This window comes from Gigantopelta aegis, chromosome 13 (assembly GCF_016097555.1).
Source record: "Gigantopelta aegis isolate Gae_Host chromosome 13, Gae_host_genome, whole genome shotgun sequence".
NCBI classification, from domain to species: Eukaryota; Metazoa; Mollusca; class Gastropoda; order Neomphalida; family Peltospiridae; genus Gigantopelta; species Gigantopelta aegis.
In genome coordinates, this window is record NC_054711.1 from 7,432,373 (window position 1) to 7,499,314 (window position 66,942).

At 36.8% G+C, this 66,942-nt stretch overlaps 1 protein-coding gene across 1 annotated transcript; it reads left to right on the forward strand.

Moving 5' to 3' along the window:
* Positions 1 to 20,972: 20,972 nt before the first annotated feature.
* Positions 20,973 to 44,664, forward strand: LOC121387656 (caspase-8-like). The gene is made up of 9 exons (XM_041518843.1): positions 20,973 to 20,985; positions 23,704 to 23,764; positions 26,976 to 27,004; positions 32,575 to 32,664; positions 34,674 to 34,763; positions 35,585 to 35,674; positions 38,468 to 38,554; positions 41,133 to 41,432; positions 44,480 to 44,664. Exons 1-9 carry the CDS (start codon positions 20,973 to 20,975, stop codon positions 44,662 to 44,664), a joined length of 945 nt encoding a protein of 314 aa, XP_041374777.1.
* Positions 44,665 to 66,942: the final 22,278 nt, after the last annotated feature.

Sequence of the window (66,942 nt, forward strand, 5' to 3'; positions counted from 1 at the left end):
TAATGTATAGATGTGTAATTTATTTGTGAACAACACTTTGACGTAGGACGATGCCAGTAGCGTGACCAGAGGCCTACTGTGAGCTGAACGTGGGATGGGGCGTGGGGTGGGACATGAACCTAACGGACCCTTGTGACTAATTTTTTCTTGGATATCTTTATGAATAGTCAAGTATTGCATTGTAAAAATTGTTTTAGCTATGTGTGGTGTTTTTGAACCCCTCTTCCTGCCCCCCCCCCCCCCCAGCCTTCGTCCCTCATATGGCACACTATAATATTAATTCCTCTTCTTTTGGGGAACGAATATCAATAATCTTCAGCGTTTTGGAACGGTGACACCCACCCACCCCCCTTCCCGCTTCCTATGTTTATAGTTAGTACCGAATTTATTATTATTATTATTATTATTATTATTATATTTTTAAATTGTTTTATTTATTTCTTCACATATCTAGGTGGTGAAATATCAAGACCGATTGTTCCAAACGAACCTGACATTCACATTCTGTATCCGACAGAAGCTGAGATGTTCTCAAGCAGTTTGTTGACAGATGGATTGCCATCCGTCTCTGAAACGTATGAATATGTCACATAGCAAGTAGTTTTGGTCACTTATATCGAGGGAGGGGGAGCATTCCACTATTTGGTGGAGGGGGGGGGGGGCAACCCACACTATGTATGTATGTATGATTTTATCAAATTTAATACAGCAATTTTTTTTTTTTTAAATTAACAAGGTTTTATTGGGTTACTTCCCCTGTTCCCCTCCCCCTTGCTATGCCACTGTTTAAGCTGCGTTCTGGTGTATTTGTAAGGAAGTATGTTCTGCGGTGCAGGGTTGAAAATTAGCAATCGCCCCGGGCGCCCGTGGCGACCTATATTGGCTACGGGCGACTAAGAATTTTACAAAGAGTCCTTTGGGCGACCATCGATTTTAGGGTCTTGCGAATATGGTGTCAGTTTAAAGAAAAAAACCCCACACTGAAACTGAATCGAATGTGACAAAACACCCTGCGCCTGTGCTGGTGCGAACTACAGATCTGGCAGCTGAAGACATAGAACATGAAACACAGATCAGATCTAACGTTTTGACGCCAAGTTTTACGTGGTGCAATAACTGTCCAATGATTACTATAATAAATAATAAGTACGCTTTTATGCTTTGTAATGTGATAAAAAAAAAACTACATTGTATATTTTGGTAAAATCAATGTCTTGATTTTTTTCACAGATTTATTTTGCTTACTATTGTAGTATTTAAAATATCCAAATTAACACACACACACGCACGCACACACACACACACACACACTATTACATTTTACTGAGCCAGAAAATATTTATTTTGAGACTATTGTCCGTTTGTATCAGAAGGGAACCAATGAATTGGCATGTAACTTCATAATGAATAAAGATAAAATTCATATAAAAACATATTAATTTATTAAGTTTCAAACCCATACCATCTCAAACTAAAACTTTTAAGGAAAAAATATCAGTTCAAATAAAAAAAAGAATATTCTTTACAAGTTGCCATCAAACTGTATAGGTTAAATCTTCTTTTCTGATACATGTTTTAAGGCAACTGATGGAAAATCCAAAGTAATCTGAACGACACAACCTTAATACATGACTAGGGCCATATCTTTACACAATTAAAAGTCGAATGAACATTTGGCAAAATAGTGGATGATTCCATGGAGCAGTATTTAGTGTCTTGTTTATAGGAGAGCCACTTCCGAGGAAATCCTTTACTGGAAATTGTATCCCTCTGGCATCGCCACTCCAGGCTAGTTTACTAAAGCACATGCAGTTCTACCTTTACATTATTCTGCATTATATTGTACTTCATAGTCCGTGCAAGTCGAACTGCATGCCGTGGTTGTTCTAGCATTTTATTTTCACCTCTGTATTAAAAATTATATTTAATTTGTATATAATTTAATGGTACTTTGTACAGAAACATTTTTATTTATAATGAGTTTCTTTTTAAAAATTTTTTATTTCAATTGGTATGGGCTTAAAACTTAATAACATGTTTTTATATGAATTTTAACTTTATTAATTTATTTATTATCGGTTTTATTTTGACGCAAATAATATGCATACGGTCAATACATGGTTATTATTTAACAAAGAACATTCTAATGTTCAATTTCAATGTGATAATTGGAGGGCTAGTTGAATTTGAAAAGGGCCAGTAAGATTTTTCTTCAACAGGCCCTGCTGGTGACCATAGTTTCCATGTTAATTTTCAACCCTGCGGTGGATCAAACGAGACCATCTCCCCAACCATTTAAAGTGCCATTTTGTATTACCTTCTTTTTCCTTTTTTTTTTTTTTTTTTTTAAATTCATTATCCACAATATACAAAATACGTCTCTGGATATCTTTATTTCAACATTTTCCGGGAAGCATGTCCCCGAACCCCTATGGATTTCACAACTTTTGGGATCCTGGTTCATTTGCCGTCTGCGAACTCAAACTTGCTCTTTTTAGAGTTTTGTACACTCCCGTCCCCCTATTAAAATGCTGGATCAGCCCTGGTTCCGGTTTTCAACAACGGTCAACAACGACGTATCGCGCTGACAATTTAGCTATTTTCATAATAATAATAACAAAATATTATGCTTCCCCGGAAAATATATTTAACAAGTAAAATCCAAGTAGAATCTATAATGTACCGTAATATTTTTGGTAATCTTTTTAAAATAGTTTTAGTCTTATGCACTTTTATACATTGTTGTATTATTTTTATTGCTCCATTTTATCTGTATTTCGTACACAATGTGAGACGTAAATACAGAATGTGTCTCTCTATTTGATGTCACTGAGTATACATTTCTTTATTCTGACAAGACGTAGCCCAGTTGTAAAGCGTTTGCTTGATGCGCGGTCGGTCTGGGATCGATCCCCGTCGGTGAATCCTTTGGGCTATTTCTCGTCCCAGCCAGTGCACCACGACTGGTATATCAAAGGCCGTTGTATGTGCAACCATGTCTGGGGGATGATGTATATAAAAAAGATCCCTTGCTACTAATGGAAAAGGTGTAGCAGATTTCCTCTCTAAGACTATATGACAAAATTACCAAATGTTTGACATCCAATAGCCGATGATTAATAAATCAATGTGCTCTAGTGGTGTGAAACAAAACAAACTTTAACTTTATTTTCACCATGATGAACTCGAAAAGTAACATGTTTGTATTACTTTTCCAGGATTTCATTTAAAAAACAACAACAATCCCCCACAATTAACCAGGAGTGATCAAGAATATCAACGCCGGTGTATTCAATGTGATTTTGGTCATACCAATGTCGCCCCTAACTTCCTGTGCTAGACAACAAATTAAATAGCAGCATGAAGAATATTTTAAAATGTGCTGTTATATCATTACACAAATATTCTTTTAATTTCCTTATTTCAGTGTCGAGTGTGTTGGTGAGTACTGCCCATTCCGTCTTGAAGGTAAACTCTTGTACAACTTAGCATGACCAACACAGGTGATCCATGTATGTATGTATGTATGTATGTATGTATGTATGTATGTATGTGTATAATTATGTATAATTATGTATATGTATATAAAAGAAAAAGTCAGAAGCCTCCTTTAAAAGTCATATATTCCTCTTTAATTCAAATTTTCGCCTGTTATCGGGGAAATCTGTTGACAAAAATAAAAATACGCACATAAAACCACCAGCAAAAACAGAGTTAAAGCTGTAACTAAAATAATAAATAATATACTTAGTCTATATAAGTGTAAAGGGGGGGGGTTAAAAATTATACGCCCAGAGGGAGCAGATTGATTACCTTCACCCTCAAATATGAATATAGTAAATATGTATTAATATAAATAAGAAAGACGAGGTTCAGGATCTGAAGGGCTTTAATAATAGGGTTAAATAATTATAAGTGAATTAGAACACTGGGGTTTCCATATTGGATAATCTATCCCCAGGATCTATAAATCAATATACAAGTAGTGTATATCCCACAGGTATAGCCCTAATATTTATCAAAATAAAAAAACCCAGTTATATAAATACATGCTCAACGAAAGTGTAGGCTGATCAGATAAATAGCATTAGTAACCAAGCTTCAGCTGTTAAATCAAACACACATAATCATTAATATCAACACTCTTCTACAATATCATTAAACCATGGTTTCAAGAAGAAGTAACATGAATAAGACATATAATTTTGGCTTTCACTAATGCAACAAGTTAATAACACAAAATAGATTATTTTTAAACACTAGATAAGAATAGTCACTCTATTATTAGAGGTGCATTTTTACTTTAATATTATCCTGATAATCTTTTTTTTGCTTTGGTAATTATGGACAGTTGTGTAAGTTTCTACTCTAGTATAGGTCCTTCACATAAAAACAAAGTGAGAAAGCCATTGCCACACAAATACAAACACATTAACCAAAGGTTATTCAACTTAAGTAATTTAATTCCAAGCTGAGACCAATGTTTATGTTACAGCTGAGGATTTAATAGATATCGGTGTCAAACTGGTCGTCTGCTAAAGGAATGACCCCAGGTCATTCTGACCATTTCCCAAAATTCGAAGTGCTTTGTTCTCTTAGAGCAAGAAGCTGTTGGTGCTAATTAGGACACACACACCATAATCCCCTACTGAGAGAGAGCGAGGGCTAAATAATAATAATAATAATAATAATAATAATAATAATAACTTTATTTAATGAGGGTGACAGGTTTAGCACAAGCTAATCTTCCACTTGGCCCTCAACAATACATTGAAATACTGGAAAAGAAAATACATATATACTAAGTACTATACTATTATAATAATGCATACATACATATTGACTAGAGAAATCTTACATTTAACAGACATCTGTTAGTTGTGTAATATTGACACTAAAGTCTCAAAACATAATTATTATATAGAATAAAAATTAATCAGCCAAATAAACATCCATGAGATATTGTTTCAGGCTGGATTTAAAGTTCGCAACTGACTTCTGGTGTCTAATATCAAGGGGTATTGTATTCCATATCTGAACACCTGAGTAACTGAAGGATGTTTTATATAGTTCAGTATGAGGCCTTGGTAACTGAAGTTTGTTTTTGTTAGAGGATCTTAGGTTATAATTACAGGTTTCAGATATTGGGGTAAGGAGAGATGCAATGTATTCTGGGGAGAAGCCATTTAGTGCTTTATATACCATTATGCCGATGTGGTATTTTATTCTGTCAGGAAAGGTAAAATATTTAGTTCCCTGAACATGTCTTTAAATGGAGTTATTAATGGTTTGTTTAAAATTATTCTCATTGCACGTTTTTGCATTTTTAGAATTTGAACCACTTGTTCCTTAGCCCCAAACAGTAGCAGTAAAGTCGAGAATTGGAACAACGTATGCATTATAGAAAACTGTTTTGGCAGCTTGATTTAAGTATATATTAAGTCTGCTGAGAAATGAGATAGTCGAGGCCAATTTTGAAATCACTTTTCTAATGTGTACTGTCCAGGTCAGTGACTCATCTATATAAACACCAAGTACCTTTTGCGATTTTACTGCATTAAGTTTTTCATTGTTTAGTGTAATTTGTATTGAGTGCTGCCTGGCATACAAGTTGTTTTCTGAAGATTAAGAGCCATATTATTATTTGTGCACCACTTTTGAATGCCCAATAAATCCACCTGCAAATTTAACTCTAGTTCTGTTAGGTTACTACCATATGTGTGCATGGTTGCATCATCGGCATACATGTCAATAGAGCAGTGTTTGGCATATAAGGGCATATCGTTTATGTAGATAATAAATAGTAGTGGACCGAGAATTGAGCCTTGGGGGACACCAGTCAGTACTTGCTGTGATGAGGATTGTAAGTTCCCAACTTTGACAATCTGCTGACGATTTTGTAGATAGGAAGTAAACCATTTGAGACTTTGATCAGAAAAATTTAGAAGCTTCAGTTTATAAAGAAGTATAGAATGATCTACAAGATCGAAGGCTTTCTTTAAATCTAGGAAAATGGTTCCTACCATGTTATCATTATCGATAGACAAGATCCACTGATCAATTAGGTGTACCAATGCAGTCTGGCATGAGTGTTTTTCACGGAAACCAGACTGAGCATCAAGTAGGAGGTTATATTTAGTCATGTATTTATATAGCTGATTTGAGATATGCCTCTCAAATATTTTTGTTATAGTTGGTAAAATCGAGATAGGTCTGTAATTCTCTGCTTTGTCTTTATCACCCCCTTTATATATTGGAGTGACTCTAGCAATTTTTAATGCACATGGGAAGGTTCCATCAGCAATACTTAAGTTGATTATGTGTACGATGAGTGGAGCTAGTGTGTGATTACTAAGCTTTAATATTCCAGGCCCAATGCCGTCTAAACTGGTTGCCTTTGATGAGTCTAAATTTGTTATATAATTTACCACATCGTGTAGACAGATATGTGATATTCTAAATGGCATGTTACTTACTATTTTGTTTCTAAGATAATCCTGAAGTATAGTGTGATTTTTGGGAGTAAAAGGTTTTGTGTCAATAGTCTGAGATGTTAATGAAATGCTCATTTAAAGTTTGTAGAATGTCACTTGCATTAGTAACCAAATAGTCATTTATTTGTAACTCTGAAGGCACAGGTAACCCTGATCGTTTTCCAGATAATGTTTTGAAATGATTCCATAAGAAACTTGAAGGTTTGTTATTCTGAACAGCATCTTGAAATAAATCCTTCTTAGCCTCAGCTATGAAATTTAATGTTTTATTGCACCACAGCTTGCAGCTGGTCCAGTCTTATTTTATGAAAATTATCACGTTGCATTCTTGAGTATTTTATCTTATCACTGTACCATTTTGGTTGTTCAAATCGTCTAACTCGTTTTATTTTCAAAGGTGCATGTTTATTCAGAATATTAATTAGTGTGTTGTGCCAAAGTAATAAGGCCATATTGAAATCATTACATGAAAAAATATTGTTTATATTGGAATTGTTAATGTCTAAAAGAAAGTCTTCAGTGCAAAATGTTTTAAAACACCTATATGATATAGTTTTATGAGTGTTATTTATCATATTTTTATCAGAATTGTTTGTATATTGATTAAGACTAACTGTGACAGGATAATGATAGCTAATAGCAAAACATGGTATACATACTTGAGTAATCATACTAGTGTTTGTACAATAAATGTGATCTATGATAGTCGAAGAATTTTCGGTTATTCTGGTAGGCTTATCCACTATTTGAGTCAATTCATATGACTTCACTAAATTGCTCCACTTGGTATTAGAGCAACCATTTATGAAATCGATATTAAAAGTCTCCCATAACAATTATATCAAGGTTTTTCATTTAAAGCCTTTTCCCAGCTGAGTGTCAATCATATCTATCCAGGACACATGTGAGTTAGGTGGTCTGTAGACAAAACATAACAAGATGTTTTTAGCATGTTGTAAATTAATTTGTAGCCATATAGTTTCTGTAGTCAAGTCTTCGATATCATTTCGTCTTTTATAGGATAAGGAGTTTCTAATATATACAGCCAGTCCTCCACCCTGTTTGTCCCTTCTGTCTTTTCGTTCCAAGTTGCATTGATCAATATTAATTATAGTATCCGGGATTTCCTGGCTTAGAAAGGTTTCACATAATCCTAATATATGTAAAGAAGGGTTTTCACCCATTGTCAATGAGATTTCTTCTAGTTTTGGCAGTATATGTTGAATGTTCCAACTGGCAATATTGAAACTTTTTGTGGGGAAATTAAACTTGCTTTTACTTACTGAAAATTTTGGGCTCTTTGTTTTCAATGAAGTGATATTTGTATCAGATCTAAATTTTGCTGTACCTAAAGTTGATATTTTCCCACAAGGATTATCATTAACTGACTGTGAGGCATCTCCCAACTTTGGGATTTTAGTGTTAAGATATGGCTTATTTTTAGAACTGTCTTGTGCAGCTTTATTAGCAATATTTATGATTAAGTCAATTAGGCAGTGATTGGAAAGATAAGACAATGGCTTTACTCTTAAAAACTGCACCTTGCTATACATATCTGTATTAACTAAAAAGTAGTCAACTGTTCTAGCTGTATTATAAGTGTACCAAGTTAGGTTACCAAAGATATCTCCAATGCACCGTCCATTTAATATGCATGTTTTTGTTTTTTGACACAACTGGGCGAGTTTATTTCCAAATACATTCACAGAATTGTCACGGTTATTCCTGCTACTGGGAATTTGACAAGTGTTCTTAGAAAGGGTTGGTGGGGGTTTGAACTGGTTTTCTGGTTGGATTATATCTGTCAAATGACCAGATCTAGAATTAAAGTTGCCACACAATATTACATCCCCCTCTATCTGGTAAGATATTATATCATTTGCTAGGGTGTCAAAAGGATCATACTGTTTTTCTAACCATAATTTAGAATTTTCAGGATCAATATATACGATTCCAATATATAAATCCTTCAGCAGTCCAAGAACCTCTCCTGAAAGTTTAACCCAGATGATGTCTCCATCATGTTTATCTATTATTGTTACAGCATCTACATAATTTGGTTTATACAAGAATGCAGTTCCTCCTCTGTTTGAGTCAGTGTTTTTACCTTTGTGGCTTATGCATTTTGTGACATATCCAGGGAAGGAGCTATTGTACATTCCCATTTTTGACTCATCTGAGGGGACCCAACAATCAACTAATACAACAAAATCACTATTACTAAACATGCTGACAGTATCATTGACAGTAGTCGATCATTTACATTTTGTGACATATCCAGGGAAGGAGCTATTGTACATTCCCATTTTTGACTCATCTGAGGGGACCCAACAATCAACTAATACAACAAAATCACTATTACTAAACATGCTGACAGTATCATTGACAGTAGTCGATGATTTACATTTTGAAACTAGACCTTGAACACTCCAACAAGATATTTTAAAAGTAGTTACCATGGTAGAAAATTTAAAATCTATAATAAAGATTTCAATATCTAAATCTAAATTATCTTAATCACATACAGTAGTAAACAATAAAATAGCAAGTCCTACCGTGTTGTAGAATGAACACAGTACACAGAGAACACAAACTTATATCCTCAGAATTGTCTTGTATCTGGTTCACTAGCTGTGTTTACTTTAAGTTATAACTTGTTCACAGAATAAATGTACCTTTAGTATAATAAACAAAGCAACTAAAATGTATCTTGTCTCCAAATTCACTGGTTTGACAGTATACACGTCTGTTAAGACAAAATCTCAAAATTTAATATCCACTAATATCCTCTCCACCACATGGGCGATACTGTCTGGTTCCAGGGTGGTGTCCAGTATCCACTGTTGTTGTGTCCCTGGTATTGTGGAGGCACAGCTTCACCAGGTATCCACTGTTGTTGTGTCCCTGGTATTGTGGAGGCACAGCTTTGACCAGGTATCCACTGTTGTTGTGTCCCTGGTATTGTGGAGGCACAGCTTCACCAGGTATCCACTGTTGTTGTGTCCCTGGTATTGTGGAGGCACAGCTTCACCAGGTATCCACTGTTGTTGTGTCCCTGGTATTGTGGAAGTACAGCTTCACCAGGTATCCACTGTTGTTGTGTCCCTGGTATTGTGGAGGCACAGCTTCACCAGGTATCCACTGTTGTTGTGTCCCTAGTATTGTGGAGGCACAGCTGCACCAGGTATCCACTGTGCAGTATTACCTGGAAGGATTGTTGTCTCACCTGCTGTGTTGACTGTACCAGGATATTGTTGTGGGTATATAGGTATTTGTCCAGGCTGCAGGGTTGAGGTACCTGTCCATGATAAGGAAGATGGGTGTTGACTTTCTCTCATAATTGCTCCCTGACCACTTTGAGTATGTGCTGTGTCACGTGTCCAGATTGTCTGTTGTTGCTCAATGGGACTTGTGTTTGTTATTTTCCTGCTGTAGTTGGTTGCATTTGTTTTGTTGTTTCTGCTACTGTTGTTGTGGTGATTGTTGTAATTGTTTGAATACTGATGTGGTTCCTGCAGCCTTTGCCTTGCTGTAGTTTCTTTAAGAATGGTAATGACTGATCTGGCAAGTATTGCTGTGCCCTTCTCATTTAAATGTGCCAGATCAATGTAGAGGTAGTTCTTGGGGTCTCCAATGCTTTGTGTAAAGTGCAGACTGTGTTAAAAAAAATGTATTTCATTTTTGTGGCATATGTCTTGTAAGTTGTTGTTCAGATGTTTAATGTTGTTATTGTATTGTAGAGCTAATTTTCCTCGGCGGGGTAAAATCTCTAAAAATGTTATTTTGGCGGAAGGGAGATGGTGTTTCGTGATGTTGATTAGGGTTTCTAACTCCTCACACGTTTTGTGTAGCTCTGCCCCTTTGCCACAGTCATTAGAACCAATGAGGAATGTGACAGACTGAGTTTCCTCATGTCGAGCCAAGCTACTGATGAATTGTGACATGTCTTTCACCTTGGCTCCTGGCAAGGTACGGACATGCATGTTGCCTGAGTTGTCTAGTCTTCGGCGGTTTAATCCCTTGACAATAGAGCTTCCTGCTACAAGGTGTAAACAATGAGCTGGTATATTAGGGAGATTGTGTTGATACGTAGACGTTGATGTTGATGCTGTGTTTTGTACTGGGCCTGGTGACTGTTGTAATGCACTGAATTTATTGTTGATTTCTACCGAGCTCTGTATTTCCTCTACGGGTTCAGGTTCGTGTTCAACTGGTGGAATGACAATGCTTGATTGGTGTCCATGTTCCTCAGAAATGATATGAGGCGTTTGGGTGCTGGGATTTTCCAGGGTTTGTTGTTGCTGTTCTTTCATTTTCTTTTCAAGCTTTATACACCTGTCTTTGAGGGTTGTGATTTGTGATCTCTGGACACCATTGTCTGCTCTTAATGCCTCTAATTCTTTGCCAACGACTTGTACAAAGTCAGTAAAATCGGATTTGTGGCTTTTGTACTGGTTTGAGAGTTGCTGTTTATAATCTAATATGTCTGATCTGAGTTTACTGGTTTCCTTTTCTATTTCATCTTTAAGTTTAGTGCTGAAGTTTGTATTGAGTTCTTTGATTTCTGATCGAAGTTTGTTTACTTCTTGTTCCATGGTAGATGTTAATGTGTCTGAATGATTTATGTTGAACTGTTTTATTTCCTCTATGTTTGTTTCTATCTTGTACAATCTTGTTTCAATGATGTGAACTGCTAACGTTACAGCTGGATCTGGTACACGTTGCTTTTGAAGTGTGCTGTCGGCACATAAGCGATGTTTGCTTAATACCCTGGCTTATGCTTTACACTGTGGTTTTGGTATGCCGCGTTTAGCCTCTGGTGACACTGCAACTCTGGTGTTTGACATGGAAGAAGAGAGATAATTTTCTTCATACGAGTTGACTTGTCTTGTCAGGTTTGTGAATGATGCTCATATCAGTATCGTCATCACTACTATTTTCCAATTCATCTTCTACTACTGCCTCCTCTATTGATGGTAATCTCTTCAGTGGCGTGCTCTGCAGACTCAGCTCTACAGGCAGATTCAAGTTAATAGATTTAAGTATTTCAGTGCTTGACACAACTGAGTTGAGAGTTAGGAGTTTTTCAAACTTGACAACTAACTGTGTTAATTTTTCAAACTCTCCTTTGACCCATAGTTGGAAGGTGTTTCCTTGTACTAAAACCTTTTGGGTAATGTGAAAAATAGTAAAAGTAAACAACTTTTCATTTGAGATTGTCACTTTTATTACTGTTTTGAACAAAGTGTCATTTGGACATTGTCCTGTTATATCAGTGTCGTTTTCATCATTAATCACAATAGTTGCAGTTGAACTTGAATAATCTGACCACTTAATATCTGCAGTTTGGATTGAGCCAATGTCATTATAATATCTTTGTAAAAGTATTTTTCTCCTTTTTTTGTTGTTTGGAATGTGATTTGTTTTGAGTCTAATTTGTAATTTATTTTATGAAGATAATTTTCACAGATGAGTGTATTAGAAATTATGCTGGTGTCTGGAGACTGAAGAGACACCACATGTTCAGACATTTCATCTAAATGTTTGTGCAACCCAGGATATGTTGGGTGCATACAATCAGTAAAGTTTATTTAATGTAGCTGCCAACCAGTAGGGGGCCACACATAGTCTTGTCCATAGTCTCAGAGATTCAATATCAGTTACACATTGAAGAGCGATTGTTTGGCTTTTCTTAGCATGATGCAGATTCATTTACTGTCAGTTAAACATCAACATCAACATTTAGCAGTGTACCCTGAGGGCCTTAACGGAGTTTTTAGATGCACATGACTATAAATTTAAACATTTGGTTTGAAAATATTTAGTACTTTTCTCCAAAAACTCACTTTTTATGGAACTATTTACACAATCCTACTCCACCATTGTTTTCATGATACTATCCTACATGTGTAGTCCAAAAGGTAGAGTTTCATGGCTAAAATATATTCCTAGATTGATGAAATTGTCAGGAGCACAAAGGTATGTCAACTGGTCAGCATTGAGTTGTAACATTCTTGCCAAAATGCCAACTGTTCCCTTGCAGTAATCGTTTACATGTGTGATCATTTGGTGATAAAATATATTTTGCTGACTAACTCAGCTCTTTCCTTTCAATACTAACAATGTCTTTAATATATTTTATCCCAGCATAAACATTTATAATAATCAAACCATTAACCTCGTTAATGAATATATATGTATGCAATATTCTAATATTAATTATTCAAATAAGTACAGATGAGCCTTTTACTAAAAAGGACACCTCTGTTTAAAAACATACTAAATATGTGTCCACTAAATACAGGTTTTGTACTGTCTACTTGGACATTCGTTTATGAAAATGACTGATCACTTATGTACCATTTAAGTACAAATTATGAAAATTATAATATACATATCTGCAAAAGTATAATATGAATGAACAAACTACTATTTAATGATGCCAGTAGCACTTACCCCACACGACCAGAGTCCAAACCTGAACAAAAACAAGCAATTATCAGTCACATTTTACAGGGAAATAAATGAAAGCAACAAGGCATTAATTGGATCTTTTTAAGATTCCCTCTCACCAAGAGTTAATATAAATTGCTAAAGCAGCGATGTATCTATTTTGAGCTAACATATTTAATAAAACCGCGCCAACATATTTAATGTCAAATAAAAGCTCCCAAACTATATAGTGCAAGACAATGTCGATAATTATGATACATCATGATATGGAACCTTATAACATCTTTATTCTTCCTTTCTTAAATATTATGGCAACAGTACTAACAGGAAATAAAATGATCACTTACTAATCGTTAATATACATACAACACATACTGACACTTTAACAAATGAAAAACGCGTATTTTTAGAGTTCATAAAAAACCATGATTATTCCTGCTAACTGGGGGCAGCCATTTTGTTTTGTTTTTTGTGACGTCCGGTGGTATAGCTTGGAGCGAAGTGACGTCAGCTCCGTCGAACTCCTCTTAAGCACAGTGTAAACAAACGCTCTAATTTACGACAAGGCACTTCGCTTTTATCAACCTGACTTGTAAAACAACATAAATGACTTGATACTATAATAAACTATTCAACTAAATATATTTCAATTTGCATCAATAGAACGAAATGGAGTTATCGTATTTTTCTCTTTAAAAAAATCCAAATAAAAAATGCTTATTATTAGGCCTATTGGTTGGGTACGTTTGAGCAAAAACGACCACTCATGATACCCAAGTGATAATTTTCTTTTCTTTGGGACTACGTAATTGGTAAGTTTTGTGATTTTAGACGGGAAAGTCTACTTAATCAAGGGTTTTACAGAATTACTTACAGTACTAAAGTGATAATGTACATTACGATTTTGAGGGGCGTCCGCGCGGCTTTCAGACAATACCTTGTGATCTTAATAAAAGAGGCACGTCTTTTTAGTGTGTCTAGACACAGTGTCTGTGGACCGTCTGAATATACACCTGCCAATCAGGAACCACAGGTACAGGCCACGGAAAGAAAAGACCAATTAACCAAGACTACACTCCGATTATTATTTCAGTACGTGGGTTAATTTATGTAGAACATAATAGTTATTTAAACACTTTGACAGTGGTGGCTTATTTTGTATTGAAAAATAATATATGTACTTGTTGCCTGCTTACTGGGATGGATATTATTACAGAACATTGCGATGCATCCGCAAAAATCACGTATGTTTTGTTTCTTCAGTTCGAAGACTAATTCCTGACGTGACACGTTAGGTATTACGTAACCACCAGCTCGCCAGAGGGCGTATTCACTGGGATGGTACAAAATGGCTGCGCCCGTTATATATAATAGCCGTCACATTTAAGCGTTTTATTAATTAACTATACCATTATACTTGTTGATATTAAACAGTAATGTGCGTTATATATCGTTGAATATGCATTGTCCCTTCCTTTAAGATGGCTAGAGTAACTAGGTGTTGATTGCTCGGTGACCAGAGTGGAATGCCTTGTGTGAGATTCACACCAAGAACAAAGAACTTTGGCCCTTTTCCACATATGGGCATGTCACATGACCACGAGAGCTGTCCCCTCTGGCATCAGCCTTCCAAACATAATAATGCAAGTCTTTAGAGAGTGGTTGGTTGTGTTCTTTTATAGAAAGGGCGGAAATATACATGCAGTAAATAAAACAATCATAGTGCATTTCCACCACCATATGAAGCAGGCAAATCCTGACCTTCAAGATATAAGAAATTATATACTATATATATTTCACTATCTTAAATAAGAAAAGGAGAACAAACTACTGGTCAAAGATTAAAAGTATGATAACACTAAACCTACCATATGATTCAAGTACAAAGAATTGTGGGGAGGGGAAATACAGTAATAATATGCATATAATTACGGTTAAATAAATGAATGAATGAAACAGAGAACAAAATAATAATGAACGAGTGAATAAATAAACTAATCACAAAAACAATTTGAATACATAAAAGGAATTTATCTGGATAATTTACAAATAATAAAGACGAAAAGTTACTAAAGTGTGTGTGTAAAAAGTATAAGAAAAACAATATATATATAAAATAAATAAAACTTTACTAATATTAGGCCTAAATATATTGTAACTTTAGATAAAACTAGTCACTAAGCTACCTCAGCTAATAATAATATATATTTATTAAAATTAAACAAATTAATCTTAAACATTAAAAGAAACTTACTTTAAAACTAAGCTAAAAGAAGTCAAACATTACTGCATGAAAACATGAATAGAATAAATGAAATGAACGTAATGCGAGGTAAACAACCACTCTATAAGCAAGCCATGAAGCTGAGAATGTCGGAGTGAGTAAACCTCAAGTAAAAAATGTAAACTACTGGTCGGAGATTAAAGGTCTTGCAAAACTAATAAAGGTCATATAATGGTGATACAAACAGGGAGATGGGTATGGTGGGTGCGTGAATACACAGTAAGAGTTAATTAATTAATTAACAAATATGAATGAATGAATAAGTGAATAAATCAGAACAAAATAAATCAACTAAACTAAAGCTAATTAAATTAAATGAAACTATAATGATAATAAAAATAATTTTAAAACAAACAGTTTATGCATGTATCCTGTTTCAGTCCAAATTACTTTTCATAAGTGCGAGAGGAATTGAAATCTTTTCTGGAATTAAGTCCCTTGAAAATTGTTCCCAAATTACACATCCAGAATGTCTCTTTTTTAAGTAGAAGTGTTTCATTGTCAACTGAGTCAATAGCGCAGAGGTGTAGAAACGTTAAATTAGGATCTTTCGGATGGGTAACAGTATTCACATGTTGGGATACGGTACATTAAAATTTTTTTTTTTAGTTTGCATCTCACTACATAGCATGCGCAGACGTGTCCCTATTCCCGATATAAGGCCTTTGAATACCGCAGGTGAATGACAGCTTGTGGGGGGTAGATAAGAATGGCAGCTTTTTGAATATACATCATTGATGAGTTTGCTTTTCGTTATTGCGAGTTTGGTATCCAGATAGTTTACCTCCCTACCATGAATGACAGTCCATTTGATGTTGGGTGGATGTAGACCTTGTAAGTGGTTTTCAAACATTTCATTGTGGTCTGAATCCAAAAGAATGGCAATACCGTCATCACGAAATCTGCTCCACTCGAGATATTGCCAATGTTTGCATTGTTCAAGTGTTAATAGTGAGGACAAAAGAGGAACGGGGCAATTGGAAACAGGTTTTTTTAAATCAATTTCAGCCATGTAAATGTGAACATAATCACATGCGTGAGCTGGTCCCATAGCTGTTCCATGATTAGGTGAAGCATACAAGATGACTCCTTCACCATCCTGATACTGACACACTTTAGAACTCAATGACAATTCAAGAGCTTCCATTATGTATGGCGTCGGGGTTTTCAAGGTAGATGGATGTATCTGAAGCATTCTTTTGGTCGCAGGTACTCCCATTTTGTTGTCAACATTAGGAAACAAAGCTATCACATCACAAACAGCAAAACATGCTTTCTCGGGTAATGGTGTACAGTTATCATTGATTTTAAGAATTTTTGTAAGAAATTCCTTTATATCAAGTACTTGATGTGGCATGGAAGACGTAAGGTGATTAATAACTACTTGTACAAACTTAGACAGAGGTTGTATCGGTGTTTATTTTTGTCGACAGATTTCCTTGATGAAGCCTGAACAGGCGAACATTTGAATTAGAGGGATATATGACTTTTAAAGGAGGCTTTTGATTTTTTCTTTTAAAATATATTTTTTCAAGCCCCCTTGCTACTTTAGACGAGAGATGCCAGCAACACAGAAGGATTTTCTATTCGTATATATATTTATTATCCACGTGGTTCAACATAACCGAGTTAATAATAATCATACGAAGCACACGTGTAATAACAACATGCTATGCCATCGCTGAAGCTACGGTACATTTGATTGGTTAAAAATGACACTGACCTTTTCACGTGATTACGTAGATCGAACTAGTTCTCCCATTCATAAAAGTTTACAGTATTCACAACTGGCGATTGAAAGGGATATCTTTCAAATATTGGGCACACGGTCTCATATTATTAAAATAAATATATTTTATAAATATAATGTAAACATGTATTAATTTTAATTTATACTGAACAAAAATAAATAAATAAATAAATAAATAAATAAAAAAATCTGAACTAAAATTGTGATCACTTTATTTACATTTAGCAGACGACACAATGGCAGAATTAACTCCAATTCCAGTAAACAGTCTCGTTAAAATTGACGAAAAGCTCACGGGCCGGGTCACGGACATAATTCAGCCCCTAAATACATTTCATATATTTGTTGTTTGAACAGAAGAAGGTGTTAAACAATTGCCAAGATTTCGATTGCAGGTAATCCCCGAAACAGCCAGTATTTCGTCGCAAGATCATGACAGGGAGTCCGTGAACATACCGCAGGAAGTCAATGATGACTTCTTGAGCGACGATTTTTTTTAATGAACCAGCGTTAACTAATGAACTCCCATGATTTCGGCATGTGCCTGATGATGAAATCAAAGCCTTTGTTAAATAAAATGAAAATAAACATACTTCAAACAAAACAAAATATGACGTAAACATACTGAAGGCTTACATGAAAAATATTGAGCATGACACGAGAAACTTAGAAAACATTCCATACAGTGAACTGAACGTGATTTTATGCAAGTTTTTCATTTCCGTGAAAAAAGTAAATGGTGACGAGTATGAACCATCCAGCTTGAGAGGCATGCTATCTAGCTTCGATAGATACTTGAGGCAGGAAAATTATGGGGGGTGTTTGATTTTAGATTCTGCATTTGCTCAGATACGAGAGGTCTTGAATTCTAAACAAAAACAACTGAAAAAAGGTGGAAAGGGGAACTTACCCTTTCAAGCTGAACCAATATCCGATGACGAAGTGGAACAATTATGGAAAACAGGCCAATTGGGTGCACATAACCCAGTCATTACTCAATACACTTTGGTGGAATAACACAATTCATTTTGGAATGCGATCCTCAACACCACATAGGAATATGTTATGGGGCGATATCACATTAAAAACTGATACCGACGGATTAGAATTTTTAGAAATGTGCGAAAGGCAGACCAAACCACGCACAGGGACTGATCCAAGAAACACAAGAAAACTTCCTCCTCGTATGTGGGCCACGCCAGACAACCCCAATAGATGTCCAGTTGAAATGTACAAAAAATTCAAATCTGTCCGACCATTTGACTACCATGGCGTATCAACTCCATTTTATCTCGCCACTGCCTGTAAAACTACCCCACTTGAAGGCCAGCTTTGGTTTAAACGCCAACCAATTGGAAAAAACAAACTGGGTATGCTGTTAAAAAAAACATGATTTCTGATGCGAAAATAGTTGGCGACAAACGTCTAACAAACCACAGCGCCAGAAAGTACATGATTCAAACAATGCAGAATTCTAACATGGCTCCGACACACATTATGCAGATTTCTGGCCACAAGAATGTACAAAGCATTAATAATTATTCGCGTCTATCAAACACACAACACAGAGAAATTAGTAATCTGTTGTCTAACACCACGTGATGCAGTTGTTCCTTTAAATAGGTCAAATACCGCTTGCTGTCCATCCAATTCAAATGAAGTGAACATGGCAACTTCTGAAACAGTGTTGCATTCTCATTTGCAATCTGTCTCCAACACAAGTAGAACACTGTTTACTGACATTGTGCACACTATCTTCGCTGGTCCCATTTATGGCGGAACATTTAACATAAATATAAACACTGCACCTCAATCCCCACCTGCTAAATAGCGAATGTTGAATGGCGCAAAATAACATGTCAAATAATACGTCACCAGCTCACGTGCAGTTAACAGGCTCGGAGCCAGGGGTGTCGGAATGCACCCGCCCTCTCGGGGTTGTTTTTTCTTCAGTGGATTTGTTTTCTTGTTTTTTGTTGTTGTTGTCCCATTACGGGAAAGCATGCCAACCTATTTTTGAACTACAATTACATTCTGTGTTGTTTACAATCTATACGAACTAGAAGTTGCATTTCTTGATATGATTGGTGTTGTTTGTTTTTTTAAGTCCCATTCTGAGACCGTGTGTCAGCCTATTTGTAAATTTGTAATTGGTGAACTACAGTTACATTCTGTGGTGTTTGCAATCTATACGAACTAGAAGTTGCATTTATTGATTGGTGTTATTGATTTGGTTTATATATATAAAAATATGGAGGACATAATAACAAAATACATGCGTTGCATTGACAGAGCATTATTGAAACAATTATTAACTGTATGTACGTACAGAATAATTAATGTTTTGTTAAAAATGTATAACTTTCCAGTATGTTACTCAAACATTATTAACTGTGTGTACGTACAGAATAATTAATGTTTTGTTAAAAATGTATAACTTTCCAGTATGTTACTCAAACATTATTAACTGTGTGTACGTACAGAATAATTAATGCTTTGTTAAAAATGTATAACTTTCCAGTATGTTACTCAAACATTATTAACTGTGTGTACGTACAGAATAATTAATGCTTTGTTAAAAATGTATAACTTTCCAGTATGTTACTCAAACATTATTAACTGTATGTACGTACAGAATAATTAATGCTTTGTTAAAAATGTATAACTTTCCAGTATGTTACTCAAACATTCGAAAGTTCTATTTCTTCAGACCCCTAGCTTACGCCTCCCCCCCCCCCCCCCTTCTTGTGAAATAGTAGAGTCGCCCCTTCAACCAGTGATTTACTACAGACTACCTGGAAATTAACAGGACTACCTGAAGCTGCAAACACGTAGTCCGTCGGACCACCTGGAATTTTAAAATTTATTTAGCACAAATGAAACGTTTTGTGGATCTATGCTAACCTATTTCAAACAGCAGAAACAGGCTTGTTCAGAAAACAATTGTATCGTAATTAACGTGACTGGTCCCCCATCATATCACATTCATTTACAGTACACGGTGCAGTTTTCGTTTTAATATTATTATTAACTGTTACCGCATTCTGACTAAACTGAGCATGCGCAAGTTACACATTTTGTAGTCGATGCAGTCTTCTGCCAAAATACAATCATCTTGAATTTGGAACATAACAGGATTACTCGCATATTTTCATAGAATGGTAGTTTAATTTACCAACGTCACATCGGAATGAAAGAACTGCGAAGTTGACCATTCTCAGTAAAATTATAATTATGCATCGATCGCGTCACCGAAGTTAAATTTAGGCGAGGTGATCAGATTGAAATGCCGTTATGGAAATTGCAGATACATGCATATTAAATTCCACGGGGTTACAAAGATGAAATTTTTCCCATTTTAACGCAAAACTGCTTGCATTTTTCAATCAACTTTTCATCTCAGATTACATCATTTAACAATATTTATTATGTTTGATTTATTATATCAGGGCTGGCCAACATTTCCAAACACAAAGTGCTTGTTTATCCCTTTTGTACACTTGCAATTTTTGTTATTCCGTAGTCTGCAGCAAGCATGCGTGCATGTGTGTGTGTGAGGCCCCTGATTATTATATTGAGTACTGTATTTGACCGGAAGTAGGCCCACGTCTTTGAATAAGAGCCCAGACATTTAAGAAATTAGGCATTTATTCGTAAATCATGGTATTTTATGTCGGTGTCCGTGAAGAAAATTGCTGAAAACGTTAAAGTATCGAGAAAAAAGCTGTTTAGAACGTTACGAACCAGCACGTTACTAAAATGGATAAGTAGACTCTTTGTAAAGTTAGTTTTCGCTTTATCTATGTGAGCTCGCGCAACACACGTGTGACATAAAACGAGGTCAGGGAATTCCCACCGCACGGTCGGTTTTTCACTAATGTAGAAGCGTTTCGTATTACAAAATTAGGTTGTCCATCTGCAAGTTTTCGCATTTGTTTCACAATTAAATTGATGTATTAAATATACATGCAATTAACATTTAATTGACGAAATGTTAAAGAACAGTGAGTAGGCGCGCGTGCAGCAAAATATGAAACGTGATCAAAGCAGTCTCCGCCTGAGTGTGTGTCGGACTCGGACTCACGTCGAGAGCGCTAAACGCCGGGGTTTCTAAGGAAAACCGATGGTATACTCCCGCTGAAAATTGTTAAATTTAAATGTCAAGAAATGCAATGTCTTGTATCTACAAGTAAAATTCATCCTGAAAAATAGACTGGTATACTTGTTTAATATTTAAATTTGTTCGTTATGAACCCTCCCCTCTAAAAAAAACCCCCACAAAACAACCCAGATCCCCTCCCTCCCCCCCAAAAAAAATAAAAATAAAATAAAATAATAATAATAATAATAATAATAAAATAATAAAAAGTAAAAAAAAAAAAATAAATTAATAAAAATAAATAAATAAATAAATGAGATGAGATGAAATGAAAATAATAATAATAATAATAATGCTATTCACTGTGAAATCATTAACCCAAAGTAGCATATTTTCGATGATCATTCTTCGATCTCATTAAAATTAGCTCTTCTGGTCTGCCAGTAGATCTAATAGCATTGTGTGGACGCCCATGTCCAGGCATCTTCATAAATCAAGGCTAATATTCGTTCCTCGTATTCAGCCTTGATACATGTCGTCAAGAAATCGTGCCACAAAATGCTTAAATTTCATTGGATGCGATGAGATCTGATTGCAACGAATCGCAACGCTCCTTATAGATTCCCTTGTTATGTAAACTCCATGTTGGCGGGCGAACACTAATATTGCTTTCAAGATTGTCACATGTTACCGATGCTGTGATTGGTCAGCGATGTCATCGTGTAAGGGACATAATCGGTGTTACAAATTTTCTTCCAATAGAGGGCGCTAGTAGTGGATATCAATAATCTTGACTACATGTATCAAGGTTGAATACGAGGAACGAATATTAGCCTTGATTTATGAAGATGATGTCCAGGTGACATTTTATTTATAAATAACAATTTAAATAACTATCAATTACACTTCGTCTTTTATAGCATTATTCGGGAGTATACAAATTCTTAAAATATCGGGCAAGACTATTTATGCAATAGACAAATTTGTTGGTCTATTTCAACATTGAAAAAACAGGGGGGAAATGGCAGTAATAAACTGGATTGTATACTGGTATAAACAGATTTTATGGCTATACCATCACGGGTATTTTTTCGTCTTGAAACAAATTTTATATTGAAATTAGTTTCCGGCATACTTCGTAATTCATCTGAATCATTTCGTATACCCTTGGCATAATCCTGAATGTTTTCAAATTATTTTCAAATCACTGGCATAATTTTGCAAGTAAGGTTTTGATTGGTCGAATGAAAGGTCAACTGGACATGAGCTCCAACAAGCTGCTGTTAGATTCACATGTAATAGTGTAGCTAATTTTAATTAAATGATCATTCTAAAGTGTTAAAGTTTTAAAAAAATCATAAACTCATTTCCAATTTTGCTTCATGCTGATGGCAATTTTTGTTGGGGTTCTTTTACATTCACAAATTAAAGGAAATAAACATATTTAGTAATACAGGGCTTACAAGTGCTTTGTTTGATGTGAAATTGTTTGAAGCACACAGTTTAATTTTTATTTAAACTGCTTACGTTTTGGGACTAGGTAATTTTTTTGTGGGCAAGTGAAATTTGAGTTACTTGCCTGGCGGGTAATTGAACATTTTAGGATATGGCCAGCCCTGTGTTATCTAACATTAAATGAATGTTTTGATTGAACCAAATATAATACGTCGACACATAATTACACTATATTTCAGCCATAGTACTGTCAGTTTATCAATAACTGATCACAATGAATAACGGATCGTTCGAGTTAAAACCAAAAGTTTTCAAATATTTCGTTACAATAATAGCTGGCAAATATTTTATTAAAGCAATACAAGCTAAAATATTATTTTAAAGAAATATTTTAAACTATTTTGTCTGTTATCTGTTATTCACTGTGTTGCAATATTCATAACCCAACTGGAGTAGGTAATTGAATGTTTCAGTTTCGCATAATAAAACGGTAAGTAATTTACAGGGCCAGTGGGGGATGGGGGGCTTGTAAAGATTTTATATGCAATATATATACAGGCGCAGATCTAGGTGTCCTGACTGGGGAGAAGAAACGCCCCTAATAATAACAAGGCCACTGAGCAATGTAGTAGGCGTACTAATCATTTTAATTCATATTTAACAGGTCAAACAACATAATTTGATATAATGCCAGTGTCAGTTCCAGCCTGAATATTGATTTGATGTGTTTTAGTATGAATTGATATATTATAATTAGTAATAGTATGTACAGAACATGCACAACGATATACCCAGTATTAAATTATCAAAATAACAAACCGTAGAGTTATTTTAACTTCAAATTATTACAAAATATGGACCACCTGAAACTTCAGGGAACTATCTGAAATGAAAGACAGGTAGTCCTGTTAACACCCTGAAAAAAATAGTGAAGATCTAACCCTGAGTTTTAGTGTAGTCACCCCTTTCGCAATTTCATAAACACGTACTTCTCATGCACATGAGGGTAGAGTGACAAAAGAGATAGATACACACAAAAAGCTGTGAGTCCTGCAATGCTATCACTAATTATCCATCACTAAGGATGTAGACCTTGCCAAAAATCACTATGAGCATTCGTCCCCCCAGATGGACTATAAGTACTACTTTAAAAATATTGTTTTCACAGATGTAGAAGAAGACTCAACCACACCAGGTATACTGAGTAGATTTGTCAACGTGTCCAAGAGGTATGAATATATTTTTCTTATTTATTATTTTTTTAACAACACCACTAGAGGTAATTGAGTTAATTACTAATCATCGATCGGTTATTGCATGTCAAACGTTTGGTTATTCTGACATATAATCTTAAAGAGGAAACCTACAAACTTTTTCCATTAGTAGCAAGGCATCTTTTATATGAATGCATCATCCCACAAAACAGGATACTACATAGCACGGTCTTTTTTATACCAGTCGTAGTGCACTGGCTGGAACGAGAAATAGCCCAATGGGCCCACCGGCGAGGGTCCATCCTAGACGACTGTGCGATAGCAACTAATTAATAGAGTTATATCACAGAATTAGTAATAATTCCATAGTGCATCCCTCAGAGTAGCTTGAGTCACTTCCAGCCCTCCTGTTATTGATATTGATATGTAGAGGAAGGCTAGAGGAAACTCTGTACTGCGTTGGCAATCATCGACAACCAAATGGCCGCAAGCTACTGTGTCTAAAATACAAATTTTTCCTAAATCTGATACCACAGAGCTTTAGTTTGATTATTCTCAAGTCCAGTTATGACATTAAACTTACATGATGTTAACCAGTACCAACGCTACATGAAGAAACCCGACGACCCTATACATCACCACAAGAAAGTACAGCGCAGGTTCTTCTAATCTGAATGATAAAACCTTATTCTGGATCAAAATCGTATCTCTGCACAAGCCAAAGTTGAACGGAAGTTTTAAGCAAAGCTGTGATTGCTTCCATGATCCTCTATCAGACGCTCGTACTTATGAGGACCGCCACTTCCCTAAGTTATATGTTGAGGAATGCAAAAATATGTGTTGTTTTATTTTTATTACTGTATTTTGTCGTAATTTGTATACAATGTGAGACGTAATTAAAGAACTTCCATGTCTGTTTATTTGGCGTTCCTGCCTAAATATTACTTTCTAGCCTTGATGAAGTTGAAAATGATACTGTTACATTGGTATTCCTTTTCCAGAGTGTTGTTAAAAATAATTTTAAATGTTGAAATACAAATAAACAGCTCCCCCCCCCCCCCCCCCCCCCCCAACACAACCAAAAAAAACCCTCCCAGAAACAAAAACAAAACAAAATAAACAACATAACCAGGAGTGTGGCAGCGGATTTCCTCTAATGACTGTGTCAGAATTACCAAATGTTTGACATCCAATTAATCTGTGCTCTAGTGGTGTCATTATTGTTAAACAAAACAAGCTATACTAAATATACTTATAATTTATATTTTGTTACAAAAAAGTTTTAAACCCATACCAACTCAAATAAAGAAAATTTAGAAAACATTTTTAGTGTAAATAAAAGTTTCTTTAGAAATTACCATCAAATTGCATAGGTTAAATCTTACTTTTGATAAAGGTATAAAGACAACTGGTGGAACTGCCACGGTAATACATGTGCATTCGCTTTAGGTAATACACATGCATTCTCTTTGTAGCCTACAGGGCCGTATCCTCATCAAAATCCGGGGGGGGGGGGGGGGGGGGGGGGCACTACTTTTTACAAACAAATGAAACACTTTACAAATTAAACCTAGAGATGTGTATGCTATTTTCTGGAGTAAAAAAAACTAAGTGAGATTCTTAGGGGGGCAACTGCCCGCCCCCGGGAGGGTACGGCCCTGGCCTACTGCATTTATCGATTACATAGGGGCTGTTTCGTGTTCCAGCCAGTGCACCACGACTGGTATATATCAAAGGCCGTGGTATGTACTGTCCTGTCTGTGGGATGGTGGATATAAAAGATCCCTTGCTGCTAATCAAGAAGAGTAGCCCATGGAGTGGCGACAGCGGGTTTCCTCTCTCTATATCTGTGTGATCCTCAACGATATGTCTGATGCCATATAACCGTAAGTAAAATGTGTTGAGTGCGTCGCTAAATAAAATATTTCCTTTTTTTATCGATTAAATCGGAAACAATACATACCTGGCTGTTCTAGCATTTATATTATTTACATAGAATTGTTTAGTAAAAAATGTTATTTGAGTTGGTATGGGTTTTATTTAAAACTCATTACGTTTTAATATAAGTTTTAACATTCATTTATATTATTTACATAGAATTGTTTAGTAAAAAATGTTATTTGAGTTGGTATGGGTTTTATTTAAAACTCATTACGTTTTAATATAAGTTTTAACATTCATTTATATCATTTACATAGAAGTGTTTAGTGAAAAATGTTATTTGAGTTGGTGTGGGTTTTATTTAAAACTCATTACGTTTTAATATAAGTTTTAACATTCATTTATATTATTTACATAGAAGTGTTTAGTAAAAAATGTTTTTTGAGTTGGTATGGGTTTTATTTAAAACTCATTACGTTTTAATATAAGTTTTAACATTCATTTATATTATTTACATAGAAGTGTTTAGTAAAAAATGTTATTTGAGTTGGTATGGGTTTTATTTAAAACTCATTACGTTTTAATATAAGTTTTAACATTCATTATAGTGTGGGATTTAGTTCAGTTGGTTTGAGGTGCTTGAATTGCACGAATGAATCACCTCTATGGTTCCATTAATCAAATGATTGGGGTTTTCTCGTTCCAACCAGTGCACTACAACTGGTCAAAGGACGTGGTATGTGCTTTCCTGTCTGTGGGAAAGTGCATATAAAAGATCCCTTGCTACTAATGGAAAAATGTAGTAGGTTTCCTCTCTAAGACTATATGTCAAAATTACCAAATGTTTGACATCCAATAGTCGATGATTAATAAATCAATGTACTCTAGTGGTGCTGTTAAACCAAAAAATATATATGTTTTAACATTCGTTATAGAGTTATATGACAATTAATTGGTTGTCTTTTGATGTAAACCGACTACAATAGTAGTTTAAAATGTGCTGGTGCATCATTGCAGTAGGGTGACCAATTTAATGGAAATATTTTCCTGGAATTTTCTGATATTTTCACGTTTAAGCGTGCGAACACCCTTTTCAAAACAATTTAAAGTACTCGAAAACGCCATTTTCATTTTAAAAAAATAAAAAATTAAACAGCACGAAAAATGTCACATATATATATGTATATATTTAATTTTGAGAATGTAGAATGTAATAGGAATTAGTTACTTTAAAACAAAATTATAGTTAATCCAGATATCTGGCATCAATTCCGAGTACGGGATGAAAATTCAGGAAAGTTGGACACCCTGTTGCACAAATGTCCTTTTACGTTCGTTATTTCAGGTACCTGGGTAAAGCAGCAGTAGCTGTTGGTGAGTAATATTCTATCTTGAAGGTCATCTTAGCAAGCCCAATGTACCGTATCATATTTCCAGATATTCTTAGATTCAACCAAGTTTAAAAAAAAAAGAAAAAAATGTTTACTCTTGTAACGAACACTTTCGTGAAATCAGCAATAGGTTCGGTATACTGATATATAAAGTATATTCCAAAAATGGTGTGAGGCTTGTGAATTTGGTCATTATTAATGATGTTCCAATGATCCATTATAATCGAAAATTGATCGGTTGGTCTCTACCGATGTGATGATCAATTATGAAGATATATACTGACACACAATGAAAACGCAAAACAGATATTTTTCAATATTTTGTTGTGATTAATGAAAAATATATTTATTGGACTTGAAATAACAATTTACGACAGGAAGCCATTGATTGGTACTTTTGTGTGGGTTTTAATCCTGGTTTTGTTCTCGTTACACATACAATAGCAGAAACACACAAAATGGTGTGAAATGCGTTAACTACATGCTCAATCATGCTGCATGCAATGCACGTGAAATGCCAGTATGTGGACACATAAAAGTCACGTAACGGTGTTATATTTCTTGTCACATTAAGAATGCCACGACTCCGAGAAGAACAAAGGGAGCGAGCGTTGGGCATGGTTCAAGGGACGACTTCGCAATCCAAGTTGCTAGGACCTTCAGAGTCCATCCATCAACTATTGGACGACTTGTTGAATGTCATCACCGGATTTGAACCCAATTGAACACATATGAGATGCGTTAGGACGTCGTGTACGTCACCGTCAGCTACCACCGCGTAACATCGCTGAGCTTGCACAGCTTTGCAGGAGGTGTGGAGGAACATTCCTGTGGCGTATGTGAGATGTTTGTGCCAATCCTTTCCCCGTCGTCTTTACGCATGCTCACGGGCCAATGGTGGACACACCAGATACTTACCTTGATATGGGGGTTTAAACTTTTCGATTACGAATGCAACTCGATTACTGATGATAACTGGCCATGTTTCCATGTGAATGTATCTCATGAATACCAGTCACTAATGTCATATTACATTATCCATCAATTCATTAATAGTTTGTCGTTATTTGCAATGAAAAGTTGTTTTTGCGTTTTCATTGTGTTTCAGTATATAATCATGGGCGGATCCAGGACATTTTTGTTGTTGTTGTTGCGTGTGTGTGTGTGTGTGGGGGGGGGGGGGGGGGGGGGTGGGGGTGCAAGAAAAAAGGGGCGCATTGACTTGTTAAAAGGGCATCTTAATAAAGGCTTTAATATTTGCAGTTAATATGAATGCGTTTGTGTATATATCACGGTGTACGAACGGAAATGTACGCTAAATGACTAGCTGCAGTTTTCTGGACCGCTAGGTGCAGTAATAGAATTTATTATATTAGTTTGCAGGTTGGTCGGAGCATTTTTTTAAAGTGGAGTGGGCTAATGATCAGGGTCGTTGTTTAGCATGGCACATTGTGCCTTGCCAGAGGGCACGCATCACCCGAGATGTGTAGGGAGTCCGGAGGCATGCTCTGCCGTGAAAGGTTTAAAATTGGATGGCTTTAAACTCATTTTCTTGGCATCTGAATAGCAAAATTAGCCATATTTAAACAATAATTTTATAACTATTTTAAGCATTATTTTGCATAGTATTATAACCCAAGAATGTTTTCTTCTTTCTTGGCATCTTGATAGCAAAATTACCCATTTTCAGACAGTGATCAGTTCCTCTTTTGGAGTTTTATAACCGAAAAAGTATTATTTAAAAGAATTCAAACCTGTTACTCTTAGATCTCAATCTCTAAATCATGAATTTTAGCATTCACCGCTGTTGAAATGACCAGGGGCAGGAGAACGTGTGGGTGGGGGGAGGGGGGGGGGGCAAAAATAAAAAGAGCCGTAGAATCAACTTTGCTTCGTATATAAGTATGACTATCAAATAATATTTCATTGTAATTTGACTTTTTATCTTTTTTTTTTTAAAACGACACTATTCTAAGGATGGATCTGTCTAGGTAGGGCAGTTACACTCGTACATTTAAAAAAAAACTATACAAAGAGACACTTGTAAATTATAGCTTTAAAGGGCACTATTATGGGGATGGCTCGGTCTAGGTAGGGCAGATATACATAAAAATTACAGAGCCTTTGTTCATTAGTAATTTTGAAGATCTATACAATTTCAAAGGAAAAACTATTAGGCTATCATTATGCAACTTTGATCACACAAAATTAAGGAGCTCATTACTCGCATTAAACAATGTGGTGAACACTGAACTCCATTGAGAATCGGTAACACAGACACACATCTGCAAGCTTGCTCATTCAGGCACAACTTAAGTTCATGCAGCTGAAAATGTTTAAATGCAAAACACTTTTTATACAAACAAAAAGGGCACTGGAACATTTTGAGGGCACTTAAAAAAATTTTTTTTTTTGGGGGGGGGGATACATCGCCCTGGTCCCTCCCTGGATCCACCTCTGATAATGTGGGAAAATGTTATCTGACATTGTGCCTCCAGTTCAGATGATAGAATTGATGTAGGCCCTAAATATGTTGTGGTTGAGATTTGTTTTCATGTGTACATATAGAAAAATTATACCAAGTAGTTATTAAATGAACAAAATGTGCGATTTTGAGTCTATCCCAGTGAACTCCACAGTAGGTGCATGGTCCTTATAATTCAGATCCTGTTTATGTTCATACAATTCTAACCGATTATAATCGATGATCGATGATGAAAATCCAACCGATTCCCACCACTAGTAATTATGGCACCCATGGGTCTGAGGGGTGGGACACGAAAGGGTGAAAATTGAAGCTAATAATGAAAAATCTTCGCTTCTTCTAGAAATGCAATTACCAGATAGTAAAGGTCCTTTGTTAACCAAATTTGTTAACTTCATAAATGTTAGATCCACCTGTTCTATGGGAGGGTTGAATGTTTTTATCAGATTTTGTATAGAGACATGCATATAAACTGTAAAGTACCACACCATTTCCAACTAAATTTGTTGGGAAGTTATTTTTTTGCATCCTGCCAACTATGAGCCTAGGACTTGAGGATCAGCAATTTATTTAGTAGGTGACCATTTAAGCTCGTTGGTATTTTAATATATTTAATGAATAGAAGGTGTCACGGGGATCCTATAATACCCGTAACTGAATGAAACACGATTATCCAAATATCTCTCCTAACTGTATATCTATTAGATCTCTCCGTAACGGGCAGTTCAACCCGCGTGGCTCGTCTAGGTATGATCAGAGATAAGATCTTTTATAACGTATATATTATTATAGCACGTTTAGTTCACTAGAAAACACAACAAAAACACAATACACTTTGGAATCTGTATTAACCTACGCTGACAAATGTACTGCCGCAGTAGTTAATTAACAACAACAAATAATAACAACCCAGAACTGATCACTTAATTAGTTAATCTCTAGGTGTCTAGTTTACACAATATGCTAATCACTTCACCGTGACACAACACCCACACGTGTGATAATTGAGAAACGCTTCCAGGAGAACTTAATTAATAAAGGAATTACAACTCTATTCCTAACTGGTTAATTTTTAATTAACCCTTAACTACTCATTCAGTAACGTGTGATATTTGAGAAACGCTGCCAGGGGAACTTAATTAATAAAGGGATTACAACTCTATTCCTAACTGGTTAATTTTTAATTAACCCTTAACTACTCATTCAGTAACGTGTGATAATTGAGAAACGCTGCCAGGGGAACTTAATTAATAAAGGAATTACAACTCTATTCCTAACTGGTTAATTTTTAATTAACCCTTAACTACTCATTCAGTAACGTGTGATAATTGAGAAACGCTGCCAGGGGAACTTAATTAATAAAGGAATTACAACTCTATTCCTAACTGGTTAATTTTTAATTAACCCTTAACTACTCATTCAGTAACGTGTGATAATTGAGAAACGCTGCCAGGGGAACTTAATTAATAAAGGGATTACAACTCTATTCCTAACTGGTTAATTTTTAATTAACCCTTAACTACTCATTCAGTAACGTGTGATAATTGAGAAACGCTGCCAGGGGAACTTAATTAATAAAGGAATTACAACTCTATTCCTAACTGGTTAATTTTTAATTAACCCTTAACTACTCATTCAGTAACGTGTGATAATTGAGAAACGCTGCCAGGGGAACTTAATTAATAAAGGGATTACAACTCTATTCCTAACTGGTTAATTTTTAATTAACCCTTACTACTCATTCAGTAACCTTGTAACACAGAATTAATACTGGTACCTATCACAATAAAGACAATAACCTACAGTTTACCTAGGTCCTCTAGGATGACTGGCTAAGCCTTAATAATTATTTAGAACACTGAGCCTACAGTATACTGCGTCAGATGACCGGCAGCACCATCTAAATAATATTGGTATAATACAGTATTAAAATATTTAAAGTCACATCAATCACATCAAGGTTATACAACAGAGCAGAAATAATATATAATTACCACGTCCGAGCTGAACTGATATATTTCGTTCAGTGGACGACGTCCGTTTCCCCTGCAGCCTTCCTATGTTTCTCCCCGATATCTCTAAAACCCTAGCTATTTAATATAAAATCCCAGTATCGCCTGGGGGTACATCGCGGCACCGAATACCTACAAGTGACATTTCCACAGCGACCAAGACGACAATTTTCCTTAGATGGTCAGACTTGCTGACGCCTAGTCGCCAAACTCACGGTTGTAAAAACCGCACTCGTGGAGGTATTACGTAACTACTGGCCACACGGCCTCCGCAGCTGGACTGGGTGTGTATTAGAGAGAGCTCGACGACCGTCGCGCAGAGGTATTACGTAACAAAGCGCCCACCTGGGCTTAAGTGCATATTGGAACTGCACACGGCCCTCTAAAACAATTAATATCGCCACAGGCGAAAACAAAATTAAGAGCATGTTCCGTCACAGAAGGTCAAGATATTTAATGAATAGAATGACAAGGGAGAATGTATTAGATGCATTGGTTTCATACTGGGGAAATATTATGCTCAACTCACAAGGGGAGGGAGATTGAGAGACACAAACAGACAGACAGATAGATAATTAACACCTTTTAAGATGGAAATTTATTATAAGGTTTGATGGTATTATTAGGTTCCCAAGCCTTTTGTTTTTGCTGGGATTATTCTTGTAAGAAGATTCTGTGCCAATTTGTCTGAGTAATATACAGCTATTATAGCTTGGGAATCAGTCATTACCACTTGCAGTTATATTTATTATTATTATTAATCTAAGCTTCTTTTAATAGTAAAGACCATGGGAACCAACGCATGATGGTATGATGTTTCGTTTTGTAATTTTGTTCGGCATATATAGTATGTTATGTTTATAAAATCAGGATATCCATATAAAATAAAGGTTGCATGTGTAAACATATGAAACAATTATTCAGCTTATTATTGTTTCGTAATGGCAACTTTTATTATAGAGTAAATATTTTTATTTCAAACTCTTTTCTGTAAATATATTTTAGAATTAGTGATCTCTAAACTCTTTTTTATATTTTTTATCTTACTTTTAATAGCTGAAGAGGCAGCGCAAGTTGTACGTGAGAAATTTGGTGAACCCTCCAGTCGTGATCAGGATTATTACAAGATGGAGGCCACTCCCAGAGGTTTGTTTCAAATTACAGATGACAATAGTACTATGTGTGGCTAAAACTCCTACTTGTAGCATATCAATTGACATAAACACTACAGATATAAATACTACCACCCCTCACCCATAATATAAATCAGAAAAAACAATGGGGGTTAAGCTGTTCATTTCAGACATAACGGGTAGCGTCTACACACATGTATGACTACCCTAGTTCTGCACAAAATTTAAGTCCTTTTTTTTTTTACAAGTATTCCGTACATGCTTTAAGCACAAGGTGACATGACACAGTGGTACTAGATGAAATAAAATCGCATACTGTTTTTTCCCACATGAAACTATTTTACTTTACAACAAACACATTCACATTTATCACCAATGACAGGACTTGTGGTATTAACTGCTCTATCAAAAGTTGGGTAGACCTCGAACTTTGACCCAACTGGAAGTTATTTTTTTAGTACTATCAACTACTTTTGATACTTTGTACCATTACAAAGTACCTGTATGGAATTATCTTACATGGTTTAATATACAGTGTACAATGTAGTGTCAACATTTTGAACTAATCTTCTGCTTCAATTCCGGAGGAATTGGGATTTCTAATGTTAAGTCCGGCCCCTTTTAGCCAGTGTTTTTTTTTTTTCGTTTTTAAAACGTGAAATTCAGTGTAAGTCGAGTTGTCAAGTTATAACAATAATATTTTTCACTGTTGTAATCTACTCTTTAGAGCGTAAGAAACTGTCGTTTTACAATTTTTAATTTTAAAATATTTTGAGATAGATTTTGCCAATGAAAATTGTACATATTTGCGCAGTTTGTATCTTTAAATCTATGAACGTGACAGAAATAAAAATTATATCTTATGACTAATCATTTACTGCTTTATTAATGTGGAAAACATGAAACAAGTGCAATGTTATTTGTTAATATGGCAAAACAAAATGAAACAACACTACATGTACATGTAGCCCAGTGGTAAAGCGCATGCCTGATGCACAGTCAGTATAGGATCGATCCTCTTCAGTGGACCCATTGGGCTATTTCTCGTTCCAGCCAGTGCACCACGACTGGTATATCAGAAGTTGTAGCATGTGCTATTCTGTCCGTGGGATGGTGCATATAAAAGATCCATTGCTACTAATGGAGAAACGTAGCAGGTTTCCTCTCTATGACGTTGTCAAAATGACCATATGCTTGACATCCAATAGCCGATGATTAAGCAAAACAAAAAACGTTTTTTCTTACAGCAGCTATACCACGGTTTTTTTATGTGGGTTTTTTAAATGTATTATTGCTGTTTTGAAAAAAAAATTATGGGCCGATTTCGTGTAAATTATATTTAGTAGTTGGTTAGGAGACGGTGTGTGCGTGTATGTTGGTGTGTGTGTGTGGGGGGGGGGGGGGGGGTATTGCAATACTGAATAATATATAAGTATGTCTGAGTAATATACAGCTATTATAGCTTGGGAATCTGTCATTACCACTTGCAGTTATATTTATTATTATTATTATTAAAAGTTTCTTTTAATAATAAAGACCATGGGAACCAATACATGATGGTGTGATGTTTCGTTTTGTAATTTTGTTCGGCATATATAGTATATTATGTTTATAATAAATCAGTTTAAAATATTGTTTTTGTTACTTATGAAACCAAACAAAGCAATGAGATGCACGGTATATCCTCTCCAATGGCATAATAAACTAGTACAAGATCCGGAAACTATACCACAGTCAAATAAAATATGTTCTAGATAAAGTTCAGGGCAATTTCAAATAGTTACGCTTCAAGCAAAAACATCAGCATTTGAGTCTTAAGATTTTCAAGGCATTTGGGAGATTCATGTAAAATAAAGGTTGTGTAAAACGTATGAAACAATTATTCAGCTTATTATTGTTTCGTAATGGCAACTTTTATTACAGAGTAAATCTTTTTATTTCAAACTCTTTTCTGTAAATATATTTTAGAATTAGTGATCTCTAATATCTTTTTTAAAATATATTTTATTTTATTTTTAATAGCTACAGAGCCAGCGCAAGTTGTACGTGAGACATTGGGTGAACCCTCCAGTCATGATCAGAATTATTACACGATGGAGGCCACTCCTAGAGGTATGTTTCAAATTACAGACGACAATAGTACCATGTGTGGTTAAATCTTCTACTTGTAGCATATCAATTGACATAAACACTACAGATATAATACTACCACCCATCACCCTTAAAATAAATCAGAAAACACAATGGGGGTTAAGCTGCTCATTTCAGACATAACGGGTAGCGTCTATGACTACCCTAGTTCTGCATAAAATTTAAGTCTTTTTTTTTTTACAAGTATTCCGTACATGTTTTAAGCACAAGGTGACATGACACAGTGCATATTGTTTTTTGCCCGCATGAAACTATTTTACTTTACAACAAACACATTCACATTTATCACCAATGACAGTACTTGTGGTATTAACTGCTCTAGATATCAAAAGTTGGGTAGACCTCGAACTTTTACCCAACTGGAAGTTATTTGTTTTAGTACTACCAACTACTTTTGATACTTTGTACCATTACAAAGTACCTGTATGGAATTACCTTACATGGTTTAATATACAGTATACAATGTCGTGTCAACATTTTGAACTAATCTGCTGCTTCCTTCCAGGGGAATTGGGATTTCTAATGTTAAGTCCGGCCCCTTTCAGGCAGTTTTTTTTTTACATTTTTAAAACGTGAAATTCAGTGTAAGTCGAGAAGTTTTCAAGTTATAACAATAATAATTTTTCAGTGTTGTAATCTACTCTTTAGAGTTTAAGAAACTGCCGATTTAGACTTTAATTTAAAATTTAAATTGTTGTTTTTTCGAACTCTTTTTCAGTAAATATATTTTAACATTGGTGATCTCTAAACCCTTTTTCTCTATTTTATCTTACTTTTAATAGCTACAGAGCCAGCGCAAGTTGTACGTGAGACATTGGGTGAACCCTCCAGTCATGATCAGGATTATTACAAGATGGATGCCAACCCTAGAGGTTTGTTTCAAATTATAGACGACAATACATGTGTGGCTAAAACTCCTACTTGTAGCGTATTAATTGACATAAACACTACAGATATAAATACTACCACCCCTCACCCTTAAAATAAATCAGAAAAAAGGGGATTAAGCTGCTCATTTCAGACATAATGGGTAGTGTCTATGTCTACCCTAGTTCTGCACAAAAAATAAGTCCTTTTCTTTCTTTTTTTTTTTACAGGTACTCCGTACATGTTCTAAGCACAAGGTTACATGACACAGTGATACTAGATGAAATAAAATTGCATACTTTTTTTTTACCCAGATGAAACTATTTTACTTTACAGCAAACACATTCACATTTATCACCATTTATCAAACATTGGGTGCACCCCATATTTTGACCCAACTGGAAGTTATTTGGTTTAGTACTACGAACTACTTTTGATACTTTGTACCGTTTCAAAGTACCTGTATGGAATTACCTTACATGGTTTAATATACAGTATATATACATACCATAGCCTTTGACCAGTTGTGGTGCACTGGTTGGAATGAGAAAAACCCGATCAGTTGAATGGATCCACCAAGGTGGTTGAATCCTACGACGCAAGCAGGGTGATCAATGTGATAAAACCGTAATATATGGTCAGAGCCGTATCTCTGCACACTGCAGAGTCAAATGGGCATTTGGCAAAATGGTTGATTCAATGAATCTCTAGTCAGGGTTTCTGCCAGAGGGTAAAACGAGTATAGCACCATACCCAAATGTTTTTGCAGATTTTTTTTTTTAAAGTTAAGCTTTTGACACAAATAATTACTCTTATCATTACGGTATGATTTTCTTAACCCTATAACCCTAAACTTAACCCATTTTCTTTTGGGGGGAGGACTACCCCCCATCCCATGTTGACTGTTGTTGCATTCAGTTCCATAGCGCCATACCCAAAAATTTCTTTCTGGCAGAAACACTGCTTGTGTCTCGTTAATAGGACAGCCTCTCCCGAGGAAATCCTTTACTGGAGATTTCATCCCTCTTGCACAGCCAAAATGAACTCTTCAGTCAAATTACTAAAGAGAACACTATTTTCTACATATATTTGTATTGTCTGTCAATATAATAAGTGTTATACACATATCAATTATGACAAATGTATACCTTTCAAAGATGGTTAAGAGGTTCAACATAGCTGCTAAATGTTCAGTACTTTACAATATTTGTTTTATAACAATATATAGAGATTATTATACGAGCTTGTGTGTTGTACTGGTTTTATGAAACGAGTGTCAGGATTTTTGTATTGCCCGAGCGAGAGCGAGCGTAATACATAAATCCTGACAGGAGTTTCGTAAAATCTGTACAATTCACACACGAGTATAATATTAATTTCTTATTAAGAAAAAATTATAGAAACTTAAAGCAAATTCTCTTCTTAACCATTTAAGGAGTTTTAGACTATTAGCTACTTAGTTGCCTCCCACCCCCCACCCCAACAAAAAATCCTAGCTACAGCCTTGATTATTGTTGTTTTCTTTATGAATAACAAGACCCAACTCAAAATGTTTCAGCCACAACAAGGAGATGACGAATTGACGTCATATTTCAAATGCACAGTCTGAGCTAGGACTGGAGAAACAAGGTCATGTTAACATGTCGCTTCCCAAAATTACGTTATTGCACTTGTTATTACATTTGTGCTTTGTATGGTTATTATTAACTCGGTTATGTTGAACCATATGGATAATAGATAGAGGTTATTACCCTCGTGTGTTTCGGTATCGTCAATATCATGTATTCGGAATAAAAATAATGTATTGTACAAGCATAATTTATAATTTTTATTCCCAATATATGATACTGACGATACTGAAACACACGAGCTGGGCTCCCATGAAACAAGGTTAATGGATAATGGTTAGTGAGAGAGAAGAGGGTGTAGTGGCCTTACACCTATCCACTGAGTCGTTAAATCTCGCTCTGAGTGGGAGCCCATACCGGGATGCGAACCCAGTGCCTAGCATCCTTAAGTCTGATGACTTAACCACTACAGCACTGAGGGCGGTAAAAAGTATTTTCTTCGCGTAAGTACAGTTAAAGTTTGTTATCATTAACCACACCACTAGAGCACATTGACTTGTTAATCATCAGCTATTGAATGCCAAACATTTGGTAATTTTGACATATTATGATATAGTATTAGAGAGGAAACCTGCTACATTTTTCTATTAGTAACAAGGGATCTTTTATATGCATCATTCCACAGACAATATAGCACATACCACGGCCTTTGATATACTAGTCATGGTGCACTGGCTGAAACGAGAAACAGCCCAATGTGTCCACCGACGGGGATCGATTCTAGATCGACTGCACATCAGGCGAGCGCTTTACCACAGGACTACGTTCCGCTTTTAACAGGGATGTGAGAGGGGCTGGAACAAACAAGCTTACTGTGGCCGGGGTCCAGGGGCCGCTAAAGGGCCCGTAAACGAAAATTGTTGTTTGCAACCCCTGGAACTGCCAAAAATTGCATTCAATGCTAACAAATCTAAACTGGTTATAACTCATAATATAAGGCACACATCATAAACTTGAAACTGTGAAAACCTGCAAATGAACCTTGTGTGGTCAACAGTATTGAATATCATGTTTTAGGGTTTTTTTTAGACGAAATTTACACGTAGCTCACATCCTTGTTCTTATAAGTATGGAGTAGCACATTAAATTGCACGTAATATGCGGATTGCATGGGATGTCTTTGGTACAAAGTGTTAATGATAATATGAGTCTGTATTATCCTTCTTTCAGGAATGTGTATAATAATTAACAACAGAGATTTCTACTATGACCCATCTGATTCTGGTTGTAGGAACCTAGGCCAAAGAAACGGCAAAAGTAAGTTATTTTCTTACACACCCGTTGCTGAGAACATCATGTGTTATTTTCGATAACACATAGTTGTTTACACACGTACATGTGTTAACATGTTAACAATTTCAAAACATGTGACTGGCTGCTCCTAGGTGATGACTAGGTCACCAGTGCCATACGTCCAATAAAAAACCCAACACGATGGAAATTGATTACACTGTGACTTATAGTTAACCTGACATTCATGTGTCTGTGACACGTAAGTCAGCTACAAGTGCAACGGCTGTAACTAACTTTTAGTCGAAAATTATATTAAAATTTGCTTAAATCTGGTTTTTGAGGATATGTAAGAAATAGAATAATACATTTGTGTCCGTTAGATACCATTTATCTCGCAACTCGTTGTTTAAAAACATATCAAACTTGCTTTCACTCGTTAGATACATTTTAAAACAACTCGTAGTGAGATAAATGGTATCTAACGGCCACTCGTGTATTATTCTCTATATAAACAACTCGTAGTGAGATAAATGGTATCTTCCGGCCACTCGTGTATTATTCTCTATATAAACAACTCGTTGTGAGATAAATGGTATCTGCCGGCCACTCGTGTATTCTTCTCTATATAAACAGCTCATTGTGAGATAAATGGTATCTAACGGCCACTCGTGTATTATTCTCTATATAAACAACTCGTAGTGAGATAAATGGTATCTGCAGGCCACTCGTGTATTATTCTCTATATAAACAACTCGTGAGATAAATGGTATCTGTCGGCCACTCGTGTATTATTCTCTGTATAAACAACTCGCTGTGAGATAAATGGTATCTGCCGGCCACTCGTGTATTATTCTCTGTATAAACAACTCGTTGTGAGATAAATGGTATCTGCCGGCCACTCGTGTATTCTTCTCTATATAAACAGCTCGTTGTGAGATAAATGGTATCTAACGGCCACTCGTGTATTATTGTCTATTTAAACACCTCGTTGTGAGATAAATGGTATCTAACGGCCACTCGTGTATTATTCTCTGTTTATTCCTGTATTATACAACATATATTTCATTGATGCACAATACAATTCAGAATAAAAGTCACACATCAAAGTTGATTTATGACCAACTATCTATTAATTTTGTTTTGCAAAATGTAAAAGCTTATACAGTGACAGTGTATCTGCCAAAAAGAACCTGTTGGGTATGGCACTATGGAAATAAATACAACCACAGTCAACAGGGGATATGGGACGCCTCCCCCAGAATGAAAATGGGTTATGTTTAGTGTTAGGGTTAAGAAAATCATATATTAATGATAAGACTAATTAATTTTGGGTTAACTTAAAAAGAAAATTGCCCATTTTACCCTCTGGCAGAAACCTTGGGTGAAATCACTTTTGTCATGGTTTGTGTTATTCGTGCAGGCAACGAATTTGAGAAAACAACGAAAACATAATACATGTGTACAGGTAACACAAATTAATAAACTACCTTTTTCATCTATGAATTTAAGTATCCAACGAAATGTCTTTTCTAGGAAAATAATGAAAGTTTAAGCTCACGAAAATAAAGGATGCCGTGGTACCTTGAATTACATGCCCCTCTCCTCCGCCAAAAAAAAAATATGTTCAAATAGTTTCATTTACTTTTTTTTAAATCCAATAAGACGACCAATAGGTTAACTTGTGACTTCACACTTTAAATTTAAATTGAATTTCCATACTGACAAAGAACTGGCTGCATTTTAATGGATATGCAGTGAACATTCTCTTTGTACTTAATATATTTTTGCCAACAATTATCGATGATTATGAATGGCAACACAGTCCAATTTTGATATTTCTTTTATTTAATTCTGTAAATTATAGATGTAACCATAGCACGAAAATATTCAGATGTTATGTAGTGGCCGTACGCTGGGCAGCTCCCCCCCCCCAAAAAAAAAAAATAAATAATAATAACAAAAATAATAATAATAAAAATATGACCACTGTGTAGATGGCCAGTCCTCATTAGCAGATCTATGCTATATACATGGCATCCATGCATATAACCACATCTATGTTAAGTTACAAGGATGACAGCTTCCATAGCTGTTGTATTTATGGTATTCTTCTTTGTACGCAATATTTAACATGATTATATGTGTACGGTAGTCAACTGGACATAAGCACAGAAAAAGATCATTTCGAGGTGCAGCTTCAGGTAAGTACAAATATGGCTGTCGGCAGTGCAGATCAAAAGATGATAAGTGATCAGAAGGATTGAAAACTGTTAAAACAAAGCGTTGCGTATTATATGATAGATTATATATGGGGTTGATTAAATGTAGACACTACCACAGATACATCATGTAAAAAAAAATCGAACTATCGCACTTGAAACTTAAAGAATGCCCCTTTAAACAGCTAGTTTGAATGCACCCTTAAACAGCTAGTTTGAATGCACCATTTTAACAGCTAGTTTGAATGCACCATTTTAACAGCTAGTTTGAATGCACCATTTTCACAGCTAGTTTGAATGCACCATTAAATAACTAGTTTGAATGCAGCCTTAAACAGCTAGTTTGTTTCCTCAGCGGTTGTCAACAGTCAATGTTATTGCAGGAAAACTTGAAGAAACCTTTGAGAAACTAGGCTTCTTTGTGAGTACTCACGAAAACCTGACTGACAAAGAAATGAAGGACACTGCAGAAACAGTTGGTAAGATGGACCATGACACGTTCGACTGTTTGGCCTTCTGTGTTTTATCACACGGGAAGGAGGGAGAGATCTACGGAAGCAAAGGTCGGGCGGTTAACATGTCTGAACTCACAGGACCGTTCAAATCGCAGAGGTGTCCATCTCTGGCGGGAAAACCAAAACTGTTTTTCATTCAGGCCTGTCAGGGAAGAAGAACACAGGGTGGTATGTATTTTAGTAAACATTCAGTGTCTGTGTGTATATTTATACTTATTTTCTGGCTTATATCCCATTAAGGTTCAAGCACACTGAACTGGGCACACACCACAGATATCTCATGGGCAGAAATTTTAGCAGTGGAGGGTATAGACTGTGACGAGCGAAGTTTAATGGGTGGGGTGGGGGGGGGGGGGGGGTGACATGTTTCCGAGGAACAATGTATTGAAAAATTAAAAATATATATTTGAGCAGGGAGGGGTTTTTTCGTTCTCCAAAACCCTCTTCCTGGACACCAGGCTGTATCTGGACAGTGGGTTAGTGGGTAATGGTTAGTTATAAAATAGTTATACATTGCAATGTTTTGTATTAATATACATCCCAATAAGCCAGCAATAAGTATATATTATTTTTCAATACAAAATAAACCACCATTGTCAAAGTGGTTACACAACAAGTCAAAATAATTATACCATGTTTTGTCCATGCATTAACCTACGTACAGAAATGATACACAGAGTGTTTTCTTGGTAAATTGGACTATTCAGTTAGTTGCCTCTACCTGTGATTCCTGATTGGCAGGTGTGCATTTGATTGGTAACCAGACGTGTCAATTAATTGACGCTGTCTAGACACAAAAATACATACCGGTATTGTGTAATGTTACCTGTCACCCCTAAAATGATAATGGACATGGTTTATTACCGTAAATAGTTCTGTAAAACTATCGATCAAGAAGACTTTCCCAGCTAAAATCACAGAACTGACCTATTACGTAGTCTCAAAGAAAATAAAAATATATTTTGTTACACTGTGCATCCAGGAGTTGACCAGGAGCTTCGCACTAAGCTAGAGTATCGGATGCTTTGAAAAGAAAAGAAAATGGCTGCCCCCAGTTAGCAGGAATAATGACTGGGTTTTTTATTAACACTAAAATTAGGCGTTTTTCATTTGTTAAAGTGTCAGTATGTGTTGGTATTCCGGGTATGCATCTTTCCAACACACAAGGCTCATGTTTTAGTGTGTTGGTATTCCGGGTATGCATCTTTCCAACACACAAGGCTCATGTTTTAGTGTGTTGGTATTCCGGGTATGCATCTTTCCAACACACAAGGCTCATGTTTTAGTGTGTTGGTATTCCGGGTATGCATCTTTCCAACACACAAGGCTCATGTTTTAGTGTGTTGGTATTCCGGGTATGCATCTTTCCAACACACAAGGCTCATGTTTTAGTGTGTTGGTATTCCGGGTATGCATCTTTCCAACACACAAGGCTCATGTTTTAGTTTATTTTTTCTTTAAAGGGACGGATTTTAAAGTGTGAGGTGGGGGGGGGGGGGGGGCTAATTTTTATGGTTGTTCTATCGTCAGGTTTCCGTATTAGCATTATAAGACAAGTCCCAAAAGGTGGGGGGGGGGCCTTAGCACGCCCCTCCCTCCTAGCACGCCCCTCCCCCCCCCTAGCACCCCCCCTCCCCAGCTTCTACGGGCCTGAAGGGACATTCCTGAGTTTGCTGAATTGTAAGATGTTCCCGACTAATAAAATATTTCTATGATTAAACTTACATGTTAAATATATTTTCTTGTTTAGAATATCAATGTCTGTATATTCAATGTGTTTCTGGTCGTCTTAATATTTGTAAAAAGCCCAAACTGGATTTTGTCTTAAATAATTTCGTACGTACGAAAAAAAAATATTTTAGGAAATAAAATTAAATTTAACCTGGTACAAATATTAGAACGATCAGAAACACGTTTAATATACTGCACTAATATTTTATGCAGAAAACTATATTTGATATGTAATTACAATCGTTAAAAAGTCTCTGTTAGTCGATAATATCTTAAACATTGCAGCAAATCAGGAATGTCCCTTTAAGTGCCTAAGGCAACTTAGATTGCTTCATACAACGGGACCCAAAGCACACAGCTATCTGGGGGTAGTGATATGGTTTACAAAGAGTAATATGGTGTATATCAATTGTTATAATTATATATTATAATTATGAAAACAACATTGCATTCAAGACGATATATATATATATATATATATATATATATATATATATATATATATATATATATATATATATATATCGTCATATTTAGGCGTTATTTAGCAGTTGTAACTTGTTTCTTTCTGATGATGAACTGAAACATGTTAAAGGAAATTATTTCGTTAAATACATATTATACTATACACCTTTTTTCTTTTATACTGTACTTTTCATGTATACACACATACATATATATCTGATGACATCACTTTATATTGGAATTTTGTCTTACTGAAGGTTATAGTTTAAGAGCCAAGAAATTATTCAAAATAAAATAGGAACTTTTATTATTATTAAAATATGGTGCATATAAAAGACCCCTTGCTACTAATGGGAAAAATGTAATGGTTTTCCTTTCTAAAACTATATGTGAAAATTACCAAATTTTTGACACCCAATAGCTAATGATTAATAACTCAATATGCTCTAATGGTGTCGTTAAACAGAACAAAACAAAACAAATTCTCCTTGCACATCTCGCTCTCTTTAAAAGCCCCACAAACTGAAATTGTCCTTTTTAGAATTGAGGGACGGGATGAAGCCCTGAGGTAAAGCGCCCGCTTGATGCACAGTCGGTCTAGGATTGATCCTCGTTGGTGGGCCCATTAGACTATTTCTTGTTCCAGCCAGTGCTCCACAACTGGTGTAACAAGGGCCGTGAGTGATATGTACTATCTTGTCTGTGGGATAGTGCATATAAAACAATCCCTTGCTACTAATGGAAAAAGATAGCATGCTTCCTCTCAAAGTCTATGTCACAATTACCAAATGTTTGACATTAAATAGCCGATGATTAATAAATCAATGTGCTTTAGTGGTGTCATTAAACAAAACAAAATTTAACTTTGAGCATCTTTACTTTAAAAATATTCGCTAACTGAAATTGCCCTTTTTAGAATTGTGTTACCTTCTCCGCACTCCCTTAACAAAACCATGGATCCGCCCTTGCTGGATGTTTATCAGTAAACCAAAGCACTACACAGGGTATGCTTTTCACAGGTCGAAGAGTACAGACTGACAGTCAACCTTTCCAAGACGAAAACGTCACACGGGGTAATAACGTAATTCCCGAAGATGTCGATTTTCTAATAGCATATGCCACAGTACCTGGATGTGTGTCATATAGATCGACACAGAAAGGATCGTGGTTTATATATCATCTAACGAAGATACTGAACGAGTAAGCCAAAAAGTAAGTAGTTGTACCACACGTACACACAGACAGACACACACGTATGTATGTATGTGTGTGTGTGTGTGTGTGTGTGTGTGTGTGTGTGTGTGTGTTTATGTGTGTGTGTATGTATGTGTGTGTGTATATATATATATATATATATATATATATATATATATATATATATATATATATTTATTTCTTTATTTATCATATAATATCTTACATTTTCAGTGCAATTTCAGATCACATACTTTAAGAATTTGATAACTTTGCAAATTAGATGTAAATTAGTCGAGGTCTCGGCACTAGGTTTATTGACATTTAAGCAAACGTACTTGGGTAGACACTCCATGATTGACGTATGCATTCATAGTCATCAAATAAAAACATTTCAATGGCAATTTGACACTGAAAGCTGTCCAGCGTTAAGAAAACAAAAGATGTTAGGCATAACTTTATTTTGATGTAAGGACATCCAAAATGACATTATTCGACGTCATTTCCATTCAAAAATACACTGCGCCACATATTCTGACGTCATTTTAATATCTAGTAATGGCGGACTGGAATTAAAGTTGCGTGTACACTTGAGCTTATATGATAAAGAGATTATTAGCCTCGTGTATTTCGGTATCGTCAATATCATGTATTAGGAATAAAAATAATGTATTATGCTAGCGGCCATCTGTACTCAGCGGTCACCTGCCTTAAGCGGCCATTTTTCCCCTCCCAAACCATTTATAATGTAAATGCACCTGTAATAAGCGGTCACCTGTCTAACGCGGCCAGCGGCCACCTAAATCGGATCCCAGATTGTTAAAATAACTGTATTAAGCGGCCACAGTAAAGTTTTACTATTATATAAAAGGGATATTTTAACAACAGCGATAAGGTGCAGCAAATAACCGATCTTCACACCTTCAGGAATACTAGTACCCATTCAGTCCTGACATCTCTACTGTGTATCAGTTAAGAAAGTATGACTTGCAGTGCATCTAATTGCCTCAGGGCAGGTTACGCATGGCATTTGTAGATTCATTTACTATAACAATACACAGCATGAAGTAGGAATTAAATAATTAAATGGAAAAAGAAAACAAACTTATTGAGAACAGTTAATTCAATACATTCCATGTGCATTATTTCTAAGGAGACGACATGTCAAAAGTTGATTTATAGTCAACTGTAAAGCACCAATCTGTTGTTTAGCAGTACAGACGGTAAAACAAGAAACAACAACAAATGTTTTAAAGACTATATATGTCGCCACCTGTCTTAAGTGGCCACTTTTATCTACTCCCTTGTGTGACCGCTTAAGACAGGTTTGACTGTGTATGTATATATATATATATATAATAATAATAATAATAATAATAATAATATATATATATATATATATATATATATATATATATATATATATATATATACATATACAGATACACAATGTACATACTTACATACATACATTCACACAGAAACATGAATACATACATACATACATACATACATACATTATCCCCTGCGCCAGTGCGTTAATATCTATATGTGTAACAGTCAATCTCGACATGCATACGATATATAGGTATTCATACATCAATAAATACTAGCCAATGCCAGGTCTGCCCACCGTTTCATGCACGTAAGCGGGATTGACAGCGTAACTTGTAGACGCCATGAATATGGCAGAGTTAAAGAGCATTCTTTTTATGGATGGCTCAATATAACTGCGCTATCAAAAGTTCGGTGCACCTCGAACTTTGACCCAGCCGAATTTTGCTTGAATTAAACGAAAATGTCAGAACCTGTATAACAACATTTATTCATATTAGCATTACTGTCAAACAGCGCTATAGGCTTCCAAACACCTTTTTATATGGATTACATAGACAAGGAAAATGTACATATGGCAGACGCATTATTTCAATAATTCACGGATTTACGACTTCACGGAAAACACGAGGGAAAAAATGTAGATATGGTAGACACATCCAAGGTTTCTGCCAGATGGTAAAACGGGTATGGTGCCATACCCAAATGTTTTTGCAGATTTTATTGTATGATTTTCTTAACCCTAACCCCAAACTTAACCCTAACCCCCCAAACTTAACCCTAACCCCAAACTTAACCCAGTTTCTCAACCACAACTTCAGCAGATGCCAGTAAATTTGAACAATATGCAATTTTAACAGTTTCCTCAGTGTAATGCGCAGTCAGTAACCCCCCCCCCCCATCCATCCACAAGCCCTCCGCCAGCCATGGTGGTTTGGATGAACAATATTTCCAGTCATCTTGAACATGTAATAAACAGGCTTAATAAACTTGATGTCATTGAATCAACTGTAAACGCACTGAGTGGTAGAGTCGGTAATATCACTAAAGACTTTGAGGGGAGAGTTATGGACACTGAGACTAGCCAGCAGTTTATAAGCACGACTTTCGAAGAAGTGAAACAGTGTGTGAAAAACATTAAGCTGGAAGAAGTGCAACGTGAAATGTACCTAGTTCGTCAGTTACTAGGTAAGGCACATAAGGAAAACACTCTACTTCGAGACGATGTCGTTGACCTGCAGTGTCGATCGATGCGGGATAACTTATTGTTCTTTGGGATCAAGGAAACTACACAAGAAAATGGAGTTGCAGCTGAGAATTCGATTGAGGTAATGAAAACATTTATTCGGGAAACCATGCATATCGAATCCGAGGTGTATATTGACCATGCGCATAGAGTTGGGACATCGAGAAGAGGAAGGCCATGGCCGATCGTCGCCAAGTTCGGAAGGTTTAGTGATCGAGTAACGGTTCGGAAATCGTCAAGAGTTTTGAAGGGATCTGACTTCCTTGTCTCCGAACAATTTCCAAGGGAAGTAAATGAAAGACGTAAGCTTCTAGCGCCCCACAGGAGTGAAGCCATCCGAGCAGGTAAACGTGCTGTAATGAACAAGGACAAACTGTATATCAATGGAGTTCTCTTCCGGCCTCCAACTACTAATGAAGTACATGCTACTGAATTCCGATCTCCGGCTACCAATGCGGTACTCTCAACGGGCATCAGGCTAGAGTTATCCACCCATTTGGGAAATACGGAAACGAATGCGAGAAAATATAGTTTTCTTGGTATGTGATTAATGGCTGGGGAGCTGCTTTGTGTGCTGAATTGATACACTGTGTTTGACAGGGAAGAGGATACAGTTAGTGAATATGTGCACTTGGTTTACACAGGATACTGCATACTGTCCCGCACAGCACCTTGAAGTCATGCAATATTTGTATAAAGTGCACAGAAATGGGTGTGATTCGGCCCCTTAGCCCACGTGTGTTTGTTTACATTGATATAACGTGAAATAGAGGTGGACTACAGAGGTCGTCCTTTTGAGTGTTACATTCTGTACTTTTTCGCGATGAAGCTTGACGTATGTCCGTGCTCTCTTCGACTTGCCGCCCCACCTGGGGGGACTCATCAATAGTTATGGAATGCTATTGGAATACCGGGTTTCGTACACCGGGTCACGGGCTTCCGTGACTTTGGTGTACGGGGACCCGGTTACCAAACGACCAAGGAAGCGGAACCGGAGGAAGACCAGCGCGCCAGGGGCGGACCGGGGGAGGACAAAACCGACAGTTCGCCCCCAGCTCCAGTCTACACCAGCGAGACCAGCCAATCCAGTTCAACCGGACTTAGCTGTCACCACGCCAGGGGCGGACCTGAACCAGGCGCTGATGGAATCGCCCCGCCCCCCCCCACCCCCACCCCCCCCCCCCAACTCCGAAGACTCCGGCTCCCGGGACTTCAGCGATGCCACCTCCACCACGGAAGAGTGCCGCCGTAGAGTCCAAGGCCCGTCTAGCGGCCGGTGGAAAACGGAAGGCCATCGCTTCCCCAAGCGACCAACCAGCCAAACCAGGCTCTCCGACTCTACCGCCGTCTCCATCACTGGAAGTCACCGAAGACTGGACGCTCCACGGCCAGATGAACAGGAAGTACACCAGATGCTACCGGATGAACATCACGCAGCCGGACAAATTTATTTGTCCACCTCACATCCCGGGATACCGCAACATCCCAGACGGCGAAGGACAGCTGGAAAGTCATCTCATCAGACTCAACGACGATATCGAATGTCTCTGCGTAAAATACCGCAAGGGTCAATTCCACAACCAGGCTCTGCTGCTCACCCAGATGGATAACGTATCAATCCATCGAATCCTGAAGAAGATCTTCGGAGGGGAGCAGTATCCAAGGGCTGCCAAGGTGCTATCGACCCCGGAATTCCGCCAATTCCTGCCGAACTTCGATACCGGAATCTGGCTGTCCTCGCCGTAGACGCCAACCTCCTACCAACCTCCTAACAACCTTTTCCTCCGTGAGTACCAACCTTTTTTGGGGCTAGTTAGACTTTAAATGTTTTCGATCGAGTTCAAAATTCTTATGTTTATTTTTTTATAAATAGTCTAACGCATTTTATTTCGGCGCCCGTTCAATTGCTCAAAATCACCTTAAAAAACTTTTGGCTGAGCAGTCTTAACTATTTTGGGTCAAATTTTAGAGTCCAGACATGTTTTTGGATGTAGTTACTCTTTGTAGACTTAGGTAAAATACAGGCTTCACCGAGGAATCGAAATTCAGCTAATCAGAGCACGGCTCCCACTCGGTGTTACTTCAAGTTTGCGAAGTGTCTGCTATTTGGTCCGCGCTCGCGTTGACTTTACTAAATGGCTTTTTTCCAAATTCCGCCCACCTCAAACTTACCCCCCCCCCCCCCCCCCCCCCCCCCCCCTCCGGAGTTAGTCACTGGCGAAGTCAGAGGCTAAATCCGTAGTGGGCGTGCCTGAACATTCGTAGATAGGGGCACGTAAATATAGTTGCCCATTGCCATTTGAGTGTTAATTGGCCCCAGGCAGGTACGGTTTCTTGTGAAATGTCAATGGCCTGGTGAAATTAATAAAAGTGCTACAGCCACTGGGGCTATATGAGAAAACATAGTGTAATTAATTGTGGTCTGAGGCCAACACATGCTGACAGCCCGGCTATGAAGACGAACACAGTTAACCCCAGTGATTAGGACACAACAACGAATGTATGTTCTAGTGTTAGTGACTTCTCTCTGAAAACTTTGACATGAAATATCCATTGTGGCCTAGGTGAAAAATTAAACTGTTAATTTTATAAACTTTTTGTGTACATAATTATGATGTTATTTTTCTTTTAGAATGTTGGATCGATAATGAGTTTGAATATCATGTTGATGGGTATGAATGTAAAGCACTCCCGGTGAGAAAAAGAAACGGTGCTGAGGGAGGAGGTATTTTTTTGTTTAAATCTCAGTTTAAGCCTTACATATCAATAGTTGAAAATTGTTTAGATTCTATAATCGAAAAGGCAGATGTTGCTACCAAGTCTGCTTTGAACTTGCCCTGTGTCCATGTTGGTGTCTCCTACAGTAATTTTAAATTTCATATTTGTTTTTTGTTTTGTTTTTATTTAATGTTTTTTTTATTTTCATTTTTGGTCACATTTTCACAGACTATATATCTTTTATACATACATACACTTATCAAAATTAGTTAATATAAAATAAAACAACAAACCTCTTGCCAACACGTCATTGAACCTCACTCAGTACTAAACACTCAAAATTTCGTATACTTGTATATATGGTAATAAATACTTAGATACTGTCAGTGGTGGATGACGTCAGAGATATTTATTCGAACAACTTATGGTATACACTCCATCTTTTAAAAACACCAAGTGTGTGATAAACCGTGGTTTAATTCTGAGTGCCGTCATCTGTATTTAATATACTGGGCCGCACTAAGAACTTTTAACTGCCATAAAGCATACGAAAATAAAGCACATTTATATGCTTGTGAAAAAGCGTATAAAAAGATAAACGCCTCAAAAGACAATATCAAGGATTGCAAGGAAATCAACTAGAATATTTGAGAAAGTATAATCCTAAAGAATTTTACCGAAATTCCCCTAAGTCTAAACATACTAAGCCTAATGTATCTCTTAACGACTTTTTAAATCATTTTAAGGATGTAGTGGGAACTGATCCCAATACACCAGAGAGTGAGTCTGCTCCAGATGTATTTAGTGTAAACGCTGAATGTCTGTATGAACAACTGGATTGGGAAATTACGGAAGCTGAGATTTTGTATGCTGTAAAAGATCTAAAGTGTCATTTTAAATGAATTTCTTATTGAGTTTAAATAACTTTGATGCCTATCATTTTGAAAATGTTTAATATAATCTTAAGCTCAGGTATGTTTCCTGCGCCATGGAGTGTTGCAGTTATTGTAACAATTTTTAAAAAGGGAGATAACTCTGACCCAAATAATTATAGAGGCATTAGTTTGCTCAGTGCATTGGGTAAATTGTTTACTTCTATACTCAACAAGAGATTGTGAATGCCTGTCCTGAGTATGAACTTAAAGACCTCAGTTGAGTTGAATACATTATATGAATATAATTCCAAGTGGAGCCCAAGTTTAAATACTGCAAAAACGAAGATAGTTATTTTTAGAAATAGAGGCATTATAACAGAAAATGAGAAGTGGCATTATAACGGTATTTTACTTGATAATGTAGACCAGTTTACTTACCTGGGTATCTGCTTTAATTATAATGGTAAATTTAGTCAGGCGGTTAAACTAATTACTGATCAAGAAAGAAAAGCCGTGTTTGCTGTTAAGAGAAATACTAGGACTTTGATGTTGCATTTTAGCACATCTCTTTCTTTATTTCATACATATGTTGCTAGTATTTTGCATTATTGTTGTGAAATATGGGGGTTTTATAAAGCGGACCCTGTAGAAAAATTACATCTTGAGTATTGCAACGATAATTTTAAAGTAAAAAGATCAACAACTAATATTATGATATATTTCGAACTAGGAAGATACCCGCTTTCATTGGTACGTAAGTTCCATGTGGTAAAATACTGGTTCAAATTACTGATACAAAAAAATAATTGTATAATGCTTACAATGGACTAAGGTCCATGTGTGAAAAACAAAATAACTGGGCAACTAATATTAAAGGACATTCCTGAGTGTGCTGCATTGTAAGATGTTTCCGACTAATAAAATTAATCGTACATATTAAATATATTTTCTGGTTTAGAATATCAGTGTCTGTATTATCATTGTGTTTCTGGTCGTCTTAATATTTGTAAGAAGCCAAAACTGGATTTTGTCTTCAAATAATTTCGTATCTACGAAATATTTTTATTTTGGAAATAAAATGAAATTTAACCTAGTACAAATATTAGAACGATCAGAAACGCGTTTATATACAGCCATTAATATTTTATGCAGAAAAATATATTTCGTATGTAATTACAATCGTTAAAAACTCTATGTTAGTCGATATCATCTTAAAAAGTGCAGCAAACTCAGGAATGTCCCTTTAAACAATTGTTATCTTCTTTAGGGTTGTATGAGGTATAGGTATACCAGGATTCAATAACAAATATGGATTTTTATTTAACAATGATAAGGCAGATAATTTTTGATCGAGGTAAACAAGATCTTGCAAGTATACTACAGATATCTACTAAATATTCATATGTAGAAGATATATTTACAGAAATATCTGATGAAGCCATTCCCAGTTTTATATAAAAAAAAAATATATCTATATATAACAAAGCTTAGGCTATCTTCACATAGTTTAGCAATTGAGGTTGGACGCTATTACAACACCGACAGATCTAAAAGAATATGTATGTTGTGTTAAATGGGTGAAGTAGAAGATGAGTTTCATTTTATTTTATGCTGCCCCTTCTCTAATGATTTAAGAGCTTTGTATATATATAAACAATATATGGTTCACCCAAATATGGTAAAATTACTACAGCTGATAAACAGCAATAATACTAAAGAATTATGTAGTTTGGGGAAATATTTATGTAAAATATTTTAACAACCTGATGCAATTATAAATGGCACATAGGGGCGAGTCCTTTAATGGATTTTGTGAATATATTTTTGTATTTGTTACATTCTCCGCTGTTGCAATAATGTTGCTACACTTTCCACTTAATATGTACATACCGGCCTCGGTGGCGTCGTGGTTAGGCCATCGGTCTATAGGCTGGTAGGTACTGGGTTCGGATCCCAGTCGAGGCAAGGGATTTTTAATCCAGATACCGACTCCAAACCGTGAGTGAGTGCTCCGTAAGGCTCAATGGGTAAGTGTAAACCACTTGCACTGACCAGTGATCCATAACTGGTTCAACAAAGGCCATGGTTTGTGCTATCCTGCCTGTGGGAAGCGCAAATAAAAGATCCCTTGCTGCTAATCGGAATGAGTAGCCCATGTAGTGGCGACAGCGGGTTTCCTCTCAAAATCTGTGTGGTCCTTAACCATATGTCTGATGTCATAACCGTAATTAAAAATGTGTTGAGTGCGTCCTTAAAACATTCCATTGTCCGTTCGTTCGTTCGTTCGTTCGTTCGTTCGTTCGTTCGTTCCTTATTCCAGCAAGTGATCCAAGACTGGTGTGGTAGAGCCCATGGTATGTGCTATCCTGCTTTAGGACACGTATAGTTTTAATGTTACACGTCGCCGAACACTTTTATATTCTTAATTACATGTGGTTATGAGTCTTTTAATTTTGTTTGTAATTTATTAATGTTGTTTATAATACAAATTTGATGATCATTGTTTGAAACGTTTATGTATATTTATCTTTTACGTGTGTTTTATATGTATTTAAGATTTGACCGCAATTATTTTATGGTTCATGCAAGTATGAACCGAAAAAAACGATGTGCACACTATATGACCCCGCGTACAGGGTAATTCAAGTGTTCACATCGGGTTTTTTCGGTTCATACTTGCATGAACCAAACAATTATTACAGTCAAATCTTATAATTAAATTTATATGTATACTTTAACAATACATAACTGAATTTATTTAGTTTAGCTTTAAATACGTCTGTCGTATTATTTGTGTAAACTTCATTGATACTTATGTCGCGTAAGAATCAAAACGTTCATTCACTATTATTTGAATCAGGTGATTTTTTTTTTTGGGGGGGGGGTGTAAATGACGTCATTTGGTAAATGACGTAATTTTGATAAGCGACGCCATTTCCTCTAGTTGCTGTGCATTTTTACGGATAATTTAGTTAAATTGGAAGAAATTGTCCTATTCGTGTTTAGTTTATAGTTTATGAAAGTGAATGAAGGGAACATGTCTAACATTTATGCTGTCGGTGTAACCGTTTAATGTTCGCCAACAGCTGTAGAACATCGTTTACAAGTAAGTTACAGGCGTGAAGTTTTCTACATGATTTCTTTGGCCACCGACGATGATTAGCAAACGGTTTTTTGTTTTGTTTTAAATCAATGCGTATAGATCTAAGAAATTACTGAACACAGAATCCAGTTTGGGCTCCTTATAAATATTAAGACGACCAGAAACACACTGAATGTACAGACACTGATATTCTAAACAAGAAAATATATTTAATATGTCAGTTTAATCGTAGGAACTATTTTATTAGTCGGAATGTCCCTTTAATTTATTGTATACATTTTTTTTATTGCTTTTGTAGCTTTCACGTATGTTTTCTTCAAAATATCTAAATATGGTTGTCTGAATAATCCGGCTTGTTGCACAAAAGTAGTGCGAGTCAGTGGGGCGTGGCTTAAATTTTTTCAGTTCGTAGAGTAAGCACCTCTGGACCAATCAGATTGCCGTAAAGTGTATAGACGCAAAGAAAATTTAATTTATATATATATATATATATATATATATATATATATATATATATATATATTACATACCCATTAAATCTTACTATATAAATACAGCTCTGAATACAAGAATTGAATACAACTTTCCGTATTCAACTCAACTGCCGGAACTATACCGTATTCAACGCTAATATTTATAGCACATGGTTACCGGGAATGCCCTTCGCGATATGTAAACAAAGTTTGTGCTTGGTTTGTTTAAAATGTTATTTTGTGGAAAAGTTGAACTGAAAACAGACGAAAACGGTGACAAATATTTACAATTTAATGAGATGTATGTATATTTATTACATGTACATTATAAATATGTTTTTAATATTACATGTATATATATTGTGCGTTATTCAAACACGTTCAACTCTATTTTGAAAACATGTTTCAAGTGATGACGTCAAATCTTACGTGTACATAATATGGCGCCGATTACACATTTAATGTATGGCGACATTAACTGAATTCAAGTACAAAATTAATTGAATGAATAGATGTAAAACAAAAACAAAATCTCACATATAGGTTTAATACAGCTAAAATGTATGTGTAGCACATTAAAATAAATAACCTAACAAACAGTTAAAGTTATCACATAAATAAATATAGGCCTGTACATAAACCAAGGAATAAACTGGATGATGTGATGTATAAATATCGTATATATTTTAATATAATTTAAAAAGTAGAATTTTTCTAAAGATATGAACGTGTTATATACATTGAAAACACGTTACAGATCCAGACGTCAAAACACACCACACTCACCAGACCGAGACCCAGCTTTGGCGTGTTTCAACTTTTGGGTCTAACAAACAAACAAACAAATAAATATGTACATACACGATCGACTGAATAAGGATTATCGGGGGTGGGGTGGGGGGTTACATTCTTCGGGTTAGGGACAGAAACAAATCTGCTAACTGTGAGAATCATACTTGATTGAAGATAAAAAATTATCGTATTAAATTTTGATAATTTCAAGTTTATAACTTATTGCATCAGTATAAAATGCTACCAGGACAGAACTAAGGCCGTTATGCAACGGCGTAAAAGGAACATGCTTAGTCTAATTTCGACAAGATGGTTTACAGGAGGATAGAAACAATAGGAATACATTTCATGATGCCTATATCAATATAACAGGGCATTCGAACCACAGACCCTCAGTGTGAGAGTCCAGCGCTCTACCAACTGAGCTAATAGGGAAATTTCCAAATAGCTACTGCCAGTAGGAGCTCTTTATACCAACACTACTACATCAATACACGGAACCGGCCTCAGTGGTGTCGTGGTTAGGCCATCGGCCATAAGGCTGGTTGGTACAGGGTTCGCAGCCCGGTACCGGCTCCCTACCCAGAGCGATTTTTAATGACTCAATGGGTAGGTTTAAGATCACTACACCCTCTTCTCTCTCACTAACCACTAACAACTAGCCCACTGTCCTGGACAGACAGCCCAGATAGCTGAGGTGTGTGCCTTGAACCTTAATTGGATATAAGCACGAAAATAATTTAGAACAAACATCAATACAAATAGGGGAGGTCTACATTTCATGGTATTACATTACAGAGATATGTGTATTAACAATACAGATACATTCCGTGATGTTACAGAGTAGAGATATATTATGAAATATAAATATTCAGAATATTTCAGCAACAACCGTGTACTTTACATTTCGTGATGTAACAGTGTATAAATATTTAGTGCATTTCAATTTTTATAAATGTGTATACATAGTATACATAAATGTGAAAAACGATTCATAAATTATTAACACTGAAGACGTAAAATTATGTAATACAATTCAAGATATTTCAAATACCAATCGAATTCCTTTCTTTAGGAAATCAATACATGGCATAAGAGAGATTCCCATTTTAGTGATCAGGTTTTTCCGTCAGTAGTCGACAGAGAATTCTCACATCTATAAGACAAATACAAAAAAATTAAAATATGTTTGTATGTTTTTTTTCAATAAACATAAACATTTCCTGATTCTGTTATTTTATTAATTTAAAAAAAAAACACAAAAACCCCACACAATTTATTTAGTTTTTTAAGCATTGACGAAAGTACATGTTTACGCAACTAAGGACGTCAGTTTTCTAATGCCAGTGTCAGACTACCAACCGTCACGATGGAGTTGGTCAACTCGCCGATCTGCTTCTACGACTGTCCAGGTGCTAGTCTGAGTGCTCTTACAACTCGATTCTCGTCGTATACAACTCCTACGACCGATTAGTCGAGTCGGCCAACTCCGTCGTGATAGTTGATAGTCTGAGCCTAGCATACGTCACATGATATTATTTGGAGGAATCCAGCCATTTAAGGTAACACACCACCATTTGGCGTGTCGTTACTTGCTGTAGCAGCTTAATATAGTCCGGTTTAGGAAATAAGACGAAATTCTTATATGCGTTTTGACATCTATCTTTGATGATAACACGTAGGTTGATCTCTGTAGTATTTAAATAACACATTGGTTTGAAGTTATTTGTTATATGTAGTACTACTAACTGATAACAAATGTGCATGTAACGGGGAGTAAATATTTGTAATTAGTGTATTTTAAATATTTACTGAATGTATTATATTTAAGTTTTCTAGGTTACGATATTCTGTTGAGAATATCATATTTCGTTTCGACAACTGAACACAGCACAGGTTTAATAATATGCATGTATCGGTGGTTATATTTGGCACATTATTATAAATTGTATATATATATATATATATATATATATGGTAAACTGTAACTAATAACTAATAGCTTATAAATGTTATTTATTGATAGGTTTCGATGTGACAATTCTTTTATCTCTGTGAGCCTCATCATGCATATTATTTTGTGAATGATTGAATATGCATTATATTTCTACACGTCTTAACTTATTATTTATAGTCTTGATTATACGTTTATTTGCTTTTAAATTGAAATACGATGAAAATGTGAAATTATTTTTGAACGAATATAAGTGTAAATAACAATGTTGTAAATGTGATATTCGTCATTACTAATGTATTATTTTTATTATTTTGTAGAGTCGTGTGTGTGTGTGGGGGGGGGGGGGTATAACTTCCAGTTCCGCCTGGGAATAAATCCTTGAACCTTGACCCAGCCTTGTTGTTTTTTCCAACGAGTGTGTTAAATGCAAGTGGTATGGTGCCACTTGTATAACAGCAACACGACGCGGTCATCATGCATAGGGGCCATTAACTGAACAATTTTGTGGTCGACTTGTTGATGTTTTACACGGTACTTGTCAGTTGAGAGCACTCCCTAAAATTAGCAGTCACATGACCCTCTCGATGGTGTTTTTCATTTTTCACAGAATATATTCTGACATAGAAATTGTTTTGAACAACTTGGAGTAATTAATGGTGATGTGTAACCTTTATAACAATAGTAACTAAATATTAGGCATCGGGCTAATTGAGCCCGAGCAAGAGGAAACAGACCAACGTTACTAAAAAGATGGCTAACATATATATTCTGAAAAATATTCCATCCATAATAAACGCTACGTCCTTCCACGTTAGTGTTTCTTCTGTAGTTCCCCACGCCTCATGATCAGTCTTTTCCGAATCCATGTTCAGGTTAGGCGCCGATTCCTCTTTCATACCTTCGATCTTGTTGGGCTTGCAAGGGCTGTAACCGGACACGAATGAGATCGCGGCTAAGACCTTGACAAGTTTTGTCGTCCATCTTTGGACTGGTACGTTGTCCTCGCGTGACCAAATTAGCATAATCCAGACAGAGGCTATGACGCTAATGCCGCTGAGACAAAGAATGCATCCGAGATACACACCTGAAATAGAGAAAAAAGATAAAAAAAAGTTAAAAATTTATTTTTTGTTTCACGACACTACTAGAGGACATTGCTTTATTAATCATCGGCTATTGGATGTCAAACACTGGGTAATTCTGGCATATAGTCTTAGAGAGAAAACCCGCTACATTTTTCCATAATTAGCAAGGGATTTTTCATAATATGTACTTTCCCACCGACAGGATAGCACATACCACGTCCTTTAAGTTACCAGCCGAGATGTACACCTAAAAAGACGACAAAGAAATGGATAAAGCAATCTGACTAAAATCTTAGATATCTGGACCCATATTCACAAAATATCGTAAGCCTAGTTTTACACGTAAACGTAAATCTATGACTTAAGAGCTATTCACGAAACCACGAAAACGTAAGTTACGTGTAAAGTTGAATGTAAGTTACGTGTAAAGTTGGACGTAAATATAAGAGTGCCTCGGGTTGCAACTAACAATGCACGTAAGTTGTGTACATATAATACTATTATTTACGGAAACTAGCAGCATTTCCAATAAATGAAGCAGTTTGCTATGGCGAACGCCCACGGATTGAACATATTTTTGTTCGTGATCGAACGGATGTTTTCGACTTGGCCAATTTCTCCTGAGTTATCTTTTCCTTTTTAAGAAATGTCCTCAAGTTCGTACCAAAACGCGGATACCCACCAATACCAAAATGCCATGGTTCACTGTTCGCAATGTTATTGTTAGCAGACGACAAACAAAATTGCGTTTTGCGCATTTGTTATTTACCCAGTAGCCATCGTTTCTAATGTGTTTTTATTAATTACTCCAGTGAGAATGTTAAATCGTAGATTTACGTCCAACTAAGTTACGTTTACATTTACGACCATCTTTGAGAATAAGGTGCTTCTTGCACGTAAACGTAAATCTACGGCACACGTAAGTGCTAGTCGTAGACGTAAATTTACACTTTTTTGTGAATATGGGTCCTGATGTGTGTGCCCAGGACAACATGCTTGAACCCTAGTTGGATATAAATATTTACGACAAAACCGTAATACATGATCAGGGTCGTATCTCTGCACAATGCAGAGTCGAATAGGCATGTGGCAAAATAGTGGTTGTCTCCAAGAATATCTAGCTAGTGCTTCGACTACAGGACCCATATTCACCGGTGGCACCAGTCATGAGTACTGCCATTACAGCTATCCTGCCCCACCGGTGGCACCAGTCATGAGTACTGCCATTACAGCTATCCTGCCCCACCGGTGGCACCAGTCATGAGTCTTGCCATTACAGCTATCCTGCCCCACCGGTGGCACCAGTCATGAGTCCTGCCATTACAGCTATCCTGCCCCACCGGTGGCACCAGTCATGAGTACTGCCATTACAGCTATCCTGCCCCACCGGTGGCACCAGTCATGAGTACTGCCATTACAGCTATCCTGCCCCACCGGTGGCACCAGTCATGAGTACTGCCATTACAGCTGTCAAGTTCGTCTCTTCCTCTAAAACGATGAAAAACTAAATGTGCAAATTTCATTAAACATATTAAACCGTATGCACTAGTTAAAAATATGGAATAGCATAAGACATCATTTTGGTCAGTCACGCATTGTATTCGGTAAATAAAGCTAAATAGAGCACACTGATTAATTAATCTTCGGCTGTTGGAATTTTGTAATTCTTACATTATAGTCTTAGAAGGAAATACGCTACATTTTTCCAATAGTACAACGGAATCTTTCATATGCACCATTCCACAAACTAGCGCTCGCTTCATGCGCGGTCGGTGTGGGTTCCATCCCCGTCGGTGGGCCCATTGGGCTATTTCACGACTGGTATATCAAAGGCCGTGGTATGTGCTATCCTCTCTGTGGGATGGTGCATATAAAAGATCCCTTGCTACTAATGGAAAAATGTAGCGGGTTTCCTCTCCAAGACCAATATGTCAAATTACCAAAATGTTTGACATCCAATAGCCGATGATTAATAAATCAATGTGCCCTAGTGATGTCGTTAAACAACACAAACTTTAATTAGATACATTTACAATGCTTAAACTTTCATTTCAACTTATTTTCGTGCTTATATCCAATTAAGGTTCAATCACGCTGTCTTGGGCACACACCCCAGCTATCTGGGCTGCCTGTCCAGGACAGTGGGTTAGTTGTTAGTGGTTAGTGAGAGAGAAGAGTGTGTATTGGCCTTAAGAACTCGTTCTAGGTCGGAGCCGATACCGGGCTGCGAACTCTATACCTACGAGCCTGTAGCCCGATGGCTTAACCACTGCGTCACCGAGGCCAGTTAACGCTAAAAATTCGTAAATTCGACCCTTTATCTTTATCTAATTTAAAAAAATAAAATAATAATAATAGGCACCCATGATGGACGTGGTTTTCGACGTCGTCGGCATGCTGTCGGCTATCAGTGTCAGCAGCACGGCGAACGCCAGTAGCACGGTGAGCGAGAAGCCCATCTTCTCGCCGGACTCCGGCGGCAACACGAACACCATGGCCGACAGCACGGACAACACCATGATGGGCAGCACGACGTTCATGCCGTAGTACTGCGCCTTCCGCGACATCTTGAACTTGAACGTCACGCTCGAATAGCTGTTGGCGTCCACCGATCCCGTCAAAACAGTTCTGGGCAGTAAGAAAGAGAAAAAAAGATAATGGAATGTTTGTTACTGGCATTGCCGGGGTCATGAATTCCCCCACCCCACCATGTTATATATTTTCCTGTCGTCCCTTGACTCATAGACGGTGTGGTTTACCACCCACCCACCCCCATGTTTGTGCCACCCCCCTTTCCTATATAAACTGCCTACGCTTTTGATATTTGTTCACGTAGGCAATGTTAAGCCGATTGTGCATGTCGCAATGGTGGGGTGTCACATGGCATGCGAATCTGTTAATGTCGCAGACTGTTAAATGTCATGCCAATCTGTTAAAGTCGCGGGCTGTCAAATGGCATGCGAATCTCTTAATGTCGCGGGCTGCCAAATGGCATGCGAATCTGTTAACGTTGCGGGCTGTCAAATGGCATGCGAATCTGTTAATGTCGCGGACTGTCAAATGGCATGCCAATCTGTTAACATTGCGGGCTGTCAAATGACATGCGAATCTGTTAATGTCGCGGACTGTCAAATGGCATGCTAATCTGTTAATGTCGCGGGCTGTCAAATGGCATGCCAACCTGTTAATATCTCGGGATGTCAGATGGCATGCGACTTTGTTAATGTCGCGGGCTATTAAATGGCATGCCAATCTGTTAACGTCGCCGGCTGTCAAATGGCATGCCAGTCTGTTCACGTCGTGGGCTGTCAAATGGTTTGCGAATCTGCTAATGTCGCGGACTGAGAAATGACATACTAATCTGTTAACGTCGCAGGTTGTCAAATGACATGCTAATCTGTTAATGTCGCGGGCTCTCAAATGGCATTCTAATCTGTTAATGTCACGGGCTGTCAAATGGCATGTTAATCTGTTAATGTCTCGGGCTGTCAAATGGCATGCAAATCTGCTAATGTCGCGGGCTTGTAAATGGCATGCCAATCTGTTAATGTCGTGGGCTGTCAAATGGCATGCTAATCTGTTAATATCGCGGGATGTCAAATGGCATGCCAATCTGTTAACGTCGCCGGCTGTCAAATGGCATGCCAGTCTGTTAACGTCGTGGGCTGTCAAATGGTTTGCGAATCTGTTAATGTCGCGGACTGTGAAATGACATACTAATCTGTTAACGTCGCAGGTTGTCAAATGACATGCTAATCTGTTAATGTCGCGGGCTGTCAAATGGCATTCTAATCTGTTAATGTCACGGGCTGTCAAATGGCATGTTAATCTGTTAATGTCTCGGGCTGTCAAATGGCATGCAAATCTGCTAATGTCGCGGGCTTGTAAATGGTATGCCAATCTGTTAATGTCGTGGGCTGTCAAATGGCATGCTAATCTGTTAATATCGCGGGATGTCAAATGGCATGCCAGTCTGTTAATATCGCGGGCTGTCAAATGGCATGCCAATCTGTTAACGTCGCCGGCTGTCAAATGGCATGCCAGTCTGTTAACGTCGTGGGCTGTCAAATGGTTTGCGAATCTGCTAATGTCGCGGACTGTGAAATGACATACTAATCTGTTAACGTCGCAGGTTGTCAAATGACATGCTAATCTGTTAATGTCGCGGGCTGTCAAATGGCATTCTAATCTGTTAATGTCACGGGCTGTCAAATGGCATGTTAATCTGTTAATGTCTCGGGCTGTCAAATGGCATGCAAATCTGCTAATGTCGCGGGCTTGTAAATGGCATGCCAATCTGTTAATGTCGTGGGCTGTCAAATGGCATGCTAATCTGTTAATATCGCGGGATGTCAAATGGCATGCCAATCTGTTAACGTCGCCGGCTGTCAAATGGCATGCCAGTCTGTTAACGTCGTGGGCTGTCAAATGGTTTGCGAATCTGTTAATGTCGCGGACTGTGAAATGACATACTAATCTGTTAACGTCGCAGGTTGTCAAATGACATGCTAATCTGTTAATGTCGCGGGATGTCAAATGGCATTCTAATCTGTTAATGTCACGGGCTGTCAAATGGCATGTTAATCTGTTAATGTCTCGGGCTGTCAAATGGCATGCAAATCTGCTAATGTCGCGGGCTTGTAAATGGCATGCCAATCTGTTAATGTCGTGGGCTGTCAAATGGCATGCTAATCTGTTAATATCGCGGGATGTCAAATGGCATGCCAGTCTGGTAATATCTCGGGATGTCAGATGGCATGCGAATATGTTAATATCGCGGGCTGTCAAATGGTATGCCAATCTGTTAATGTCGCGGACTGTCAAATGTCATGCCAATATGTTAATGTCGCGTGCTGTCAAATGTCATGCCAATATGTTAATTTCGCGGGCTGTCAAATGACATGCCAATCTGTTAATATCGCGGGCTGTCAAATGTCATGCCAATATGTTAATGTCGTGGGCTGTCAAATGGCATGCAGTCTGTTAATATCGCGGGCTGTCAAATGGCATGCTAATCTGTTAATATCGCGGGCTGTCAAATGGCATGCTAATCTGTTAATATCGCGGGCTGTCAAATGGCATGCCAGTCTGTTAACATCGTGGGCTGTCAAATGGCATGTCAGTCTGTTAACGTCGCGGGCTGTCAAATGGTATGCGAATCTGTTAATGTCGCGGACTGAAATGACATACTAATCTGTTAACGTCGCGGGCTGTCAAATGACATACGAATCTGTTAATGTCGCGAGCTGTCAAATGGCATGCTAATCTGTTAACATCGCGGGCTTTCAAATGACATGCGAATCTGTTGATGTCGCGGGCTGTCAAATGGCATGCGAATCTGTTAATGTTGTGTTTGTATTTTGTATCGGTAAATGATGTTATAATCCAGTGAAACGAAACTGAGAGTTTATTAAAACTGTAGAATTCGGGCTGTCAAATGACATACGAATCTGTTAATGTCGCCATCTGTCAAATGGCATGCTAATCTATTAACATCGCGGGCTTTCAAATGGCATGCGAATCTGTTAATGTTGTGTTTGTATTTTGTATCAGTAAATGATGTTATAATCCAGTGAAATGAAACTGAGAGTTTATTAAAACTGTAGATGTGTTTGTATTTTACATGAGTTAATGATGTTATAATTTGGTGAGGCGAGATTGAGAGTTTATTAAAACTGTAGTTGTGTTTGTATCAGTAAATGATGTTATAATATGGTGAAGTGAGATTGAGAGTTTATTAAAACTGTAGATGTGTTTGTATTTTGCATTAGTTAATGATGTTATAATTCGGTGATATTAATATTACGGTCAAGCAAGATTGAGAGTTTATTGAAACTGTAGTTGTGTTTGTATTTTGCATTAGTTAATGATCTTATAATTCGGTGATATTAATATTACGGTCAAGCAAGATTGTGAGTTTATTGAAACTGTAGTTGTGTTTGTATTTTGCATTAGTAAATGATGCGGCGAGCTTGTGAACTTATACTATTGAAACTGTAGTTGTGTTTGTATTTTGTGAACTTATACTATTGAAACTGTAGTTGCGTTTGTATTTTGCATTAGTAAATGATGCGGCGAGATTGTGAACTTATACTATTGAAACTGTAGTTGCGTTTGTATTTTGCATTAGTAAATGATGCGGCGAGATAGTGAACTTATACTATTGACACTGTAGTTGTCTTTGTTTTTATGCATTTATGAAATGATATTATAATATGATGCGGCGAGATTTAGAATGTCTGACGTTATAATATGACAACACGACTGGGGACGAACCGACTTGGGGCGAATTGGTTTAGGGACGAAATGTCTGGTACCCCGAGATTTTGAGTTTATTTTACGAACCCTGTGTTTCTTAATTTAAACGCAGGTGATTAAGCATTATAAATGATTGTAGTTATACGTCTGTAAGACTACTATCTTTGTAACTTCGGCCCGTAGTGTGTTTGTATTTTGCATAGTAGCGAATGACGCCGTCACGTTGCCTACCTGAGAGCGTTCGCCTCCAACATATCCCACTCTCCATTATCCTTGTAGCTTTCGAGGTCGACGCCGCTGCCGAACACGGTCATGTTGAGCTCGACGAGGTTGTAGCCTATGCTCTGCAGCTTGAGGTAACACTCCTGGGTGTCGAACGGGTAGTAGGTGATGTCGATGTCACAGTGGGTCTGGTAGATTCCAGGGGGGTTCCACACCACCTCCCCCGTCTGGTCGATACGGAACGGCACCTCGGCGTCTGTAATTACTCCCAGGTCGCTGATACTAAGGAAGGAAGGAAGGTAGGAAGGACATGTTTTATTTAACGACGCACTCAACACATTTTAACCGATACTAAAAGGAAGAAGAAGAAGAAATTGGTTTTGTTTAACGACACCACTAAAGCACATTGATTTATTAATCATCGGCTATTGGGTGTCAAGCATTTTGGTAATTTTGACTTACACTATTAGAGAGGAAACCCGCTAAAAAATAAATTTTCATTAGTAGCAAGAGATCTTTTATATGCACCATCCTACAGACAGGATAGCACATACCACGACCTTTAATATACTGGGACAAGAAATAGCCCAATGGGCCCACCGACGGTGATCGATCCCAAACTGACCGCGCATCAAGCGAGCGCTTTACCACTGGACTACGTCCCATCCCTGATACTGAAAGGAAGAAGAGAAACGTTAATAGCTGGGGAGGGGGGGGGGGGGGGTAAAACTTTTATCGGGTGTAACATCGAGTTACGGGTGGTTATTTTGAGACTGGAGGTACGCGAGAGAGAGAGAGAGAGAGGGAGAGGAGAGAAGGCGCGTGTGCAGGAATTTTACCATGGGGTCTAGATACTTTGGCGACCGACGTTTATAGAGGGGTCGAATCATACTCACCCTCCGCTACACACGCGAAGGCAAAATGGGTAGAGATAGAAAGGGAGGAAGAGTAAGAGAGGGGGAAGGAAGAGAGAGTTAAAAACTTAATGTTTGTTTTGTTTAACGACACCAATAGAGCACATTGATTCATTAATCAATGGGTATTGCACGTCAAACATACTGACACGTGGTCTTCGGGGGGGGGGGGGGGGGGGGGTGGGGGGGGGAACCCGCTATGTTTTCCATTAGCAAGATATATTTTATATGCACTCTACCAGGGACAGGACAGTACATACCATGGCCTTTTATATCGAGTTTTACATATATTTGTGATAAACAATAACAACATAATTGATCCCGCATATACGTTTGGCACAATTAACTAAAGAATATTAAAACTATAATGTGCTGCCATTGGGTGTACATAGTCGTTACCTCAACAATCTTTGGCAAAATCAAAGGCCGTGGTATGTGTTATCTTGTTTATAGAAAGGTGCAAGTAAAAGATCCCTTGCTGCTAATAGACAAAATGTAGGGTGTTTTCTCTAGGACTACGTGTCAGAATTACCAACTGTTATATATTACCAACATCCAATAGCTGATTATTAAAGGGACATTCCTAAGTTTGCTGCATTATAAGATGTTTCAGACTAATAAAATATTTCTATGATTAAACTTACATGTTAAATATATTTTCTTGTTTAGAATATCAGTGTCTGTATATTCAGTGTGTTTCTGGTCGTCTTAATATTTGCAAGAAGCCCAAACTGGATTATGTTTTCAAATAATTTTGTACGTAGGAAAAAAATATTTTTAGGAAATAAAACGAAATTTAACCTAGTATAAATATTAGAACGATCAGAAACACGTTTAATATACAGCCACGAATATTTTATGCAGGAAAATATATTTGATATGTAATTACAATCGTTAAAAAGTCTCTGTTAGTCGTTAACATCTTAAACATTGCAGCAAACACAGGAATGTCCCTTTAATAAATCAATGAACCCAATGAGCCCACCGACGGGGATCGATCCTAGACCGACCGCGCGACAGGTGAGCGCTTTACTACTGGGAATAATCCGAGTACTCTGTAATCTGTGTACCAACCGAACTGCACTGAACTGCAGTTGTCATAGGAGCGACGATAAGAACTACACTGGGTATATTCGTGTACTCTGTAATCTGTGTCCCAACCGAACTGCACTGAACTGCAGTTGTCATAGGAGTGACGATAAGAGCTACACTGGGTATATTCGAGTACTCTGTAATCTGTGTACCAACCGAACTGCACTGAACTGCAGTTGTCATAGGAGCGACGATAAGAACTACACTGGGTATATTCG

Excerpts from the sequence above, each read along its gene's own strand:
- LOC121387656 (XM_041518843.1), top strand. Across the intron at positions 27,005-32,574 it reads TAAAGCAGCAGTAGCTGTTG|CTGAAGAGGCAGCGCAAGTT; the intron begins GTGAGTAATATT and ends TACTTTTAATAG. Across the intron at positions 38,555-41,132 it reads AGGCCAAAGAAACGGCAAAA|GAAAACTTGAAGAAACCTTT; the intron begins GTAAGTTATTTT and ends ATGTTATTGCAG.